The sequence below is a fragment of the Theropithecus gelada genome, chromosome 19, assembly GCF_003255815.1.
Source record: "Theropithecus gelada isolate Dixy chromosome 19, Tgel_1.0, whole genome shotgun sequence".
Taxonomy (NCBI): domain Eukaryota; kingdom Metazoa; phylum Chordata; class Mammalia; order Primates; family Cercopithecidae; genus Theropithecus; species Theropithecus gelada.
In genome coordinates, this window is record NC_037687.1 from 30,785,520 (window position 1) to 30,841,437 (window position 55,918).

General features: G+C 49.3%; 1 protein-coding gene across 3 annotated transcripts; it reads right to left on the reverse strand.

Annotated features, from left to right (window-relative positions):
* Positions 1-446: 446 nt before the first annotated feature.
* On the reverse strand, positions 447-31,731 carry NLRP12 (NLR family pyrin domain containing 12). 3 transcript variants are annotated; one of them, XM_025368121.1, is made up of 11 exons: positions 31,209-31,731; positions 21,699-21,779; positions 19,282-20,983; positions 17,541-17,543; positions 17,189-17,359; positions 14,483-14,653; positions 13,194-13,364; positions 9,463-9,633; positions 5,609-5,779; positions 2,977-3,147; positions 447-846 (listed from the first exon to the last, which is right to left on the reverse strand). In XM_025368121.1, exons 1-11 carry the CDS (start codon positions 31,495-31,497, stop codon positions 759-761), a joined length of 3,189 nt encoding a protein of 1,062 aa, XP_025223906.1. In that variant the 5' UTR covers positions 31,498-31,731; the 3' UTR covers positions 447-758. The 3 variants fall into 3 exon arrangements, with proteins under 3 accessions (XP_025223906.1, XP_025223907.1, XP_025223908.1); XM_025368122.1 differs by lacking the exon at positions 17,541-17,543; XM_025368123.1 differs by lacking the exons at positions 5,609-5,779; positions 17,541-17,543.
* Positions 31,732-55,918: the final 24,187 nt, after the last annotated feature.

The window sequence follows — 55,918 nt, forward strand, 5'->3', positions numbered from 1 at the left end:
TTTTTTTTTTTTGAGACGGAGTCTCGCTCTGTCACCCAGGCTGGAGTATAGTGGCACGATCTCGGCTCACTGCAAGCTCCGCCTCCCGGGTTTACGCCATTCTCCTGCCTCAGCCTCCCTAGTAGCTGGGACTACAGGCGTGCGCCACCACGCCTGGCTAATTTTTTGTATTTTTTAGGAGAGATGGGGTTTCACCGTATTAGCCAGGATGGTCTCGATCTCCTGACCTCGTGATCCACCCGTCTCGGCCTCCCAAAGTGCTGGGATTACAGGCTTGAGCCACCGCGCCCGGCCTTTTTTTTTTTTGAGACGGAGTCTCGCTCTGCCGCCCAGGCTGGAGTGCAGTGGCCGGATCTCAGCTCACTGCAAGCTCCGCCTTCCGGGTTTACGCCATTCTCCGGCCTCAGCCTCCCGAGCAGCTGGGACTACAGGTGCCCGCCACCTCGCCCGGCTAGTTTTTTTTTTGTATTTTTTAGTAGAGACGGGGTTTCACCGTGTTAGCCAGGATGGTCTCGATCTCCTGACCTCATGATCCGCCCACCTTGGCCTCCCAAAGTGCTGGGATTACAGACATGAGCCACCGCACCCAGCCAGCTCCATCAAACATTAATTTGATCTCAGGCAGAGGGACTTTTGATCTTAATCTGCATGAGTCTGTCTCTAGGAAGGAGCCTGATCATTATGCTGTGGGGGGTGGCGAACACCCTCCCATCTTCGTCTGTCCAGATCTCAGGGGGAGAGCCAGCAGACAGGACCATTCAGCAGCCAATGTCCAAATAAGGTTTTGTGACTCGAAGCGCTGCCAACCTACTGTGGGTCATTTTATTCAGATCCATCCCAAATAACCTGTGGACACAAGAGTTGATATTATTCCAGCCCCACAACTGTGGCATTCAGTTAATAAGCCTTAAGTATCTATTGTGCAGTGCCGTGGTAAGACCATTCCATGATCCTCCAGAAATTCCACCCAACGCTGCTGGAAAGTAGGCTTATCGCGTGCTACACGCAAGTCCCCAAGCTGTGTTAACTTGCATAATTTTTTTTAAGATTTTTTTTTTTTTTTTGAGACAGAGTCACGCTCTGTTGCCCAGGCTGGAGTGCAGTAGCACCATTTCGGCTCACTGCAAGTTTCGCCTCCTTAGTTCACGCCATTCTCCTGCCTCAGCCTCCCCAGTAGCTGGGACTACAGGCTCCCACCACCACTCCCGGCTAATTTTTTGTATTTTTAGTAGAGACAGGGTTTCACCGTGTTAGCCAGGATGGTCTTGATCTCCTGACCTTGTGATCTCCCCGCCTCGGCCTCCCAAAGTGCTGGGATTACAGGCGTGAGCCACTGCACCCGGCCATAATTTTTTTTTTTTTTTTTTTTTTTTGAGACTGAGTCTCACTCTGTCACCCAGGCTGGAGTGGGGCAGTGCGATCTCGGCTCACTGCAACCTCCACCTCCCATGTTCAAGGGATCCTCCCACCTCAGCCTCCCTAGTAGCTGGGACTACAGGTGCGTGCTACCATGCCTAGCTAATTTTTGTATTTTTAGCAGAGACAGGGATTCACCATGTTGGCCAGGCTGGTCTGGAACTCCTGACCTCAAGTGATCTGCTTATCTTGGCCTCCCAAAGTGCTGGATTACAGGTGTGAGCCACCACACCTGGCCAACTCATAATTTATCATAGCCTTATGAAGATGCAACTATGGTCTCCATTTTTGTCTCCATTTTTTTTTTCTTTCTCAAAGATGGAGTCTTGCTCTGTTGCCCAGGCTGGAGTGCAGTGGCATGATCTCGGCTCACTGCAACCTCCACCTCCCAGCTTCAAGCGATTCTCCTGCCTCAGCCTCCCAAGTAGCTGGGATTACAGGCACGTGCCACCATGCCCGGGTAATTTTTGTATACAGCCACCCTCTCCCAGCCGTAAGTTTTTGTATTTATAGTAAAGATGTGGTTTCACTATGTTGGCCAGGCTGGTCTTGAACTCCTGGCCTCAAGTGATTTGCCTGCCTTGGCGTTTTTTTTCTTGTTTTCTTTCTTTTTTTTTTTTTTGAGACAGAGTCTCACTCTGTCGTCAGGCCAGAGTGCAGTAGCACGATCTCGGCTCACTGCAACCTCTGCCTCCCGGGTTCAAGCGATTCTCCTGCCTCAGCCTCCTGAGTAGCTGGAATTACAGGCACACACCACCATGCCCAGCTAATTTTTGTATTTTTAGTAGAGATGGGGTTTCACCATGTTGCCCAGGATGGTCTCGATCTATTGACCTCATGATCCTCCCGCCTCAGCCTCTCAAAGTGCTGGGATTACAGGCATGAGCCACCGCGCCCGGCCAACCTATATTTTCTTGAGACAAGTTCTTGCCTGGTCACCCAGGCTGGAGTGCAGTGGCGTAATCATGGCTCGCTGCAGCCTCGAACTCCTGGGCTCAAACAGTCCTCCCACCTCAGCCCCCTGAGTAACTGGGACTAGAGGTGTGTGCCTCCACACCTGGTGTGTGTGTGTGTGTGTGTGTGTGTGTGTGTGTAGATGGGATTTTGCCATGTTGCCCAGGCTGGTCTCAAATTCCTGAGCTCAAGTAATTTTCCCACATCAGCCTGTCAAAGTACTGGGATTACAGGCGCCATCCCCTATACCCAGCCTAAACTTTGATTGCATCACTGCACTCCGGCCTGGGCGACAGCAGGATCCCATCCAAAAAAAAAAAAAAAAGCAATTGGAATTTGAACCCAGGCAGAGTAATTCTGGATTCTCACTGGACTTACAGTGACCTCCAGTGCAATCGGCAAGCCACGATGGTCCCCTTCGACAGACAAGGAAATCATCCAAGGTCACACAGCCGGTAGACGACATAGGTCATATTTGGCCTCATCTGTGTGCCCCCTAATTGCACACACCAGTGCAGAAAGTATTTGTCCATCCAGCTTATCTACCCTCATGCTCCCAGCCCAATGCCCAGCCTCCTCTAGAAAGAACTGGTCATCATCCCTCACCAGAGAACTCGGAGCTTGCAGCCAGGATGGTTCAGCCGCTTGCAAAGCAGTCGGACACCTGTGTCCCCTAAGGCGTTGTTGGTCAGATAAAGCTCGGTCAAGGTCTGGTTGATCCCCAGGGTGAAGTAAAGATTCTTACACGCCTTGGCCGTGAGGCCACAGCTATCCAGCCTGGTGAAGATAAGAAGTCGGTTAAGGTAAACATCAGGTGCTACTTATGTTATTTGGAGTCGCCCAGGCTGGAGTACAGTGGTGAGATTTCAGCTCACTGCAACCTCCGCCTCCCAGGTTCAAGTGATTCTCCTGCCTCAGCCTCCCGAGTAGCTGGGATTACAGGCGTGCACCACCATGCCTGGCTAATTTTTGTATCCTTTTATTTTTGTTTTGTTTGAGACAGAGGCTCACTCCGTTGCCCAAGCTGGAATGCAGTGGCGCGATCTCAGCTCACTGCAACCTCCGCCTCCCGGGTTCAAGCTATTCCACCCACCTTGGCTTCCCAAAGAGCTGGGATTATAGGCATGAGCCACCACGCCCAGCCTCGGTAACATTTTAAAAAATTATCTGGGCTAGATGGTGTACGCCTGTAATCCCAGCTACTCAGGAGGCTGAGGCAGGAGAATTGCTTGAACCTGGGAGGTGGAGATTGCAGTGAGCCGAGATCGTGCCAGTACACTCCAGGGTGACAGAGTGAGACCCTGTTTTTGTTTTTGTTTTGCTTTTAAAAAACAAACCCCAAATAAACTAGATGATGCCTCATCCCATTCTTAATCCTTCAGATTAGGGCTACAGCTGGCCTGGCAGAAAGGTGAGGGCGGAAGTCACAATTAACATTTGATTGGAATTTACAGAGCACCAGATTGAATTATTATTATTATTTTTTATTTTTATTTTTATTTTTATTTATTTTTTGGAGATGGAGTCTCGCTCTGTCGCCCAGGCTGGAGTGCAGTGGTGCAATCTCCGTTCACTGCAAGCTCCGCCTCCCGGGTTCACGCCATTCTCCTGCCTCAGCCTCCCAAGTAGCTGGGACTACAGATGCCCGCCACCACGCCTGGCTAATTTTTTTGTATTTTTTAGTAGAGACGGGGTTTCACCATGTTAGCCAGGATGTTCTCGATCTCCTGACATTGTGATCGGCCCGCCTCGGCCTCCCAAAGTGCTGGGATTACAGGCGTGAGCCACCGCGCCCGGCTGATTATTTTTTTTCTCAAGACAGAGTCTTGCTCTGTTGCCCAGGCTGGAGTGCGATGGTGCGATCTCGGCTCACCGCAACCTCCACCTCCTGGGTTCAAGCGATTCTCCTGCCTCAGCCTCCTGAGTAGCTGGGATTACAGGTGCCCACCGCACCAGGCTAATTTCTGTGTTTTTAATAAAGATGGCCATGTTGGCCAGGTGGTCTCGAACTCCTTACCTCATGATCCACCCACCTCAGACTCCCAGAGTGCTGGGATTACAGGCATGAGCCACCGCGCCTGGCCTGAATTATTATTTTTGAGACAGAGTCTTGCTCTGTCTCCCAGGCTGGAGTGCAGTGGTGCGATCTTGGCTTACTGTAATCTTGCCTCCTGGGTTCAAGTCATTGTCCTGCCTCAGTCTCCCGAGTAGCTGGGATTACAGGCATGTGGCATCATGCCCAGTGAATTTTTGTATTTTTGTAGAGATGGTGTTTCACCATGTTGGCCAGGCTGCTCTTGAACTCCTGACCTCAGTTGATTCACCTGCCTGGGCCTCCCAAAGTGCTGGGATTACAGGCATTAAGCTACCGTGCCCAGTCTCTTTTTTTTTAATTTTTGAATTTAAACTTTTTTTTTTTTTTTTTTTTTTTTGAGACAGAGTTTCACTCTTGTTGCCCAGGCTGGAGTGCGATGTCACGATCTCTGCTCACTGCAACCTCTACCTCCCAGGTACAAGCGATTCTCCTGTCTCAGCCTCCCAAGTAGCTTGGATTACAGGCGTGCGCCACCAGGCCCGGCTATTTTTTTTTTTGTATTTAGTAGAGACAGGGTTTCACCATGTTAGGCTGGTCTCGAACTCCTGACCTCAGGTGATCCACCCACCCCGGCTTCCCAAAGTGCTGGGATTACAGGCGTGCGCCACCGCTCCCAGCCTTAAATTTTTACAGTTTTAAGTCTGGCAGCATCCCCACATCAGAATAAGTTCAGAGAAACTTCCTGTCTTTTCATTCCACCTCTCTTCTTGCTACCTGAATCTTTTGTCGTGAAGCAGGGTAGTTCATAAATAGAAAAATGAAGGATGGGCCGGGCGCGGTGGCTCAAGCCTGTAATCCCAGCACTTTGGGAGGCCGAGGCGGGTGGATCACGAGGTCAGGAGATCGAGACCATCCTGGCTAACATGGTGAAACCCCGTCTCTACTAAAAATACAAAAAACTAGCCGGGCGTGGTGGCGGGCGCCTGTAGTCCCAGCTACTCGGAGGCTGAGGCAGGAGAATGGCGTGAACCTGAGAGGCGGAGCTTGCAGTGAGCCGAGATCGCGCCACTGCACTCCAGCCTGGGTGACACAGCGCGAGACTCTGTCTCAAAAAAAAAAAAAAAAAAAGAAAAGTGAAGGATGAGAAAGCGCTTCCACCATCCAAATGTGACCACCGCCACCCCGTCCCTCCCCAGTGCTCACCACAGTTTCTGGAGTCTGCAGGTGGGATGTTGCAGCCCCTCAGCCAGCAACCACAGGCCCCAGTCTCCCAGGTCGTTGAAACTCAAGTCCAGCTCCCGAAGGTGGTGGTTGACCTGGAGCACCGCAGAAAGACCCTCACAGGCAGCAGAGCCCAGCCGGCAGATGCCCAACCTGCAAAGACAGGATGCTAGGGCAGAGGGGAGGCGTTCCTCCTGCAAACATCTGCTGGGAGGACCCTGTGTCAAGCCCTGTGCTGGTTGCAGACAGAGGGACAGACTCAGTCTCTACCCTTGAGAGACGAAAAAGAAGACAGAAGTAGGAAGACGAGAGGAAGGGAGGAATAAAAGGACAGAAGGAAGCAACTAAGAATCAGGCCAAGCCGGACGCGGTGGCTCACACCTGTAATCCCAGCACTTTGGGAGGCCTAGGCGGGCGGATCACGAGGTCAGGAGATTGAGATCACAGTGAAATCCCGTCTCTACTAAAAATACAAAAAATTAGCCGGGCGCGGTGGTGGGCGCCTGTAGTCCCAGCTACTCGGGAGGCTGAGCCAGGAGAATGGCGTGAACCCGGGAGGTGGAGCTTGCAGTGAGCCGAGATCGCACCACTGCACTCCAGCCTGGGCGACAGAACTAGACTCTGTCTAAAAAAAAAAAAAAAAAAAAAGAATCAGGCCAGGTGCCCTGGCTCATGCCTGTCATCCCAGCATCTTGGGAGGCTGAGGCTGGAGGATTCTTTGAGGTCAGGAGTTTGTGACCAGTCTGGACAACCGACAACTTGTTTGTACAAAAAAAGTTTTTTTTCTTTTTGCGATGGAGTTTCCCTCTTGTTGCCCAGGCTGGAGTGTAATGGTGCAATCTCGGCTCACTGCAACCTCTACCTCCCTAGCTCAAGCGATTCTCCTGTCTCAGTCTCCCAGGTAGATGGGATTACAGGCATGTGGCAACATGCCCGGCTAATTTTTGTATTTTTGGTAGAAGCGGGGTTTCACCATGTTGGTCAGGCTGGTTTCAAACTCCTGACCTCAGGTGATCCACCCGCCGCAGCCTCCCATCTACAGTTTTTTTTTTTTTTTGAGACAGAGTCTCGCAATATTGCCCAGGCTGGAGTACAGTGGCACGATCTCGGCTCACTGCAACCTCCGCCTCCTGTGTTCCAGTGATTCTCCTGCCTCAGCCTTCTTAGTAGCTGCGACTACAGGCGCATACCACCATGCCCAGCTAATTTTTGTATTTTTAGTAGAGATGGGGTTTCACCATGTTGGCCAGGATGGTCTCGATCGCTTGACCTCATGATCCGCCCTCCTCAGCCTCCCAAAGTGCTGGGATTACAGGCATGAGCCACCGTGCCCAGCCGTATGTGTGATTTTTTTTTTGTTTTTTGCTGGTGCCTTGATAAAAAAAAAATACACAAAATGTGTATTTTTGAGCATCTCTACCCACGTCTTGTACTAGTCACTAGGAGATACAGTGGGCATAGCTCCTACGCTTGTGGATGCCACCACACACACATATACACGAATGACAATTTTTTTTCTTTGAGATGGAGTCTCACTCTTGTCATCCAGGCTGGAGTGCGGTGGCACAATCTCAGCTCACTGCAACCTCCGGCTTCCAGGTTCAAGCAATTCTTCTGCCTCAGCCTCCTGGGTACCTGGACATCAGGCATCTGCCACCATGCCCGGCTAATTTTTATATGTTTAGTAGAGACGGGGTTTCACCATGTTGGCCAGGCTAGTCTTGAACTCCTGACCTCAGGTCATCCTCCCACCTTGGCCTCCCAAAGTGCTGGGATTACAGGCATCAGCCGCGTGTGTGATTTTTTGTTGTTGTTTTTTGCTGGTGCCTTGATAAAAAAAATACACAAAATGTGTATTTTTTAGCACCTCTACCCACGTCTTGTACTAGTCACTGGGAGATACAGTGGGCATAGCTCCTACACTTGTGGAATGCCACCACACACACATATACACGAATTACAAATTTTTTTTTTTTTTTTTGAGATGGAGTCTCTCTCTGCCGCCCAGGCTGGAGTGCAGTGGCACAATCTCAGCTCACTGCAACCTCTGGCTCCCGGATTCAAGCAATTCTTCTGCCTAAGCCTGCTGGGTACCTGAACGTCAGGCATCTGCCACCACGTCTGGCTAATTTTTATATTTTTAGTAGAGACGGGGTTTCACCATGTTGGCCAGGCTAGTCTTGAACTCCTGACCTCAGGCCATCCTCCCACCTTGGCCTCCCAATGTGCTGAGATTACAGGCATGAGCCACCTCACCCAGCCTTCAAATTTCAATAAATGAGGCTGAGGGGAAGTATGAGGTCATGTAGGATCATCAATCTAGGAAGCCAGATCTTAGCTAGGGATTAGAAAAGGTGTCCAGTTGGGTGTAATGGGTCACACCTGTAATCCCAGCACTTTGGGAGGCCAAGGCCAGAGGATCTCTTAAGGCCAGGAGTTTGACACCAGCCTAGGCAACAAATCGAGACCTTGTCCCTACAAAAAATAAGTAAAAATTGGCCGGGCACGGTAGCTCACACCTGTAATCCCAGCACTTTGGGAGGCCGAGATGGGCAGATCACGAGGTCAGGAGATCGAGACCATCCTGGCTAACACGGTGAAACCCCGTCTACTAAAAATACAAAAATTAGCTGGACGTGGTGGCGAGCACCTGTAGTCCCAGTTACTCGAGAGGCTGAGGCAGGAGAATGGCGTGAACCCGGGAGTTGGAGCTTGCAGTGAGCCGAGATGGCGCCACTGCATTCCAGCCCAGGCGACAGAGCAAGACTCTGTCTCAAAAAAAAAAAAAAAAGGAAACATTGGCCAGGTGTGGTGGCGTGTGCCTGCAGTCCCAGCTACTCAGGAGCCTGAGATGGGAGGATGGCTTCAGCCCAGGAGGTCGAGGGTACAGTGAGATATGATCACACCTCTGCACTCCAGTACTGGCGACAGAGCAAGACCCTGTCTCAAAGAAATACACAGTAAAGAGTGTTCAGAAGAAAAATTGAACTTCTCTGGGCAAAGAGGAGACAGAGAGCAGAAGGCATGCCAGGGAACAAGAATTGCTTGTGCAAAGGGCCGTGTGTCAGAAAAATCCCCCCCCTTTTTTTTTTTTTTTTTTTTTTAAGACGGAATTTTGCTCTTGTTGCCCAGGCTGGAGTGCAATGACGCGATCTCAGCTCACCACAACCTCCACCTCCTGGGTTCAAGTGATTTCCTGCCTCAGCCTCCTGAGTAGCTGGGATTATAGGCATGCACTACCATGCCTGGCTAATTTTCTCTTTTTAGTAGAGACAGGCTGTTTCACCATGTTGGTCAGGCTGGTCTCGAACTCCTGACCTCAGGTAATCCTCCTGCCTTGGCCTTCCAAAGTGCTGGAATTAACAGGTGTCAGCCACTGTGCCTGGCCAGAAAAATCCTTTTAAAAAACTAAGGTAGGCTGGGTGCAGTGGCTCATGCCTGCAATCCCAGCACTTTGGGAGGCCAAGGCGGGCAGATCATGAGGTCAGGAGATCGAGACCATCCTGGCTAACACGATGACACCACATCTTTACTAAAAATACAAAAAACTAGCTGGGCGTGGGGGTGGGCACCTGTAATCTCAGCTACTTGGGAGGCCGAGGCAGGAGAATTGCTTGAACCTGGGAGGTGGAGGTTGCAATGAGCCGAGATCACGGCACTGCTCTCCAGCCTGGATGACAAAGTGAAACTCTGTCTCAAAAAAAAAAAAAAAAAAAAAAAGGCTGATGTAGTAGCTAGAGTTTAGGAGCAGAGGCAACCTGGCCTCCGTGATCCCAGGTGAGAGGGCTGCGTTCATGGTTTGGGACTCCTAGCGTGGTGAGCAAAACGGGACTCACCGGAGGGTCTGGAGCTTGCACGTGGGATGCCTGAGGCTCTCACACAGCAGCAGCACCCCGGCGTCCCCCAGCTCATTCAGGCTCAGGTCCAGCTCTCTCAGGCTGTGGTTCACACTGAGAGTTGAGGCCAGCTCTTCACAGGCGGCAGCAGTGAGGTGGCAGATCTTCAGCCTGCACAAAGTCCAATTCAACAAGCATTATGGAGGCTTGCTTGCTCTTTTTTTTTTGAGACAGAGTCTCACTCTGTTGCCCAGGCTGGAGTGCAGTGGTGCAATGTCAGCTCACTGCAACCTCCACCTCCCGTGTTCAAGCGATTCTCCTGCCTCAGCCTCCCAAATAGCTGGGACTACAGGAGTGTGGCATCACGCCTGGCTAGGTTTTGGACTTTTAGTAGAGACAGGGTTTCTCGCCATGTTGGCCAGGGTGGTCTCGAACTCCTGATCTTGGGTGACACGCCTGCCTCAGCCTCTCAAAGGACTGGGATTACAGGCGTGAACCACTGTGTCCAAGCCCCCGGTCTTAACAGTAATGCATTTTCAGACAACCCAATTTAAAAATGGGCAAAAGGGCTGGGCGTGGTGGCTCACACATATAATCCCAGCACTTTGAGAGGCCGAGGCAGGCGGATCACCTGAGGTCGGGAGTTCAAGACCAGCCTGAGCAACATGGAAAAACCCCATCTCTACTAAAAATACAAAATTAGACTGGGCACAGTGGCTCATGCCTGTAATCCCAGCACTTTGGGAGGCCGAGGGAGGTGGATCACCTGAGGTTGGGAGATCGAGACCATTCTGGCTAACACGGTGAAACCCAGTCTCTACTAAAAATACAAAAAATTAGCTGGACGTGATGGCACATGCCTGTCATCCCAGCTACTCGGGAGGCTGAGGCAGGAGAATCACTCGAACCTGGTAGGCAGAGGTTGCCGTGAGCTAAGATCGTGCCATTGCACTCCAGCCTGGGCAACAAAAGTGAAACTCCATCTCAAAAATAAATAAATAAATAAAAATAAATGAGCAAAAGGCTTGAATACACATTTCTTCAAGGAAGGTGTTCAGATGGCCAACAAGCACCTGAAAAGATGCTCAATCTCAGTAATCACTGGGTAAATACAAATCAAAACCGTGAGACAGCATCTCATACCCATTAGGATGCCTACTATTAAAAATAAATAGACTCCAGTCGGGCGTGGTGGCTCACACCTGTAATCCCAGCACTTTGGGAGGCGGGCAGATCATGAGGTCAGGAGATTGAGACCATCCTGGCTAACACGGTGAAACCCCGTCTCTACTAAAAATACAAAAAAAAGAAATTAGCCAGGCATGGTGGTGGGTGCCTGTAGTCACAGCTACTCTGGAGGCTGAGGCAGGAGAATGGCGTGAACCCAGGAGGCAGAGGTTGCAGCGAGCTGAGATCACGCCACAGCACTCCAGCCTGGGCAACACAGCAAGACTCCGTCTCAAAAAAAGAAAAGCAACTAAAAATAAATAGAAACCTGTAATCCTAGCACTTTGGGCGGCCGAGGCGGGCGGATCACCTGAGGTCAGGAGTTTGAGACAGCCTGGCCAACACGGTGAAACCCCATCTCTACTAAAAATGCAAAAAAACTAGCTGGGCGTGGTGGTGGGTGCCTGTAATCCCAGCTACTTGGGAGGCTGAGGCAGGAGAATTGCTTGAACCTGGGAGGTGAAGGTTGCAGTGAGCTGAGATTGCGCCATTGCACTCCAGCCTAGCCTGGGTGACAGAGCGAGACTTTTTCTTAAAGAGAAAAAAAAAAAAAAGAAAAGGGAGAAAATAGGCCGGCCACAGTGGGTCATGACTATAATCCCAGCACTTTGGGAGGTCGAGGTGGGCGAATCACCTGAGGTCAGAAGTTCAAGACCAGCCTGACCAACATGGTGAAGCCCTGTCTCTACTGAAAATACAACAATTGGCTGGCGTGGTGACAGGCATCTGTAATCCTAGCTACTCGGGAGGCTGAGGCACAAGAATCGTTGAACCTGGGAGGTGGAGATTGCAGTGAGCTGAGATGGAGTGCCACTGTACTCCAGCCTGGGCCACAGGGCGAGACTCTGTCTCAAAAAAAAAAAAAAAAAGGGGCAATAAATAATAAGTGCTAGCTGGGTGCCATGGCGGTGGCTCACACCTGTAATCCCAGCACTTTGGGAGGCTGAGGCGGGAGGACTGGTTGATCCCAGGAGTTCCAGACCAGCCTGGTCAACATGGCCAACGTGGTGAAACCCTGTCTCTATTTAAAAAATAAAAGGAAACAAAAAGAAAAATTAGATTGGCGTGGTAGCATGCACCTGTAGTCCCAGCTACTTGGGAGGCTGAGGCAGGAGGATTGCTTGAGCCCCAGAGGTCGAGGCTTCAGAAAGTTGATATCACACCATTGCACTCAAGCTTTTGTGAGTCAATGAGACCTTGTCTCAAAAAAAAAAAAAAAGTTCAGGATGGTTCCTGCAAATCAGACTGGGACAGAACAAGAAACAAAACTGGGGAAGATGGTACATTTTATGTTGCATGTATTTGACCACAGTTACATTTACTTTTTATGTTATTATATATTTTTTGAGACAGGGTCTCACCCTGTCACCCAGGCTGGGGTACAGTGGCTTGATCACAGCTCACTGCAGCCTTGGCCTCCAAGGCTCCTGCCTGGCCTCCAAGACTCCAGGCACATACCACCCACCCCAGCTAATTATGTTTATTTTTTTGTAGAGATGAAGTCTCACGGGTTCCCAGGCTGCTCCTGAGCTCCTGTGCTCAAGTCATTCTAGAGGGTTGTGATTACAGGCGTGAGCCACCGCGCCCGGCCCTTCCGAATAGTTTTGATCCACGGTTGATGAAATTCACGAATGCAGAACCGATGGACACAGAGGGCTGACTGTGCCTCATTGGCACGAAGTACTTTTGTGGTATCGGGCAACCATCACTGCCATCCATCTCTGGAACTTTTTCTTTCTTTTTTTTTTTGAGACGGAGTTTCGCTTTTGTTGCCCAGGCTGGAGTGCAATGGCACGACGTTGGCTCACCGCAACCTCCACCTCCCAGGTTCAAGTGATTCTCCTGCCTCGGCTTCCTGAGTAGCTGGGATTACAGGCACGCACCACCACGCCCACCTAATTTTGTATTTTTAGTAGAGACGGGGCTTCTCCGTGTTGGTCAAGCTGGTCTCAAACTCCAGACCTCAGGTGATCCGCCCGCCTCAGCCTCCCAAAGTGCTGGGATTACAGGTGTGAGCCACCACACCCGGCCCATCTCTGGAACTTCTTCGTCTTCCCAAATGGAAACTCTGTTCCTGTTAAATGGTAACTCCCCATTTCCTCCTCTTCTAGGCCCTGGCAGCTACCATTCTACTTTGTTTTTTGAGATGGAGTCTCACTCTGTCACCATGGCTGGAGAGCAATGGCGTGATCTTGGCTCACTGCAACTTCTGCCTCCCAGCTTCAAGTGATTCTCTTGCCTCAGCCTCCTGAGTAGCTGTGATTACAGGCATGTGCCACCACACCTGGCTAATTTTTATATCTTTAGTAGAGACGGGGTTTTGCCATGTTGGCCAGGCTGGTCTCAAACTCCTGACCTCAGATGATCTGCCCTCTTCGGCCTCCCAAAGTGCTGGGATGATAGGTGTGAGCTGCTGCACCCGACCTGTGGATGCATTTTTAATACCGTCATTCAATATGAAGATATTTTCCATTTTATTATAGTTGACCCCAGGAAGAACTCACCACAAAGTCCGTAGTTTGCAGACTGGGTGCCTCAGTCCCTGGCACAGTAACCTCAGGCCCAAATCCTCCAGTGCATTTCCTGTCAGGTCCAACTCAACCAGATGTGGGTTGGTGCTGAGCACAGAAGCCAACTCTTGACAAGCCCCGGACTCCAGCTGACACTTCCTCAACCTTGGGAGGAAAGAGAGGTTGAAGGGGGGCGCCATCTTGCTTCTCTGTGTCCTGATCACTCATGCCCCAGCCTGTTTATCTTATTATTTCGGAAAAGGTTCTTGCTCTGTCACCCAGGGTGAAGTTCAGCAGTGTGATATCAACTCAGTGAAGCCTCAACCTCCGGGCTCATGTGATCCTCCTGCCTCAGCCTCCTGAGTAACTGGAATACATGTGTGTACCACCGTACCTGCCTAATTTTTTTTTTTTTTTTTTTTGAGGTGGAGTCTCGCTGTGTCACCAAGGCTGGAGTACAGTGGCGTGATCTTTTCTCACTGCAACCTCCACCTCCTGGGTTCAAGTGATTCTCATACCTCAGTCTTTCAAGTAGCTGGGATTACAGGCTGGACTACAGGTGCCCGCCACCATGCCCAGCTAATTTTTGCATTTTTAGTAGAGATGGGGTTTCACCATGTTGGCCAGGCTGGTCTCGAACTCCTGACCTCAGGTGATCTGCCCACCTTGGCCTCCCAAAGTGCTGGGATTACAGGTGTGAACCACTGCTCCTGGCCTATACCTGGCTGATTAAAAAAAAAAAAAATTGTAGGTCAGGTGCAGTGGCTCACGCCTGTAATTCCAGCACTTTGGGAAACTAAGATCGGTGGATCATTTGAGGTCAGGAGTTCAAGACCAGCCTGGTCAACATGGGGAAACCCCATCTCTACTAAAAATACAAAAAAGTTAGCTGGGTATGGTGGTAGGTGCCTGTAATCTCAGCTACTTGGGAGGCTGAGGCAGGAGAATCACTTGAACCCAGGAGGTGGAGGTTGCAGTGAGCTGAGATCACGCACTGCACTCCAGCCTGGGTGACATAGCAAGACCCCGTCTCCGGGGAGAAAAAGAAAAGGTGGGGGATGGCCCCAGGGACTCTTCCTCATGTGGAATTGAGTATGGAGTCAGAGGAGGGCAGAAGGAGGTCCTCTAAAGAGCCTAGAGTCCAGGGCCAGGGTCTTAGGTCATGGGGTTAAGGGCCAGCCCTGATTTAAAGGTGGAGATTTGAGGATTACCAGCATTGTGTGGTATTTCATGCCCCAGGAGACAATGAGCTTAAGAAGTTGCTCTCGGGGATAGAGACTCACTGAATCATCTGCAGCCTGCACTGGGGATGCCGCAGGCCCTCGCAAAGCAGCGTCATGCCTGAGAATCCAACACCATTGCCACTGAGATCCATCCTTGTTAAATTCTTATTGGCTATGAGAGCTGCAGAGAGGTCCTCACAGGCTGAGCTGGAGATGCGGCACCTCTTCAGCCTGGGGTGGAAAAGAGGAGAAAGGAGCTGGTCATGTCCTTTGCACCAGTTTTGTGGATTATTTTCTTTTGCTTTTTTTTTTTTTTTTTTTCTCCCTGAGACAGAGTCTCTCTGCCACCCAGGCTAGAGTGCAGTGGCACGATCTCGGCTCAGCATAACCTCTGCCTTCTGGGTTGAAGCGATTTTCCTGCCTTGGCCTCCTGAGTAGCTGGGATTACAGTCGTGTGCCACCACGCCTGGCTAATTTTTGTATTTTTAGTAGAGATGGGGTTTCACCATGTTGGCCAGGCTGGTCTCGAACTCCCGACCTCAGGTGATCCACCCGCCTTGGCCTCCAGAAGTGCTGGGATTACAGGTGTGAGCCACCTCGTGTGATGGCATTTCACTCTGTTTTCCAGGCTGGAGTGCAGTGGCACCATCATGACGCACTGGGGCCTAAACCTTCTGGGCTCAAGCAACCTCCCACGTCAGTGTCCTGAGTAGCTGGGACTACAGGTGCACACCACCATGTCCAGCTATTTTTTTTTTTTAAGAGTTTATCGCCAGGTGTGGTGCCTCACACCTGTAATCCCAGCATTTTGGAAGGCTGAACAGGGTGGATCACCTGAGGTCAGGAGTTCAAAACCAGCCTGGCCAACATGGCAAAACCCTGTCTCTACTAAAGAAATAAAAAAATTAGTCGAGTGTGGTGGCGGGCACCTGTAATTCCAGCTACTCAGGAGGCTGAGGCAGGAGAATCGCTTGAACCTGGGAGGCGGAGGTTGCACTGAGCTGAGATCGTGCCGTTGCACTCCAGCCTGAGAAACAAGAGCAAGACACTGCCTCCAAAAAAAAAAGAAAGAAAAAAATATTTATCTTTTAGCTGAGAGAGTTTATTTTTAATATATTTTATATATATTTTTTGAGGCAGAGTCTCGCTCTTGTTGCCCAGACTGGAGTGCAGTGGTGTGATCTTAGCTCACTGCAGTCTCCACCTCCTGGGTTCAAGCAATTCTCCTGCCTCAGCTTCCCAAGCAACTGGGATTACAGGTGCCCAGCACCACGCCTGACTAATTTTTGTATTTTTTAGTAGAGACGGGATGGGGTTTCTCCATGTTGGCCACCTGGTCTTGAACTCTTGGACTCAAGTGATCCTCCCACCTCGGCCTCCCAAAGTGCTGGCAGAGTGCTGGGAAAGTGTGAGCCATCACACCTGGCCAATATGTTTATTTCAAAATATCATATTGTATATGATAAATTTTACCTGTCATGGAAAGCAACAAGAATAATATAAAATGTTTTGTTGCTTTGTAGTCAAATACACTCACAAAGTTTGCCCTTAAAGAAATTCAAGGTCATGTGCAGTGGCTCAAACCTGTAATCCCAGCACTTTGGGAGGCCGAGGTGGGTAGATTACCTGAGGTCAGGAGTTTATGACCAGCCTGGCCAATGCAATGAAATCCTATCTCTACTAAAAACACTAAAATTAGCTGGGTGTGGTGGTGCACCCCTGTAGTCCCAGCTACTCGGGAGGCTGAGGCAGGAGAATTGCTTGAACCAGGGAAGCAGAGGTTGCAGTGAGTCGAGATCGTGTCACTGCACTCCAGCCCAGGCTACAGAGCAAGACTATCTCAAAAACTAAAAAATAAAAAAAAAATTTGGCTAGGCACAGTGACTCACACCTGTAATCTCAACAGTTAAGGAGGCTGAGGAGGGAGGAACACTTGAGGCCAGGAGTTTGAGACCAGTGTGGGCAACATGGTGAAACCCCATCCCTCCAAAAAAATACAAAAATTAGCTGGGTGTGGTTGCACACGCTTGTTTTCCCAGCTACTCGTGATGCTGGGGCAAGAGGATCACTTGAGTCCAAAATTTTGGGGTTGCAGTGAGCCATGATTGTGCCACTGCACTCCAGCCTGGGTGACAGAGCATATGAGTGTCTTAAAAATTAAAAAAAAAAAAAAAATGTGGAGACCCACACAGCAGGATGACCACATGAAGACAGAAGGCAGTGATCTGCAGACCCAGGACAGAGACCTCAGAAGAACTTAATCTGCCCACAGCTTGGTCTTGGACTTCCAGCACCCCCACAACCTGCCTTGAGAAAATACATTTATGGGGTGAAGCCACCCAGTCTTGGCACTTTTTTTTTTTTCTTCCCCTGAGACGGAGTCTCACCATATCACCCAGGCTGGAGTGCGATGGCACGATCCCGGCTCACTGCAACCTCCGCCTCCCAGGTTCAAGCAATTCTCCCGCCTCAGCCTCCCAAGCAGCTGGGATGACAGCCCTCCTAATTTTTGTATTTTTCGTAGAGATGGCATTTTGCCATGTTGGCCAGGCTGGTCTCAAACTCCTGACCTCAAGTGATCTACCCACCTTGACCTATCAACATGCTGAGATCACAGGCGTGAACCACCGCACCCAGCTTTATGGCACTTTTTTATGGCAGCCGTAGCCAATGAATACACCATCCTGTGATAGAACCTTTGTGACTGAGCCCCAAGAGAGGCCACGGTGGGGACCACCTGAAACCCCCAGACCAGCCTGTACTCACCTCAGGTTCTGAAGTTTGCAGCTGGGGTGTCTGAGTCCTTGACAGAGAAGCTTCACCCCCCGGCTGCCCAGGGCATTCCGGTACAGAGACAGCTCTACCAGGTTTGGATTGGTGCATAGGGCCGCTGCCAGATGTTCACTGTAGGCGTCCAGCAGAACGGTCCTCTCTGGTCTGGTTGAAGGAAAGACAGGCCACTTTCTGGTGTTACTGGGTGCTTGACAACGATGGCCTTTGCATGTCATTTTACCATTTATGAAGCATGCTATCTTTTTTTTTTTTTTGAGACGGAGTTTTGCTCTTGTTGGCCAGGCTGGAGTGCAATGGTGCCATCTCAGCTCACCGTAACCTCCACCTCCTGGGTTCAAGCAATTCTCCTGCCTCAGCCTCCAGAGTAGCTGGGATTACAGGCATGAGCTACCACGCCCAGGTAATTTTGTATTTTTAGTAGAGATGGGGTTTCACCATCTTGGCCAGGCTGATCTCGTATTCCTGACCTCAGGTGATCCGCCCGCCTCCCAAAGTGCTGGGATTAGGGGTGTGAGCCACCATGTCTGGCCAAAGCATGCTATCTTTTAACTTTTTTTTTTTTTTTTTTTTGAGGGCCTTGCCCTGTTGTCTAGGCTGGAGTGCATGGTGAGATCATGGTTCACTGCAGGCTCGACCTCCCGAGCTTAAGCAATCCTCCCGCCTCAGCCTCCTGAGAAGCTGGGGCTACAGGTATACACCATCATGCCCAGCTAATTTATTTTATATTTTTGGAGATGGGGATCTCATTATGTTGTCCAGGCTGCACCTGACTCTATCTGAAACTCCTAATCATTAATTAGTTGGTTTACTTGTTTATTATCTGTCTCCGTTCTCATTAGGATGCATGCTCTCTTGGGAGCATTGGCTTATTCACAGTCTTCTGTCTACAGAACAGTGTTGGGTCCACAGATAAAAGGGACATAGAGGCTGGGTGTGGTGGCTCACACCTATAATCCCAGCATTTTGGGAGGCTGAGGCCAAGAATTCAAGACCAGCCTGGCCAACATGGTGATACCCCATCTCTACTAAAAAATACAAAAATTAGCTGGGTGTGGTGGCACACTCCTGTGGTCCCGGCTACTCAGGAGGCTGAGACACACAAGGGGGAGGTTGCAGTGAGCTGAGATCGTGCCACTGCACTTCAGCCTTGGTGACAGAGCCAGACTCTCTCAAGAAAAAGGGACTTAGTAATATTTGTTGATTGAATAAATTCTCCCGGACATCAACCTCAATTTAGTCCCAGTGGGTGGTGTTTAGTCTCAGCTGTGGCACTATTGACACTTCGGGGCCAGAGGGACTGTCCTGTGTACTGCAGGATGTTTGCAGCATTCCTGGCCTTTACCCACTAGATGTCAGTAGTGTTACTTGCTTCCCAGTTGTGGGAAGTGTTACTTGCTTCCCACTTGTGACCACCAGAAAACATGTCTCCAGACATGGCCAAATGTCAGAGCAAAATCACCCCTAGCTGAGAGGCACTGGTTAAGAGCATGAACCTCAAGACCAAGGCGGGTGGATCACTTGAGGTCAGGAGTTGAAGACCAGCCTGGCTAACATGGTGAAACCCCGTCTCCACTAAAAATACAAAAATTATGCTGGCATGGTGATGAGCACCTGTAACCCCAGCTACTCAGGAGGCTGAGGCAGGAGAATCGCTTGAACCCGGAAGGCAGAGGCTGCAGTGAGCCGAGATCGCGCCACTGCACTCCAGCCTAGGACACTGGGAGAGACTTCGTTTGGAAAAAAAAAAAAAAAGCGTGGTCCGGGTGCCGTGGCTCATGCCTGTAATCCCAGCACTTTGGGAGGCCAAGGCGGGCAGATCATGAGGTCAAGAGATCAAGACCACCCTGGCCAACATGGTGAAACCCTGTCTCTACTAAAAATACAAAAATTAGCCAGGCATGGTGGCACCGGTAGTCCCAGCTACTTGAGAGGCTGAGACGGAGAATCTCTTGAACCCGGGAGGCGGAGGTTGCAGTGAGCTGAGGTCACGCCAGTGCACTCCAGCCTGGGCAACAGAGAAAAAAAAAAAAAAAGGCATGAATCTGAGCAGCCCCAGGGATACTTACAGCTGCACCAGCAGTGTGTGCGCTCCTGCAGAGCACCTCGCCCGGTCTTCCCCGTCAGCGCTGTAGGTGGCGCTATACAAGTGCAGCACCTGGGCGCTCCTGCAGTTCTTCACACAGAAGGAGCAGACCATGTGCTCCATCTTGGAGGCAATGTTGCTGACCACGATTACCTGGAAGTGGCTCAGGGCCTGCTGGATAAACTCCTCCTCCTGGATCTCATACAAGCAGCTGAAGAGCTCCAAGGAGCCCTGCTGCAGGGTGGAGCCGTCGCTCTGAGCTTTGCTTCGGATCCACTGCAACAGTTCCCTCTTGATGTGCGGTGATACCTTCCAGCATAGACTGTTCTCCAGATAGCTCCTGGTCTCCTCGTTCAGGAGTCCAAACAGGAAGCGGATGGTGAGTGCCAGGAAGCTCCTTTCAGAAAACCCATACTCGGTCAACAGCCTGATCACGTCCTGGTCTGGGCCCGCCCCACGCTCCCCGTCATCCAGGATATAGTACATAGCTGCAAAGAATTCCTGGAAGCTCAAGTGGATGAAGCTGTAGTACCTCTCACAGTTAATGTCCTTCTGGAAGATGTTCATGTTGAGGAAGGCAGAGACATCCGCCCCATCTAGGCCATGCTTCCGAAGGTCCTGCTCCTCAAATAGGATTTTCTGGTTCCAGAGCCCATCTGCCGCCAAGGAGCACAACCCTCTCTGGTTGGGTGGGGGCTGGAGGCGTGGGGTCCTGCGCTTGGGTTGCATCAGACTGAGCAGGTAGAGCATGTACACCGCAGTGGTGGTCCTGGATGTCTGTTTCAACAGCCCCCCACCCTCCAGCTGCTGCTGGAGGCAGGTACACACCACCCAGCACACCAGGGGGACGAAGCACATGGTGAAGAGAGGCTCGTTGTCCCTCACATAATTGAAGACTTGGCCCGCCTGCTCTGTGTCGTGGAAATACTTGTAGAAGTACTCCTTCCTTTCTGCCTCAGAGAAGCCCAGGATCTCCACGTGCCTGGGGTGCTCCAGCAGACGGTGGAGCTTCTCCAAAGCCGTGGGCCGCGTGGTGACCAGCAAAGATAGCTCAGGGAGCAGCTTCTTCCGAATTAAGCTGTTAAGAAGCAGCTCCGTGGGCCGTTTCTCTGCCCAGCAGAGGCACCAGGGTCCCTGAGGATCGTGGAAAGAAGGCTTGAGCTCATCGAAGCCGTCGATGATGAAAAGGAGGCGCTCAGGAACTCGGACGAGCTCCTGGAGAGGCGCGCTGGGCTCGGGCCAGCAGCTGGAGATGAGGTCTTGCATGCTGCATTCCGTGTCACTCTGGTTCATCTCCCTACAGTTGATGTAGAAGAGATAATCAAATCTGCCTTGGAAGAGCTTCCCGTCCGCCCAGTCCAGCATCACCTTGTGTGCCAGCATGGACTTGCCTATCCCTGCCACGCCTTGCATGACCACAGTGCGTGGTGGCTCGGGGCGCTCCTCGTCTGGTTCAAAGAGGGTCTCTATTTTGATGGGGCTGGCCTGGTGTCCCACGGTCCTCGTGTGTCCCCGGCCTATGTCCAGAAGCTGCTGCTGGGCCTGCATGGGGTTTGAGTGCTCCTTCACCAGCAGGAGCCGGGTGTACCCGTGGCTGAGGTTGACACATTCCCCTAGGCGCGCATTGCGGTCTTCCATGAGCCGGAATTTCCTGCGGACATAGTCTCTGTAGGCTTCCTGGGGATCTAGGGGAGAGGAATGAAAGTTTTGTGGAGGACTCATCAGCAACCTCTGATGAGTTCATGAGGTAAAGCACTCCTCATCTGGCTCAAAGAAGGTGCGTGCCTGTAGTCCCAGCTACTTGGGAGGCTGAGACAGGAGAATTGCTTGAACCCAGGAGGTGGAGGTTGCAGTGAGCCGAGATCGCCCCACTGCATTCCAGCCTGGGCAATGGAGCGAGACTTTCACCTTCAACTTGACCTGCAACCTCCACCTTCCAGGTTCAAGTGATTCTCCTGCCTCACCCTCTGAATAGCTGGGACTACAGATGTGCTCCACCACACCTGGCTAATTTTGTATTTTTAGTAGAGACAGGGTTTTGTCATGTTTTCCAGGCTGGTCTTGAACTCCTGACCTCAGGTGATCCGCCTGCCTTGGCCTCCCAAAGTGCTTGGGTTACAGGCGTGAGCCACCATACTGGCCTTTTAGGCCTCCCTTGTTGCCCTTGCTTGTATGAGATGGTTTGGTAGCCATCTTTCAGCCATGAGGTGACAAGTGTCAGGACAAAATGTGGACATGGAAAGGTTGATGAGTTGAAACATAGGAGGAAACTGTCCCTTTGATGGTGTCATTAATCCACCCCACGAGTTCCTCAATCATGCATTTGTGCCTGGCCTACACTCCATGGGGTCTTCTGTTCTGTGTAGACGAATACATGTAGGTACATGGCTTGAGGCTCACCTTTTCTTGGAGTGACAGGAGAGGCTTCCAGAAGGCATGTTGACTGGTTCCCAAGTGAGGACGGGCCACCAGGTGGGGTATCTGGAAAAGAAATTGTGCAAGATGAACTAGTACGCATCTGGCTAGCAGCACTGCGTCATATTAGCGGCGATTACGTCAAAATGCCTGCATAACTCCCTGCTCGTCCACACCCCAGAATGTTCTGTAGTCACTGCATAGGCTGTGTGTGGGAAACAGCTCATCCCTTGTTCCTTGTAGCCCACCCTCCTTCCTGGGTCCCCCTCATGGTCATTGGCACCTCCATCCATCCAATCAGTCTTTTTTTTTTTTTTTTTTTTGAGACAGTCTTGCTCTGTTGCCCAGGCTGGGGTGCAGTGGTACGATCTCGGCTCACCACAACCTCCACCTCCCGAATTCAAGCAATTCTCCTGCCTCAGCCTCCCAAGTAACTGGCGTTACAGTTGTGCGCCACAATGCCTGGCTAATTTTTGTATTTTTTATTTTATTTTATTTTTTGAGATGGAGTATTGCTCTGTCACCCAGGCTGGAGTGCAGTGGCGCCATCTCGGCTCACGGCCTCCCGGGTTCACGCCATCCTCCTGCCTCAGGCTCCTGAGTAGCTGGGACTACAGGTGTCCACCACCACGCCTGGCTAATTTTTTGTATTTTTAGTAGAGATAGGGTTTTACCGTGTTAGCCAGGATGGTCTCGATCTGCTGACCTCATGATCCGCCCACCTCGGCCTCCCAAAGTGCTGGGATTACAGGTGTGAGCCACTGCGCCTGGCCTGATTTTTGTATTTTTAGTAGAGATGGGGTTTCACTATGTTGGCCAGGCTGGTCTTGAACTCCTGACCTCATGATCCATCTGCCTTGGCTTCCCAAAGTGCTGGGATTACAGGCGTGAGCCACCGCACCCGGGCCCAATCAATCTTTTTGATTGGGAAGTTCTGAGTCAGTCTGGACTCCTCCCTTGTCAGCTCTAGGCCACATCTCATCCATTATCTTTTTTTTTTTCAAGACAGAGTCTAGCTCTGTTACCCAGGCTGGAGTGTAGTGGCGTGATCTTGGCTCACCGCAACTTCTGCCTCCTGGGTTCAAGTGGTTCTCCTGCCTCAGCCTCCTGAGCAGCTGGGACTACAGGCATGCATCACCATGCCTGGATAATTTATTTTGTATTTTTTTGTATTTTTAGTAGAGACGGGGTTTCACCATGTGGGTCAGGCTGGTCTCAAACTCCTGACCCCGTGATCCGCCCACCTCGGCCTCCCAAAGTGCTGGGATTATGTGTGAGCCACTGCACCCGGCGACTCTGTCTCTTAAAAATATTTTAATATTTTTTTTTTTTTGGTAGAGATTAGGTCTCAGTATGTTACCCAGGCTGGTCTGGAACTCCTGGCCTCAAGCAGTCCTGCAACCTTGGCCTCTCAAAGTGTTGGAAATACTGGTGTGGGCCATCGTGCCCAGCCCCAAAAAGGTCTTTGTCTGGATACGTCATAAGATTCTACACGTCGAGTCCTTCCTTGGCATCTTTGGTCCTCAGAAGGCCCTCAAAGTTCTAAGGGTGAGTTCCTACGCTCTCACCTGGCATATTCCCTACTCCATGAGAAAGACTTCCCCCAGTGAGTTCTCCCATCAGCTGAGCCAGCGGCACCCCATCTGGTCCTCACTCTGACAAGTTTTCACCTCCCTGCTGGTTGCTAGTCCATGAAATGATTCATGAAAGCAAAGAACATCCTCTTGAAGGAGCCAGGAGGCACCCCACCCTCCTGTTACTACACAGCCCGCCCCCCACAGTCCCTGTAGCTTCATAATGTTCCCAAGTACAATACCCTGTGTGACCCTCCTGGCATACAGGGACACCTTCCCTGTGAGTCTGTGTGACTAATAAACTGTTGTCTGTCTTTTTTTTTTTTTTTTTTTTTTGAGGCAGAGTCTTGCTCTGTCACCCAGGCCGGAATGCAGCAGCGTGACCTCAACTCACTGCAAGCTCCGCCTCCCGGGTTCAAGCAATTCTCCTGCTTCAGCCTCCTGAGTAGCTGAGATTACAGGCGCCCGCCACCGCACCCAGCTAATTTTTGTATTTTTTAGTAGAGACGGAGTTTCACCATGTTGGCCAGGCTGGTCTTGAACTCCTGACCTCATGATCCACCTGCCTTGGTCTCCCAAAGTGCTGGGATTACAAGCGTGAGCCACCGTGCCTGGCCTAAACTGTTGTCTTTCATCTGTTCAGTGCTGGCTCTGGTATATTCAGTCATCTCGCACTATTTATTTTATTTTATTTTATTTTTTTATTTTATTTTATTTTATTTATTTTATTATTTTATTTATTTTATTTTATTTATTTTTGAGACAGAGTCTCGCTCTGTTGCCCAGGCTGGAGTGCAATGGTGCGATCTCAGCTCACTACAATCTTCACCTCCCAGGTTCAAGTGATTCTCCTGCCTCAGTCTCCCGAGTAACTGGGATTACAGGCGTGGGCCACCATGCCCGGCTAATTTTTGTATTTTTGGTAGAGATGGGGTTTTACCATGTTGGCCAGGCTGGTCTCAAACTCCTGACCTCAGGTGATCCGCCCACCTTGGCCTCCCAAAGTGCTGGGATTACAGGCATGAGCCAACGCATCTGGCCACTCAAAAATGTTTAATTAAAGAAGGTTATCATTGAGAGGAAAGGGGAAAATAGGGAATTGTTTAATGGGTATCCAGTTTGTTTTGCAAGATGCAGAGTTCTGAAGATTGAAGGCACATCAGTGTAAATGTACTATCCTCAGCAGCACACTTAAAAATGGTTAAGAGGAGGCCGGGCACAGTGGCTCACGCCTGTATTCCCAGCACTTTAGGAGGCCGAGGCAGGTGGATCACCTGATGTCAGGAGTTCAAGACCAGCCTTACCAATGTGGTGAAACCTTGTCTCTATTAAGAATACAAAAATGAAGGCTGGGTGCGGTGGCTCACACCTGTAATCCCAGCACTGTGGGAGGCCGATGTGGGCGGATCACGAGGTCAGGAGATCTAGATCATCCTGGCTAATACGGTGAAATCCCGTGTCTACTAAAAGTACAAACAATTAGCTGGGCATGGTGGTGGTGGGCGCCTGTAGTCGCAGCTACTCAGGAGGCTCAGGCAGGAGAATGGCGTGAACCTGGGAGGCTGAGCTTGCAGTGAGCCCAGAACGTGTCACTGCACTCCAGCCTGGGCAACAGAGCGAGACTCCGTCTCAAAAAAACAAAACAAAACAAAACAAAAAATACAAAAATGAGCCAGGCGTGGTGGCGCATGCCTGTAATCCCAGCTACTCGGGAGGCTGAGGCAGGAGAATCGCTTGAACCAGGGAGTCAGAGGTTGTAGTGAGCTGAGATCGCACCATTGCACTCCAGCCTAGTGACAGAGCAGGACTCCATCTCAAGGAAAAAAAAAAAAATGGTTAAGAGGAGGCCGGGTGTGGTGGCTCACGCCTGTAATCCCTGCACTTTGGGAGGCCAAGGCGGATGGATTACCTGAAGTCAGGAGTTCAAGACCAGTCTGACCAACATGGAGAAACCCCATCTCTACTAAAAATACAAAAATTAGCTGGGCATGGTGGCAGATGCCTATAATCCCAGCTACTTGGGAGGCTGAGACAGGATAATTGCTTGAACCCAGGAGGCAGAGGTTGCAGTGAGCTGAGATCATGCCACTGCACTCCAGCCTAGGCAACAAGAATTAAATTCCGTCTCAAAAAAAAAAAAAAAAAAAAAGGTTAAGAGGGCAAATTTCATGTTTTGTGTATTTTAGCACTATTTATTTATTCATTTATGAGACAGAGTCTCACTGTGTCGCCCAGGCTGGTGTGATTTTGGCTCGCTGCAACCTCTGCCTCCCGGGTTCAAGTGATTCTCCTGCCTCAGCCTCTGGAGTAGCTGGGATTACAGGCATGTACCACCACGACCAGCTAATTTTTGTATTTTTAGTAGAGATAAGACAAGGTTTCACCATGTTGGCCAGGCTGTCGTCGAATTCCTGGCCTCAAGTGATTCGCCTGCCTCAGCCTCCAACGTGCTGGGATTACAGGCGTGAGCCACTGCAGCTGGTTGACAATACATATATATATATATATATATATATATGTATGTATTTTTTTTTTTTTTTTGAGAGAGAGAGGGTCTTGCTGTGTTCCTCAGGCTAGAGTAGAGCAGCATGATCTTGGCTCACTGCAGCCTTCACCTCCTGGGCTTAAGTGATCCTCCCATCTCAGCCTCCCAGGTAGCTGGGTCTGCAGGCATGTGCCATGTGCCTGCCCAGTTTTGTAGAGACGGGGTTTTGCCATGTTGCCCAGACCGGTCTCAAACTTCTAGGTTCAAGTCATCTGCCTGCCTCAGCCTCCCAAAGTGCTGGGATTATAGGTGTGTCCATAGTTTGTTTCTGCCCAGTTTTGTAGAGACGGGGTTTTGCCATGTTGCCCAGACCGGTCTCAAACTTCTAGGTTCAAGTCATCTGCCTGCCTCAGCCTCCCAAAGTGCTGGGATTATAGGTGTGTCCATAGTTTGTTTCTTTTTTTAAAGGTAATCCAGGCCAGTGCGGTGGCTCACGCCTGTAATCCTAGCATTTTGGGAGGCTGAGGTGGGTGGATCGTGAGGTCAGGAGATCGAGACCGTCCTGGCTAACACGGTGAAACCCCATCTCTACTATAAATACAAAACTAGCCGGGCGTGATGGCGGGCACCTGTAGTCCCAGGTACTCGGGAGGCTGAGGCAGGTGAATCACTTGAACCTGGAAGGTGGAGGTTGCAGTGAGCCAAGATCGTGCCACTGCACTCCAGCCTGGGTGACAGAGTGAGACTCCATTTCAAAAAAATAAATAAATAAAAATAAAAAAGGTAATTCTTGAAAATTGTAGCTGAGAAAGGCCTCAGAGATGTTCTCCTTCAGTGTTTCCTAGGCATGCCGTGAGAACCACCCACATCAAAATGCAGATTCCTGGTGCCTGAGACCTGCTGAATCAGAATCTCTAGGGTTGGGGCGTCTTGGATTCCCTATTGGCCACAAGGGTCTCGAGAGACTCTTATGCACATTCACATGCGAACTGCCGATCTTGTTGGATGCCCTTGTTTTACAGATGGAGACGGAAGCCCAGAGGGGCACATCGATTCTCCAGCATCACACAGACAGAAAGAGCAAAGCCAGACATCTGTCTCCTTGGGAACGCTGAGCTGCCTGTTAGTAGACTAAACGGATGCAGTCCGGAGAAGAACGCTCGGCAAATGGTTACGCATTGTCAATGCTGGGAGAGATTCAGGCGGAAGAGGGAGAAAAGTGGGACTTTACTTTTGATTCTATATTTGTACATTATTTCCATTTCTTAAAATAACTATGTAACACTTACATTTAGATATAATTATACAAAATGACAAGTAAGTACATTGATACTTTTTTCTTTTCTTTTTTTTTTTTTGAGATAGAGTCTCGCTCTTGTCGTCCAGGCTGGAGTGCAGTGGTGCGATCTTGGCCCACTGCGACCTCCGCCTCCCGGGTTCAAGTGATTCTCCTGCCTCAGCCTCCCGAGTAGCTGGGATTACAGGCGTGCGCCACCACACCTGGCTAATATATATATAATATACATATATATATTATATATGTGTGTATGTGTATGTATATTAAGACGGAGTTTTGCCCTTGTTGTCCAGGCTGGAGTGCAGTGGCGGGATCTTGGCTCACCACAACCTCTGTCTCTTGGGTGATGGAGAAAAGAGAAAGAGAAAAAGAAAGACAGAGAAAAGAGAAGAGAGAGGAGAGAGAGAGAAAAGAAGAATAAAGAAAAGAAAGGAAGAGGGAAGGGAACGGAAGGGAGAAAAACGAAGGAAGGAAGGAAGGAAGGAAGGAAAGAAGGAAGGAAGGAAGGAAAGGAAGGCAGGCAGGCAAGCTACAAACAAATGCATTTGGTTTTTTCAGAGTCATTAAAGACTTTGTTTTTTACAGAGATGTTTCCCAGCACACTGCTACCGTCACACCTCATTAATGATGAGTCACTGAGCTTTGCAGAAGTGACTGTGTATAACCCGTTATTGGCAGGACTTGCTTACTCATTCAGCAAATGTTCACCAAAGTTTACTCGGTTCCTAGCCCTAGCCAGACACTTTAGTCTCAGAGAATCACACAGGGGAGTCCAGACTCTTTCTGCCTTTCAGGCATCCATTTCCCAGTAGAGAAAACAGGTGAGAAATGACATTAAAAACTACAGCTCAAGCAGGGTGCAGTGGCTCACGCCTGTAATTCCAGCACTTTGGGAGGCAACATGGGCGGATCACCTGAGGTCAGGAGTTCAACACCAACTGGACTAACATGGTGAAACCCCGTCTTTACTAAAAATACAAAAATTAGTCGGGCGTGGTGGCATGTGCCTGTAATCCTAGCTACTCAGGAGGCTGAGGCAGGAGAATCGCTGGAACTCAGGATACAGAGCTTGCAGTGAGTCAAGATTGCGCCACTGCACTCCAGCCTGGGCGACAGAGTGAGACTCTGTCTCAAAAACAAAACAAAGCAAAAAAACCACAGCTCCAACAGGGCTCTGTGGTACGCACCTGTAGTTTCAGCTATTCAAGAGGCTGAGGCAGGGGGATCGCTTCAACCCAGGAGTTTGAGTCTAGCCTGGGCAACATGGTGAGACCCCATCTCTAAAAAATAAAAATATTTTTAAAAAACCAGTTCCACAGCTCAAGTCCCATCTCTGCCACTTCGGCAATGGGCAATGGGCAATGGGCCACATGTGCCGAGCCTTTACTACCTGCTCCGAATTGTGTCAAGCACTTTGCACGTATTATCTCTTGAGCTTGTGTCTGAATATAAATCATATATATATGTGGTTTTTTTTTGAGACAGTGTCTCGCTCTGTCACCCAGGCTGGAGTGCAGTGGCTTGATCTTTGCTCACTGCAACCTTCACCTCCTGGGTTCAAGTGATTCTCCTGTCTCAGCCTCTAGATTAGCTGGGATTACTGGCGCCCGCCACCACCCCTGTATAACTTTTTTTGTATTTTTAGTAGAGACGGGGTTTCGCCATGTTGGCCAGGCTGGTCTCGAACTCCTGAGCTCAGGTGATCCGCCCACCTCAGTCTCCCAAAGTGCTGGGATTACAGGCTTGAGCCACCGCGCCCGGCCCATTGTGATTATTTTATGAGATAGAAGATATAATAAAAGAAATCCAAGAGTGCTAAGGAGGCACAGAAGTGGGGTTTCTGAGCCAGTCAGAGTGGTGGGAGCGAGGAATCAGAAAGTGGGGGAAGAGGAGTAAATTCTTTAGAGAAGGTAATGGCTTCAAGGTTTCAGTAAGTAATACTTTTCCAGGCAAAGAAGATGGAGAATATTCCAGACAGAACACAGCATGAACAAAGACCAAAGGGATGAAATTAGAATTCTGTACACAGTCATAAAAAAGAACAAAATCATGTCCTTTGCAGTAACATGGACGCAGCTGGAGTCCATTATCCTAAGCAAACTAATGCAGGAATAGAAAACCAAAGACTGCATGTTCTCACTTATAAGTGGAAGATAAACACTGGGTTCTCGTGGACAAAGATGGGAAGACACTGGGGACTCGTGGCAGGGGGAAAACTCACGATTGGGTACTGTGTTCAAGTACCTGGGTGATAGGATCAATCTTACCCTGAATCTCAGCATCGCTCAATACACCCATGTAACAAACCTGCACATGTACCCCTTGAATCTAAAATAAAAGTTGAATTTTTTTTTTTTTTTTTTTTGAGATGGAGTCTCGCTCTGTTGCCCAGGTTGGAGTGCAGTGGCATGATCTCAGCTCACTGCAAGCTCTGTCCCCTGGGTTCACACCATTCTCCTGCCTCAGCCTCCCAAAGTGCTGGAATTACAGGCGCGAGCCACTGTGCCCGGCAAAAGTTGAAATTTTTGTGTAGATATAGATGTATGCATGTGTAAGTTAGAATTCCAGATCTCCCAGGCTCAGGGATTAGTATGAAAGAAAAGGGAATTGGTGGCCAGGCAGTGGTCATTCATGCCTGTAATCCCAGTGCTTTGGGAGGCTAAGGTGGGAGCTCGCTTGAGCCCAGGAGTTCAAGACCAGCCTGGGCAACATAAGGATACCTCATCTTGGCTGGGCACAGTGGCTCATGCCTGTAATCCCAGCACTTTGGGAGGCTGAGGCAGGTGGATCACGAGGTCAGGAGTTCAAGACCAGCCTGGCCAAGATAGCGAAACCCCGTCTCTACAAAAAATATAAATACAAAAAATTAGCTAGGCATGGTGGCGGGTGCCCATAATCCCAGCTACTCAGAAGGCTCAGGCAGAAAATTGCTTGAACCCAGGAGGCAGACGTTGTAGTGAGGAGAGATCATGCCACTGCACTCCAGCCTGGGCAACAGAGCGAGACTCTGTCTCAAAAAAAAAGGATACCGCATCTCTTTTTTATTTTTTTTTTTTGAGACGGAGTCTCGCTGTGCTCCCAGGCTGGAGTGCAGTGGCGCGATCTCGGCTCACTGCAAGCTCCGCCCCCCGGGTTCACGCCATTCTCCCGCCTCAGCCTCCCAAGTAGCTGGGACTACAGGCGCCCGCTACCGCGCCCGGCTAGGTTTTTGTATTTTTAGTAGAGACGGGGTTTCACCGTGTTAGCCAGGATAGTCTCGATCTCCTGACCTTGTGATCCACCCGCCTCGGCCTCCCAAAGTGCTGGGATTACAGGCTTGAGCCACCGCGCCCGGCCCCGCATCTCTTTTTAAATTTTTTTTTTGAGATGGGGTTTCACTGTTGCCCAGCCTGGAGTACAGTGGTGTGATTTCAGCTCACTGCAATCTCCACCTCTCAGGTTCAAGCGATTCTCCTGCCTCAGCCTTCCAAGTAGCTGGGACTATAGGCGTGTGCCACCACGCATGGCTAATTTTTGTATTTTTAGTAGAGACAGAGTTTCACTATGCTGGCCAGACTGATCTCAAATTCCTGACCTCAGATGAACCACCCGCCTTGGCCTCCCAAAGTGTTGGGATTATAGGTGTGAGCTACTGCACCTGGCCACCTCATCTCTTAAAAATATATATATACACACACACACACACACACATATATATATACACACACACACATATATATATTCCAGATCTCCCAGGCTCAGGGATTTCATATACATATATATATATATAAAATTTATATATATAAATATATAAAATTATTCTTATATATATAAAATATTTGGGGCAAGATCTCACTCTGTCAGCCAGGCTGGGGTGCAGTGGCAGGATCATAGCTCACTGCAGCCTCGACCTTCTGGTCTCAAGTGATCCTCCCACCTCAGCCTCCTGAGAAGCTGGGATCACAGACATGCACCACCACACCTGGCTAATTTTTTTGATTTTTGGTAGAGACACAGCCTCACTATGTTGTCTAGGCTGGTCTTGAACTCCTCACCTCAAGTGATCTGCCCTCTTCAGCCTCCCAAAGCGCTGAGATTACAGGCAAGAGTCACCACACGCCGCTGGGGTTCTAGCCTTGCCTGTCCCGCCACCTCCTTACCCCTCACCAGGTCCTCTCTCTGTCCTCTCTCCCACAGGTCCTTCCTGTTCATCCGTTCAAAGGTGCTGAGAGCCAACCTCCAAGCCTCCTCTGTCCCGAAGTGGGTGATGAGCAGATGGGCCATTTCCAGGGGACCGGCCATCTCCATGCGTCCCCAGGGGATCTTGTCTTCTCCCAGCTCTGTCGCAGTCCCCAGGTATAACTTGAACTTCTTCAGCTCCACAGCCTCGAGTTCTTCCAAGTAGGCGGACAGGCGACAGAGGCCGTCCCTGCCTGCGGTTCGTAGCATGGGGGTGCCGTGAGCCCGGAAGGAGAGGACCTGGAGGCTGAGATGTTCCTATGCACGGGACACGGGGCGACCGCAGCACACCTTCCATTGCATCGTTCACAGGTGGTGGGCGGACAGGCTGAGCCAGCGAGCGGTTCGAGGACTGAGAGAGGGAGGAAAAACCTTTTGCTGAAATAATGGCTTTCTCACTCTTCAGCTCCCTCCTGCCCCGCCCCACTCACCAATGGGTGTTCTGGGTGGAGAACAGGAAGTCGGGGGAGATTAAGAAATCCTAGGAGCCACTTGGCTGATGAAAATGAGCTTCACTTCTGCTGTCTCTTCCCGGCTCTCTTGACACAACAATTGCTGTCTTTCCGCCTTCCTCTTGTTTTCCTTGTTTCACTAGTGTGTGTGGTAGAGGGTATTATCAAAACTGTGACTGCGGCCGGGCGCGATGGCTCAAGCCTGTAATCCCAGCACTTTGGGAGGCCGAGACGGGCGGATCACGAGGTCAGGAGATCGAGACCATCCTGGCTAACCTGGTGAAACCCCATCTCTACTAAAAAAATACAAACAAGGCCGGGCGCGGTGGCTCAAGCCTGTAATCCCAGCACTTTGGGAGGCCGAGGCGGGCTGATCACGAGGTCAGGAGATCGAGACCATCCTGGCTAACCTGGTGAAACCCCGTCTCTACTAAAAAAATACAAACAAACAAACAAACAAACAAAAAACTGTGACTGCGCCTCTTTGAAGGAGAATTTGTTGTTTTTGAGACAGAGTCTCGCTCTGTGGCCCAGAGTGATGCAGTCTTGGCTCACTGTAACCTCCACCTCCCAGGTTCAAGCGATTCTCCCACCTCAGCCTCCCAAGTAGCGGATTTCAGGCACCCGACACCACACCCGGCTAATTTTTGTGGTTTTAGTAGAGACGGGGTTTCACTATGTTGGCCAGGCTGGCCTGGAGCTCCTGACCTCAGGTGATCCACCCGCCTCGGCCTCCCAAAGTGCTGGGATTACAGGTGTGAGCCACCACGCCTAACTTCTTTTTTCTATTTTTGAGACAGAGTCTCACTCTGTCACCCAGGCAGGAGTTCACTGGCGTGATCTCAGCTCACTGCAACCTCCCAGGTTCCAGCGATTCTCCCACCTCAGCCTCACAAGTAGCTGGGACCACAGACGTGCGCCACCATGCCCAGCTAAGTTTTTATAGTTTTGGTACAGATGAGGTCTCATTATGTTGTCCAGGCTGGTCTCGAACTCCTGAGCTCAATCTGCCCACCTCAGCCTTCCAAAGTGCTGGGATTACAGGCGTAAGCCACCGAGCCCAGCCTCAGGGAGAAGTATTAAGGACCTCACATAGGTCTGCTATTTTTTCTTTTCTCTCAGTCATAAGAGTGGCATGAGAGGGACTCTGTGGTAGGCAGGATAATGGTCCCCAGAGATATTCATGTCCTAATGCCCAGAACCTGTGACATTTCACCCTACATAGCAAAAAAGGACTTAGCAGGTGTGACCAAATGAGGGTACTTCAGATGGGGACGTTATCCTGGGTTATCTGGGCAGGACCCATGGAATCACAAGAGTCTTTCTTTTTTATTTTGAGACGGAGTCTCGCTCTGTCGCCCAGGCTGGAGTGCAGTGGCGAGATCTCGGCTCACTGCAAGTTCTGCCTCCCAGGTTCACGCCATTCTCCTGCCTCAGCCTCCCGTGTAGCTGGGACTACAGGTGCCCGCCACCATGCTTGGCTAATTTTTTTTTTTTTTTTTAATTTTTAGTAGAGACAGGGTTTCACCATGTTAGCCAGGATGGTCTTGATCTCCTGACCTCGTGATCCACCTGCCTCAGCCTCCCAAAGTGCTGGGATTACAGGCGTGAGCCACCGAGCCTGGCCACAAGAGTCTTTATAAAAGGAAGACAGGAGGGTTAGTGTAAGAGGGAGATGTGACTGGGTGCAATGGCTCACGCCTGTAATCCTAGCACTTGGGGAGGCCAAGGCAGTTAGATTGCCTGAGGCCAGGAGTTTCAGACCAGCCTGGCCAACATAGCAAGGCCCCATCTCTACAAAATATATGTTAGCAGAATTTATGAATTCTGATGGAGGAGCAAGTTTATGATTCCCTCTGTCTCTTGCATCATGCCAACTCTGTTTCATGCTTCTGATCAATTCAGACCTCTCAGACACACACACACACACACAAACACAAAAGCCTTCATAGCCAGGTGCAGTGGCTCACGCCTGTAATCCCAGCACTTTGGGAGACCGAGGTGGGCAGATCACCTGAGGTCAGGAGTTCGAGACCAGCCTAGCCAACGTGATGAAACACCATGTCTAAATTTTGTAAAAATACAAAAATTAGCCAGGCTTGGTGGCAGTCATCTGTAATCCCAGCTACTTGGGAGGCTGAGGCAGGAGAATTGCTTGAACCGGGAAGTAGAGGTTGCAGTGAGCTGAGATTACGCCACTGCACTCCAGCCTGGGCAACAGAGCGAGACTCCATCTCAAAAAAAAAAAAAGAAAAAAAAAATTAGCTAGGTTTGGTGGCGGGTGCCCGTAGTCCCAGCTACTCAGGAGGCTGGGGCAGGAGAATCACTTGAACTCAGGAAGCAGAGGTTACAGTGAGCCAAGATTGCACCACTGCACTCCAGCCTGGGCAACAGAGTAAGACTCCGTCTAAAAACAAAACAAAACAAAACAAAACAACAAAAACAACAACAACAGAAACCTTCACAGCTTTTTATGAGACATTCTCCCACACCAAGTCTTTTCCAGGACTAATGTTCTGTTGCATGGCCTGGAGCGGTTTTGAGCAGGGGAGGGATGGAGTCAGATCTGGGTTAAGGAAGATTCCTCACGACCCCTGTGGAAGGCAGACCACACGGAGGAGGCCTGGACTGGGAGAGCGAGAAACTGAAGCCATCATGTTTCCGGAGACGGAGACAATGCCTGAGTGAGGGCGGGTGGTGGGTGCATCCTGGGAGTGAGGGGATGGCAGTGATCATTAGAGGGGAGGAGAAAGGTGTGGCTCACCTGAATTCCCTACAGATCTGATCTGAGCTTCCTCAAGTGGCTCCCGACCCAGGCTCCTTCCACGCCACTGCTGCAGGGGGTGGAAAAACTAATTTCTAGGAATTCGGAAGCGAGGGTTGGGAGAAGCTGAATCCACATCTGTCTACTTCATGCTTCCACTTTCAAGACAGTCCTTTCTCATGGGGAAAGAGGAGAATTGGCAACTTCTATAGCTGCTTCTGGGCTCAGTGCCATTTCTGGAAACACAAGAATGAATCTAAAGACAAGGAATGCAATTTTCCTTTTTTTTTTTTTTTAGTAGATGGGATTTCACCATGTCGCCCAGCATGGCGGTGAACTCCTGAGCTCGAGCAATCCTCCTGCCTTGGCCTCCCAAAGCGCTGGGATTACAGGCATGAGACACCACACCCAGCCCAATTTTCCTTTTTTTTTTTAAAATTTTTTGCTAGGCGCAGTGGCTCATGCCTGAAATCCCAGCACTTTGGGAGGCTGAGGCGGGTGGATCATTTGAGGTCAGGAGTTCCAGACCAGCCTGGAGAACGTGATGAGACCTCCCCGCCCTGTCTCTACTAAAAGTACAAAAATAACCTGGGCATGGTGGTGGGCACCTGTAATACCAGCTACTCGGGAGGCTGAGGCAGAAGAATCGCTTGAACCCGGGAGGTGGAGGTTGCAGTGAGCTGAGATCGCGCCACTGAATTCCAGCCTGGGTGACAGAGAGAGACGCCATCTTAAATAAATAAATAAATAAATAAATAAATAAATAAATAAATAGAAGTTGTCACCACCACCTGCTTGCTACTCCCTTAAATTCTTTCCTGGGTGAAGCCAAGAACTGTCCCGGGCTAAGCCCTGATTTGGGGCCTCACCTGCCTAGCATCACAAGGATAAACCCATTGAAAGCAGGTGCTGAGTCACCCGGTGCTGAGTCGCCCTGTTGGTTTTCAACTAGAAGAGAGATTATCATCATCAGGGACATTTATAAAAGTTATATATAGGAGGCCGGGCATGGTGGTTCATGCCTGTAGTCCCAGCACTTTGGGAGGCTGAGGCGGGCAGATCACTTGAGGTCAGGAGTTTGAGACCAGCCCGGCCAACATGGCGAAACCCCGTCTCTACTAAAAACACAAAAATTAGCCGGTGTCGCGCACCTGTAATTCCAGCTACTCAGGAGGCCGAGGCGTGAGAATCGCTTGAACTTGGGAGGTGGAGGTTGCAGTGAGCCGAGATCATGTCACTGCACTCCAGCCTGGGTGACTCAGTGAGACTCTGTCTCAACAACAACAAAAACTTAAAAATAAAATAAATAAAAATACAAAAGTCAGCCAGGCATGGTGGCGAGTGCCTGTAATCCCAGCTACTCAGGAGGCTGTGGCAGGAGAATCTCCTGAACCTGGGAGGCGGAGCTTGCAGTGAGGCGAGATCGCACCACTGCACTCCAGCCTGGGCCACAGAGTGAGACTCCGTCTCAAAAAAAAAGAATTACATATAGATGAAATATTTGATATAAGTTATAATAAGATGTATAAATATATAAATATAATATGTATATGAGATTGGCCCTCCCTAGACTTCCTGAATCAGAATCTTGGTAGGGCAGGGGCCATCAAACCTATGTTTCTTTTTTCTTTTTTTCTTTTATTAGTGTTTTGAATAGAGAGGACATCTCCTTATGTTGCCCAAGCTGGTCTGAAACACCTGAGCTCAAGCGATCCTCCCACCTCAGCCTCCCAAAGTGCTGGGATTACAAGTGTGAACCACCGCGCCTGGCTAAATGCATGTTTTGATTATATAAAGCTCCCCAAGCGATTCTGCTGAGAAGCATTTCTCTGTGTCAGTACTATAAAGGCACAGAGAAATGCTTGTTTTTCTGTCAGCAGAATTTCCCTTTTGCCGTTCGGGAAGAGACCCGTTTCCTTTGAGGGAATACTTTGAAAAGTCACTTGAGTATGAAACCTGTTAACTGGAGAAATTTTGCAGTATGGTGTTTGCTTGTTTGCAGGTATTACTAAATCATTCAGGATAAAAAGGCATTTTAGAAGCCACGTGGGGAAAGGCAGAAGGAAAGGAAATAGGAGGTGTCAGGTGCCTGGGAAGAACATTTGGTGGGTTTATGGAGATGACTAATAGGAATTTAAATTGCTTTACTAGATGGTGTATGATGAAAACTGTCTTCTACACCAACCAAACCCATTATCAGTAAAATCTATGCTACTCGCTAACGTGTTGCAAACATGGATTTGCTGGTTTGTTTTTGTTTTTGTTTTTGTTTTGAGACGGAGTTTCACTCTTGTTGCCCAGGCTGGAGTGCAAGGGTGCCATCTTGGCTCACTGCAACCTCCGCCTCTCGGGTTCAAGCAATTCTCGTGCCTCAGCCTCCGAGTAGCTGGGATTACAGGCGCCTGCCACCACGCCCAGCTGATTTTTATATTTTTAGTAGAGATGGGGTTTCACCATGTTGGTCAGGCTGGTCTCAAACTCCCGACCTCAGGTGATCCACCCACCTCAGCCTCCCAAAGTGCTGGGATTACAGGCGTGAGCTACCGCACCTGGCTTGGATTTGCTTTTATAGGCAATGTGACAAAATGCTGTCTCTAAAACTGGCATTGACTGTTCCGTGGGAGGCCACATCTGAAGTTTCCGTTCCTCTTTGTTGTCACGTAGAGGGGACACCAAGTGCTACCCACCGTTCCCATCACCACCACCGGCATCACTAGCTCACCGCTAACCAGCTAGAAAATGGAAACCATCATGCTCCACGGACGAATGGGGAAACTGAGACTGAGAGGGAAGTACTGACTGTGTGGCTTACACAGCAGGGCTGGAAAATGATGGAGATGACTCTGAAATCCAGGTCTGGCTCCAAACTTCAAGCAGCCAAAACCCTCATCAGCTTGTACGATGAGGCCAACCCTCCAATTTGAAAGAGGGATAGATTGAGGTCCAAAGTAGCAAAGTCACCTGCAGACTGTCACATAGCACTCAAAAGCTGCCCGGGGGCTACTCGGATGCAGTCTTTCTATTTTTTATTTTATTTTATTATTATTATTATTTTTTTTTTTTTTTTTTTTTTTTTGAGACGGAGTCTTGCTCTGTCGCCCAGACTGGAGTGCAGTGGCCGGATCTCAGCTCACTGCAAGCTCCGCCTCCCGGGTTTACGCTATTCTCCTGCCTCAGCCTCCCGAGTAGCTGGGACTACAGGCGCCAGCCACCTCGCCCGGCTAGTTTTTTGTATTTTTTTTAGTAGAGGCGGGGTTTCACCGTGTTAGCCAGGATGGTCTCGATCTCCTGACCTCGTGATCCGCCCGTCTCGGCCTCCCAAAGTGCTAGGATTACAGGCTTGAGCCACCGCGCCCGGCCTTTATTATTATTTTTTTAATGAGACGGAGTCTCACTCTGTTGCCAGGCTGGAGTACAGTGATGTGATCTCAGCTCACTGCAACCTCCACCTCCCGGGTTCAAGCGATTCTCCTGCCTCAGCTTCCTAAGTAGCTGGGATTACAGGCACCGGCCACCCACACCCAGCTAATTTTTGTATTTTTAGTGGAGACGGGGTTTCACCGTGTTAGCCAGGATGGTCTCCATCTCCTGGCCTCGTGATCCGCCCGCCTCAGCCTCCCAAAGTGCTGGGATTACAGGCGTGAGGCACTGCGCCTGGCCACAGTCACTTTCATCAACGCCTGAGTGTAGGGGTTGTGAAACTTCCTGTGAGCCACGTCCTCACTTTTACCGCAGACCTTGGCAGGAAATTCATCCTGGCTGTGACCTTCCCTATGGGTTTTAGGAACAGTTGCACAGGTTCTAGCCCCACCGCAGGCTCCACTATCCTTGTCCGGATCTATTAGAAAGATTCAGCCACGGCTGATGATACTAAAACCTTTTTTTTTTTTTTTTTTGAGGTAGAATCCCACTCTGTTGCCCAGGCTGGAGTGCAGTGGTGCCATCTTGGCTCACTGCAACCTCCACCTCCCAGGTCCGAGTGATTCTCGTGTCTCAGCCTCCCCGGTAGCTGGGATTGCAGGCACCTACCACCATGCCTGGCTAATTTTTGTGTTTTTAGTAGAGATGAGGTTTCACCATGTTGGCCAGGCTGGTCTCCAACTCCTGACCTCAGGTGATCCACACCCCTTGGCCTCCCAAACTGCTGAAATTACAGTTGTGAGCCATCTCGCCTGGCCGAATGATACTAAAACTTAGCATCAGGGAGAAGTAGGTGGCACTTAAAGAAAATGTATTATATTCCTTCCTTTTCAGACCAATAATCTCCCTCTGTATTTGCTAAGTTTCCTCAGAGAAACAGAATCAATGGAAGGGAGACATACACACACACAGCGTTAGAGAGAAAGGGATTTATTATGGGGACCGGTTCACAGGCTTGCTGAGCCCTAGGAGTTGCACCATCTGCCATCGGCCAGCTGTAGAACCAGGAAAGCTGGTGTGGAATTCACTCCAGGACCGAAGGCATGGGAACCAGGCGCTCCAATGTCGTAGGACAAGAGATGGACGTTCCAGTTCAAAAAGAGAGGGCAGGTTGGACGCGGCAGCTCACGCCTGTAATCCCAGCACTTTGGGAGGCTGAGGTGGGCGGATTACCTGAGGTCGGGAGTTCGAGCTCAGCCTGACCAACATGGAGAAACCCCATCTCTACTAAAAATACAAAATTAGCTGGGTGTGGTGGCCCATGCCTGTAATCCCAGCTACTCGGGAGGCTGAGGCAGGAAAATCGCTTGAACTCAGGAAGCGGAGGTTGCGGTGAGCCGAGATCGCACCATTGTACTCCAGCCTGGGCAATAAAAGGGCGGGCCAGGCACGGTGTCTCAAACCTGTAATCCATTTTGGGAGGATGAGCTGAGAGGATAGCTTGAGCCCAGGAGTTTGAGACTAGCCTGGACCACATGGCAAAACCCCGTCTCTACAAAAAATACAAAATTAGTTGAGCGTGGCGGCGCCTGCCTGTAGTCCCAGCTACTTGTGAGGCTGAGGTGGGAGGATCACCTGAGCCCAGTAAGTCAAGGATGCAGTGAGCTGTGATCGCACCACTGCACTTCAGCCTTGGCAAGAGAGTGAGACCGTGTCTAAACAAAACAAAAAAAAAAACCACCCCAAAACAAAAAAGGCAAATTTGCCCTTGTTCACTTGGCCAAGGTCACTCAGCCACAAGGTACAGGGGCAGACACTGGACTTGGGTCACACTGTAATCACAGCCGTCACCCCATTCTGTTACATACAGGCATCTGTCTAAAAATAAAATAAAATTACAATTACAATTACAAAAATAAAATAGGGCTGGGTGCAGTGGCTCACGCCTGTAACCGTGAGGTTACTTTGGGAGGCCAAGGCAGATGGATCACAAGGTCAGGAGTTCAAGACCACCCTGGCCAATATGGTAAAGCCTCATCTCTACTAAAAATACAAAAAAATTAGCTGGGCGTGGTGGCGCATGCCTGTAGTCCCAGCTACTCAGGAGACTGAGGCAGGAGAATCACTTGAACCTGGGAGGCGGAGGTTGCAGTGAGCCGAGATCGTACCATTGCACTCCAGCCTGGGCAACAAGAGCAAAACTCTGTCTCAAAAAAAAAAAAAAAAAAAAAAAATTAATTAAGACTGGGCACAGTGGCTCACGCCTGTAATCCCAGCACTTTGAGAGGCCAAAGTGGGCCAATCACCTGAGGTCAGGAGTTCGAGACCAGCCTGGCCAACATGGTGAAACCCCGTCCCTACTAAAAATACAAAAATTAGCTGGGCTTGGTGGTGCATGCCTGTAATCCCAGCTACTCGGAGGGCTGAGGCAGGAGAATCCCTTTAACCCGGGAGGCAGAGGTTGTAGTGAGCCGAGATTGCGCCACTGCACTCCAGCCTGGACGACAGAGCGACACTCCATCTCAAAAAAAAAAAAAAAAAAAAAAAAACAAGAAAGAAAAACCAAAATAGTACTATGTTTTTGGTTTTTTTTATTCTTTTTTTTTTTTTTTTTTTGAGACATGATTTCACTCTGTCACCCAGGAGTACAGTGGTGCAATCATGAGTCACTGAAACCTCAGAACACCTGGGCTCAAGCCATCTTCCTGCCTCGGTCTCCTGAGTAGTTGGGGTTTCAGGCGTGTACCACCATATCTGGCTAATTTCTTTTTTTAATTTTTAGTAGAGATGAGATCTCACTATGTTGCCCAGGCTGGTCTCAAACTTCTGGGCTCAAGCGATCCTTCCTCCTCGGCCTCCCAAAGTGCTGGGATTACAGGCATGAGCCACCGTGCCTAGTCCAAGACGGTATTACGTTTTTGATCCAGGTTTCCTATAGTTTTATTGCCAAGAAGAGATATAATTTCTATAAAACAACTCTCCTATCTAGCTAGTTTTAGGAACACTCCTGCTGGTCAAAGTTAGTCTATAAAACTACGGGGACCAGAGTTAGCTGTAACTACCTTAGGCTCCACACATGCAGGTACTTAAGAAAATTAACGAACACTTCTTGGAAGGCAGAATGCATCTTTTACACCTGAGCAAATTGAGGCTTGGGTTACACAGCTCTGCCTGGGGCACGTGATTTATTTTCTCTCCCTTTTTGTTTTTAAGACCTAGTCTTGCTCTGTTGCCCAGGCTGGAATGCAGTGGCACGATCTTGGCTCACTGCAACCTCTGCCTCCTGGTTTCAAGCGATTCTTCTGCCTCAGCCTCCCGAGTAGCTGGGACTACAGGCGCCCACCACAACGCCTGGCTAAATTTTTTGTATTTTTAGTAGAGACAGGTTTCCGCCGTGTTGGCCAGGCTGATCTTGAACTCCTGACCTCAGTTGATTCCCCACCCTCCATGACCCTCGGCCTCCCAAAGTGCTGGGGTTACAGGCATGAGCCACCGCACCCGACCTGGGTAAGTGATTTCTTTCTGGGTAAGTGATTTCTTTCTGCCTAATTGTCTAATCATTAACCGGTAACTGAAACTCAGAAACAATTTTAATCTGATGACCAATTACCTAGCAGTCAATTCATGCAAGACACATTTTTTTTTTAAATTGAGGCTTCCGTGGATGGTGATAATCAAAATTGGAATGATTTGCATATGGAACAATGAAGAGCACCCCTTTTTGAGTTTTCTAGACTGACCTCTGACCTCTGTTTCGGAGGGCCTGGGAAGGCCTGGCCTGGGACTGCAGAGGATTTTGTTTTATTTCCTGTGGACTAAATTATGATAGGATTTTAGGCACCAGTAGAGGGCGCTGAGACACAGGTGGGCGAGCAGAAGGCAGACTGTTCAAGGGGAAGTAAAGCTAATCGCGTTCCCTTTAAACTTTGAAATGACTCACCACTGAGTAAACTTGAGGAAGTGAAAGTTGATAGGAATAGTCTCAGTGAACAATGCCATAAATTGCCATGCAGCCAAGTGCCAAGCTCTGATAACAAATCAGTAAAAAATGCAAGTTAATGGATGCCATTGTTCCCTTAGCGGGGAATAAAAATAACTTCTTTGTTAAAGCCATTGATTACCAGCAGAGGGTAAGGCCTGTTCAGAAGGTCAACCGGCAGTTTTGGAAATTAATATGGTCTCACGCATGAAAATTCTTTTTTTTTTTTTTTGAGACGGAGTCTCGCGCTGTCGCCCAGGCTGGAGTGCAGTGGCCGGATCTCAGCTCACTGCAAGCTCCGCCTCCCGGGTTCACGCCATTCTCCGGCCTCAGCCTCCCGAGTAGCTGGGACTACAGGCGCTGCCACCTCGCCCGGCTATTTTTTGTATTTCTTAGTAGAGACGGGGTTTCACCGTGTTAGCCAGGATGGTCTCGATCTCCTGACCTCGTGATCCGCCCATCTCGGCCTCCCAAAGTGCTGGGATTACAGGCTTGAGCCACCACGCCCGGCGAAAATTCTTACGGTGATTCAACTCTGACAAAAGTAGCAGAGATGTTTTCTATTATTTATTTATTTTTATTTATTTACCTTTTTGAGACGAAGTCTCGCTCCGTCGCCCAGGCTGGAGTGCAGTGGCAAACTCTGGGCTCACTGCAACATCTGCCTCCCGGGTTCCAGCGATTCTCCTGCCTCAGCCTCCCTAGTAGCTGGGATTACAGGCGCCTGCCACAGCGCCCAGCTAATTTTTGTATTTTTAGTAGAGACACGGTTTCACCATGTTGGCCAGGTTGGTCTCGAACCGCTGACCTCAGGTGATCTGCCTGCTTCGGCCTCCTAAAGTGCTGGGATTACAGGCAATAGCCACCGTGTCCAGTCACAAACTGTCTTATCAATGGCAACTGTCTCCTGATCTGTTGGCCTCACAATAACTGAATAATAAAACCTGTATCTTGCCAGGAGCAGTGGCTCATGCTTGTAATCCCAGCACTCTGGGAGGCCGAGGCAGGAGTATCACCTGAAGTCAGGAGTTTGAGATCAGCCTGACCAACGTGATGAAACCCTGACTCTGCTAAAAATATAAAAATTAGCTGGGGTGTGGTGGCAGGTGCCTGTAATCCCAGCTATACGGGAGGCCAAGGCAGGAGAACTGCTTGAACCCGGGAGGTAGAGGTTGCAGTGAGCTGAGATCCCGCCACTGTACTCCAGCCTGGGCGACAGAGCTAGACCCTGTCTCAAAAAAAACAAAACAAAACAAAACATAAAACCCCACCCCCCAAAAAACCCTACATCTTAAAACAAGAGGCAAAATTGCCCTCCTCCTTGAGAACCACCTTTCTAGACTTAATCTGTTAGAGTCATTTATTTATTTTATGCAAAGAATAACTTTGCAAAGAGGAATGACTTTATATTTGTTCCAGATTATAAAATAATCTATGCAGTCTTCTGTGTAGGTTGAGATACTTAAAACTCTATCAGCAAAGGCCAGGTGCGGTGGCTCACACCTGTAATCCCATCACTTTGGGAGGCTGAGGCAGGCGGATCACGAGGTCAGGAGATCGAGACCATCCTGACTAACATGGTGAAACCCTGTCTCCACTAAAAATACAAAAATTAGCCGGGCATGGTGGTGGGTGCCTGTAGTCCCAGCTACTCGGGAGGCTGAGGCAGGAGAATGGCGTGAACTTGGGAGGCAGAGCTTGCAGTGAGCCGAGGTCGTGCCACTACACTCCAGCCTGGGGGACAGACTGAGACTCTGTCTCAAAAAACAAAACAAAACAAAACAAAAAAACGGCAAAGTCACAGCCATGGCTGATTATCATAAGTTCGTTCGGCAAACTCACCTTCTTTTTGCAAACATAATTTACACTGTTTAATCAGAATTTTTCACAAAAAAGATTCTAGCAAACATAGCTGTCCATAACCGTCATGGTTTCCAGGTTGCAAGTTCATAATCATTTGAATTATTCAAATGAATCTCTAAATGCTACAAAAATATTGTGTTCTACAGTGGGAAGTTATGGTATAAATATATAGTTGATCCTAATTTCAGGACACTTGGTATGTAAATATTTGCTAACGTTTTTCTTTGTTACCTGCACAAAGACGAATGAGTAACCCAGTGCTCACTTATATCATAGCTGCTTTTTTTTTTTTTTTTTGCTTTTTTTTTTTTTTCTTTGAGACGGAATCTTGCTCTTGTTGCCCAGGCTGGAGTGCAGTGGCGTGATCTCGGCTCACTGAAAGCTCTGACTTCCAGGTTCAAGCAATTCTCCTGCCTCAGCCTCCTGAGTAGCTGGGATTACAGATGCCCACCACCACACCCGGCTAATTTTTTGTGTTTTTAGTAGTGACACTGAGTGACAGCTGTCAACTCATGTGCCCCATGTCTCGGGTATTCATGGAGAGCCCAGCTGGGCTACATAACCCAGTCCTTGGGGATCTGTTTCCTAAATGTCTCTCTGCAAACGCTGCCGGCTGCCAGAGCTCATGTTTTACTCCTCTTCCCCTCGTTCACTCTCCTCCAGCACAGCGTTCATTTTACTCTTTTTAGAACAGGCAAAACACACTCCCACCTCCAGGCATCCGGATCTGCTCTTCCCTCCACCAGAGACGCTCTCCTTGGAGGCATTCGGGCCCCAGATCAAGCACCGTCTCTGGAGAGGTTTTCTGTCGTCGCCTCTCCTAGAATTGCGTTGATTACTCCTGCTCTCATGCCCAGCTTTTTTTCTTTATCAAGCACGTCACTGTCTGACATAGTGTGACATGTCTGTGTGTTCCTGTGGGTAATTACCGGTCTTCCCTTATAGTGCAGGAACGCTATGAGGACAGGTACTTTTTTGTTTTTAAGACAGGGGCTGGCTCTGTCACCCAGGCTGGAGGGCAGTGATGTGATCATGGCTCACTGCGGCTTCAACTTCCCTGGGTTCAAGCAATCCTTTTGCCTCAACTTCCCGAGTACCTGGGACCACAGGCACATGCCACCATGCCCGGCTAATGTTTGTGATTTTTTTGTAGAGACAGGGTCTTGTCACGTTGGCCAGGCTGGTTTCGAACTCTTGGCTTCAGGTGAACTGCCACCTCAACCTCCCAAAGTGCTGGGATTACAGGCATGAGCCACCGTGCCTGGCTAAGGGGACTTTCTTCTTCTTCTTTCTTCTTCTTCCTCTTCCTTCTTCTTCCTTCTTCTTCTTCCTTTGTTCTTCTTCTTCTTCTTCTTTTTTTTTTTTTTTTTGGAGACAGTCTCGCTCTGTCACCCAGGTTGGAGTGTGCAGTGGTGTGATCTCGGCTCACTGCAACCCTCTGCCTCCTGGGTTCAAGCAATTCTCCTGCTTCAGCCTCCCGAGTAGCTGGGACTACAGGCGCGTGCCACCATGCTCAGCTAATTTTTTGTATTTTTAGTAGAGACGGGGGTTTTGCCATGTTGCCCAGGCTGGTCTTAAACACCTGGGCTCAAGTGATCCTCCCACCTCAGCCTCCGAAAATGCTGGGATTACAGGCATGAGCCACCACGCCCGGCCAAGAGGACTTTATTTTCTTCATGGCCCTATCTGCAGTGCCCGTCTGTACCAGGGCACAATACACTCTAGGATACTTGCCGAGTGAGGGAATTTCCCCAGTTAGCTAGTGTAGTTTCATCTCTCCTGCTACCACCCAGGCAAGACCACCAGCGTCTTTCCCAAGGATCCCTGTCTTCTGTCCCCTTTTCACTTGACATCCTCACCAAGCAAGATTCTTTTAAAAACGGAAACCGGATTGTGTCATTTCCAATCCTAACAACCCCTAATTGCTTCCTTTTCCACTTTGAACAAAAGCCAGATTCTTCACGTTTAACAGGAGCCATGATGTGGCTCCTGTTAGCCTTGGCTGCTTTCCTTCCTACCTCCAGGTTCCTCAGCCCTCCCTCTCTGATCCACCCCATTAGCCGCTGCGCTGGTTTTCATACGCCGGAAAGGATGCCTTTACGCGGGGCTCTTAGGCTAACCCTTCCCTGTGTTGTAACATCCAGGCTTCCTTAGGATCTTCAGGTCGCCCCTCCTCCTCATTCTGCAGTTCTCAGCTTAGAGGTTACCACCGCAGCTTCCTCAAAAAATTAAAAATAGAAACACCGTACGATCCAGCGATCCCACTGCTGGGTAGTTTCCAGAGGAAATGAAATCAGTATGTGGAAGAGACATGTGGAATCCACCTAGGCGTCCACCAATGGATGAACTCGCCAAGAAAACAGGGGTGTGTACGCACAATGGAATACTAGCAGCCTTAAAAAAGAAGGAAATCCTGGCTGGGCTCGCTGGCTCACGCTTGTAATCCCAGCACTTTGGGGAGCCGAGGCGGGCGGGTCATGAAGTCAAGAGTTCGAGACCAGCCTGGTCAACATAGTGAAACCCCGTCTCTACTAAAAATACAAAAATTAGCCTGGCGTGGTGGCGCACGCCTGTAGTCCCAGCTACTCAGGAGGCTGAGGCAGGAGAATCGCTTGAACCCAGGAGGCAGAGGTTGTGGTGAGCTGAGATGATGCCACTACCCCCTGGCCTGGGTGACAGAGCTAGGCTCCGTCTACAAAAAAAAAAAAAAAAGAAAATCTTGTCATTTGGAACAGCATGAATGAACCTGGAGGACACATGGTAAGTAAAGTCAGTCAAACACAGAAAGACAAATACTGCAGGATGGCACTCATATGTGGCATCTGAAAACGTGGCACTCATAGAAGTAGAGTAGACTGGGGGTTCCCAGGGGCTGGAGGGAGTCTGGGGGTGGAGGGGAAGAGAGAAAATGGGAAGTTCTTTTTTGAGACGGAGTTGGCCATGCTGGTCTCGAACTCTTGACTTCATGACCCGCCCGCCTCAGCCTCCCAAAGTGCTGAGATTACAAGCGTGAGCCACCGAGCCCAGCCAGGATTTCCTTCTTGTTGCCCAGGCTGGAGTGCAATGGCACGATCTCGGCTCACTGCAACCTCGGTCTCCCGGGTTCAAGCGATTCTCCTGCCTCAGTCTCCCGAGTAGCTGGGATTACAGGCATGCACCACCATGCCCAGCTAATTTTTGTATTTTTAGTCGAGTTTCACCATGTTGGCCGGGCTGGTTTCGAACTCCCAACCTCAGGAGATCCGCTTACCTCAGCCTCCCAAAGTGCTGGGATTACAGGTGTTAGCCACTGCGCCAGGCCAGGGAATACGAAGTTCTTAGAGAATACAATGTTTCAGGTGAGGCACAGTGGCTCACACCTGTAATCCCAGCACTTTGGGAGGTCAAGGTGGGAGGACTGCTTGAGCTCAGGAGTTTGAGATCGGCCTGGGCAACATGGCAAAACCCCATCTCTACAAAAAATAGAAAATTAGCTGGGCGTAGTGGTGTGCACCTGCAATCCCAGGTACTCGGGAGGCTGAGGTGGGAGGATCCCTTAAACGCAGGGAGTTCAAGGCTGTAGTGAGCCATGATCACACCATTGCCCTCCAGCCTGGGTGACAAAGTGAGACTGTGTCTCAAAAAACAAAACAATACAAAAAGATACAAAGCTTCGGATACACAGGAGGCATAAGTTTTGAGATCCATGGAACAAGAAGGCGACTAGAGTTAATAATAATGAACCATATTCGGCCGGGCATGGTGGCCCACGCCTGTAATCTCAGCACTTTGGGAGGCCGAGGCAGATGGATCATGAGGTCAGGAGTTCGAGACTAGCCTGACCAACATGGTGAAACCCCATTTCTACCAAAAAAAAAAAAAAAAAAATTGGCTTGGTGGTGCATGCCTGTAATCCCAGCTACTCAGGAGGCTGAGGCAGGAGAATCACTTGAACCTTTGAGGCAGAGGTTGCAGTGAGCCGAGGTCGTGCCATTGCACTCCAGCCTGGGCAATAGAGAGACTCCATCTCAAAAAAAAAAAAAAAAAAGAAAAAAGAAAAATAATGAACCATATCTTGAAAACCACTGACAGTAGATTGTAAGTGCTCAAACCACAAAAAAATAAGTATATGAGGTAATGCATGTGTTAAACAGTTTGATTTAGCCACCCCACAATGTATACATATAGCAATACATTATGTTGTACACCATAAATACATACACTTTTCTTTTTTCTTTTTCTTCTTCTTTTTTCTTTTTCTTTTTTTTTTTTTTTTGAGACAGAGTCTTGCTCTGTGGAGAGGCTGGAGTACAGTGGCATGATCTCGGCTCACTGCAACCTCCACCTCCTGGGTTCAAGCGATTCTCCTGCCTCAGCCTGCCAAGTAGCTGGGATTATAGGCGCCCACCACCATGCCTGGCTAATCTTTCGTATTTTAGTAGAGAAGGGGTTTTACCGTGTTGGCAGGATGGTTTTGATCTCCTGACCTTGTGATCCACCTGCCTCGGCCTCCCAAAGTGCAGGGATTACAGGCATGAGCCACTGAGCCTGGCCAACACATACACTTTTCATTTGTCTATTTAAAAAAAATCACTACTGGCCAGGCGCAGTGGCTCTCGCCTGTAATCCCAGGACTTTGGGAGGCCAAGGCGGGTGGATCACTTGATGTCAGGAGTTTGAGATCTGCCTGGCCAACATGGTGAAACCCCGTCTCTACTAAAAATATAAAAATTAGCCGGGTGTGATGGCCGGCGCCTGTAGTCCCAGCTACTTGGGAGGCTGAGGCAGGAGAATCGCTTGCACCCAGGAAGCAGAGGCTGGCAGTGAGCTGAGATCATGCCACTGCACTCCAGCCTGGGCAACAGAGTGAGACTCTGTCTCAAAAAAAAAAAAAAAAAAAAAAGAAAAGAAAAAAAGAAATCCTTGCCAATCCTGATATCCCAGAGATGTTTCCCAATGCCTTGCTCTTGAATATTTATAGTTTTATCTTTCACAGTTAGACACGTGAACCATCTAGAAATGTATTTGGGGTATGGCATAAGGTCGGGGTCATGGACCGAACACAGCTCCACAAAAATGTCTGTTCTCGACTGCAAAAAAGCAATGTGACTTTGTGCACAGATCGAGCGCATCTGTTTCTGAAATCTGTAGTATTCTGTGTCATCAGCCTGCATTTCCATGGTTGTGACAATACCACATTATCTGCCTCATTTCCTACCGCAGTTTCTCAATCACTCTGAATTCAGCGGCACTAGCTCATTGCTCTCGGATGAGCACACGTATTGTGTACCACTCAGGGCGCCTGTGTCTGGACTGGCAGCCTTTCTTAGATGCTTTGGGTGGTGGTTCTGTCTTATCCTTCAGCCGGCAGCTCAGAGTCCTCCCCTCAAAAGGCCTTTCCCTGACCGCTCCATCTAAAGTAGCTCACCCCAGTCCCCTATATCTTTTTTTTTTTTAATAATGCACCAGAGAAGGTGATACAGGTACATTGACAGGCCTTCTTTTATTAGCTTGAGCCATTATTGTTATTATTATTTGAGATTATTATAATAATAATTATAATTATAACTTAATTAAATTATAATTATTATTATTGTACGCCCAGGCTGGAGTGCAGTGGCACGATCTCAGCTCACTGCAACCTCCGCCTCCCAGGTTCATGCCATTCTCCTGCCTCAGCCTCCTGAGTAGCTGGGATTACAGGCCCGACTAATTTTTGTAGTTTTAGTAGAGATGGGGCTTCACCATGTTGGTCAGACTGGTCTCTAACTCCTGACCTCGTTATCTGCCCGCCTTGGCCTCCCTAAGTGCTAGGATTACAGGCGTGAGCCACTGTGCCCAGCCTTATTATTATTATTATTATTATTAATTTGAAATGAAGTTTCTACCTGTCGCCCAGGCTGTATTACAGTAGGGCGATCTTGGCTCACTGCAACCTCCACCTCCCAGGTTCAAGCAATTCCCCTGCCTTAGCCTCCTGAGTAGCTGGGACTTTTGTATTTTTTAGTAGAGACGGGGTTTCGCCATGTCGCCCAGGCTGGTCTCAACTCCTGACCTCAGGTGATCCACCTGCCTCAGCCTCCCACAGTGCTGGGATGACAGGCATTAGCCACCACGCCTGGCCACCAGTCCCCTATATCTTTTTATGTTCTGGTACATTTTGCTATACAAAAACAACTTATGTGCGTGTTTGCTGACTCACTGTCTCTCTTGCATGTGTGAACAGAGCAGCAGCAATAATGTTTCCATGTTGTGTTCACTGGCCATGTCCCCTGGGCATAACCTACAGTAGGGAATTTGCTTTGGATGAAGAAAAATGACCCTCTTACACCCATTTAGGATGAATGCATTCTACCCTCAGAGTCCTCTAGGGGGCACCCTCACACGAATGCGCCCCTGCAGGGCACAGCTCTTGAGTTGCTTTTGTTTAACTGGCCTGCACCTGTTATTTTGTTTGTGTGTGTGTTTTGGTTTCTTCTTCTTCTTTTTCTTCTTCTTCTTCTTCTTTTTTTTTTTTTTTTTTTTTTTGTGATGGAGTTTCGCTCTTGTTGCCCAGGCTGGGGTGCAATGGCGTGATCTCAGCTCACTGCAACCTCTGCCTCCCGGGTTCAAGCGATTCTCCTGCCTCAGCCTCCTGAGTAGCTGGGATTACAGGCGTCCGCCACCATGCCCAGCTAATTCTGTATTTTTAGTAGAGATGAGGTTTCTCCATGTTGGTCAGGCTGGTCTCGAACTCCCGACCTCAGGTGATCCACCCACCTTGGCCTCCCAAAGTAATGGGATTACAGGCGTCAGCCACTGCGCCCAGTCTTTTTTTTTTTTTTTTTTTTAAAGATGGGGATCTTGCTCAATTTGCCCAGGCTGGAGTGCAGTGGTGCAGTCACAGCTCACTGCAGCCTCGCACTCCTGGGCTCAAGTGATCCTCCTGCCTCAGCCTCCTGAGTAGCTGGGACTATAGGCACAACCACCTTGCCTGGCTAATTGAAAAAAAATTTTTTTTTTTTTTAGAGGCAGGGTCTTGCTATATTGGCAAAGCTGGTCTCAAACTCCTGACCTCAAGTGATTCACCCACCTCAGCCTCCCAAAGTGTTGGGATTCCAGGCATGAGCCACCATGCACCAGGTCTGGCCTGCAGCTTTTAACTACACATTTAGAAAGAGAAACCACAAGTGGTAAAAGCCTGGGTTCTGCCCTAGATTACCTGAAATGAGCTATTTTTATAGAAGCCTCCTGTGTGTAGGGGCCCATGCTAGGCCCCAAGGGCAGGCAGAGGTTGTTTTTTGGTTTTTTGTTTGTTTGTTTGTTTTCTTTTTGAGACAGGGTCTCACTCTGTCACCCAGGCTGGATACAGTGGTGCAATATCAGACCTGCAACCTCTGTCTCCCAGGTTCAAGGGATTCTCCTGCCTTGGCCTCCGGAGTAGCTGGGACTACGGGCACGCACCACCACGCCCAGCTAATTTTTGTATTTTTAGTAGAGACGGGGTTTCACCATGTTGGCCAGGATGGTTTTGAACTCCTGACCTCAGATGATCTGCCCGCCATAACCTCCCAAAGCGTTGGGATTACAGGCGTGAGCTACCACGCCTGGCCTAAGGCAGACGTTGTTGACTGGTCTAAGTTGCTGCCTGGAAGGGCCCCAGTCTCCTGCAGGGAGGGAGGGAGGATCCCACCGTGGCTCCCAGAATTTTGCTTCCCAGCAAGAGGCACTAAATCAATCCCATGCTTTAGGATGGTGGGCCCTGGGAGAAATCAATCTTGGCCTCCAAGTGTTCAGACTGTGTGGGGGACGCCTGCTATTTACATCTGTGAAATGGGGTTGGAGACCTTGGCCCAGGGATGGGCTCCATCTCATCTCCTCCTCGAAGCTTGACGGAGAAAAGCATCTACAGCCATTTGTTATCACTGGGCTCCTTGCCCGAAAGAGTATAAATACCTCATTTAAATACATACATACATAGTGATGTGTTTTGACTTGGTAATATATTTCAGGGTAGACGCAAGCCTCCTCAGCCACCCCTGTTTTCCAGTTGCCCAGTGTTCCTCTCTTTCTGTTTTTACTGATTTCTTCTGTATCTTTCTGGAAATATCCATTGCATATATACACACACACAGATATATATATATATATGCACATATAAATGTGTGTGTGTATACATATATATATATATGTGTGTGCTGATATAAGACATTGTTTTAAGTATTTCACGTGCATTGAGTCATGTAATATAAATATAATTTTATATTGCTAATATATTAATATGTCTAAAATGAGAAAATTACACAGGCCAGGTGCAGTAGCTCACACCTATAATACCAGAGCTTTGAGAGGTCGAGGCAGGAGGATCACTTGAGGCTAGGAGTTCAAGACCAGCTTGAACAACATAGGGAGACCCCTGTCTCTACAATGTATAAAATAAAATATAAAAAAATAAAACCCAGCTAGGCGCGGTGGCTTTCGCCTGTAATTCCAGCACTTTGGGAGGCCGAGGTGGGCAGATCACAAGGTCAGTAGTCCAAGACCAGCCTGGCCAACATAGTGAAACCCTGTCTCTACTAAAAATACAAAAAAAAAAAAAAAAAAAAAATTTGCTGAGCGTGGTGGCAGGCATCTGTAATCCCAGCTACTTGGGAGGCTGAGGCAAAGAGAATGGCCTGAACCTGGGAGGCGGAGGTTGCAGTGAGCCGAGATCACGCCACTGCACTCCAGCCTGGGTAACAGTGCGAGACTCTGTCTCAAAAAAATAAAAATAAAATAAATAAATAAAGCCCGCCAGGCATGGTGGCTCATGCCTGTAATCCCAGCACTTTAGGAGGCCAAGGCGGGCAGATCACAAGGTCAGGAGTTCGAGACCAGCCTGGCCAACATAGTGAAACCCCGCTTCTGCTAAAAATACAAAAAAATTAGCTGGGCGTGGCGGCGTGCACCTGTAGTCCCAGCTTCTCAGGAGGCTGAGGCAGGAGAATTGCTTGAACCTGGGAGGCGGAGGTTGCAGTGAGCCAAGATTGTGCCACTGCACTCCAGTCTGGGTGACAGAGCGAGACTCTGTCTCTAAAAAATAAGTAAGTAAGTAAGTAAATAAATAAATAAAACCCTAGCCAGGGGAGACAGCTGTGGTCCCAGCTACTCAGGAGGCTAAGGTAGGAGGATCTCTTGGACTTAGGAGGTCAAGGCTGCAGTGAGCTGTGATCATACCATTGCACTCTAGCCTGGCAACAGGGTGAGACCCTGTAATAAAATACATCAACAGTGATGTGTTTTGACTTGGTAATATATTTCTGGGCAGACTGTAAGCTTCTCATCCATCCCAGTTTTCCCGTTTCCCAGCGTTCCTCCCCTTCTGTTCTTATTGATGTCTTCTGTATCTTTTTGGAAATATCCATGGCATATATATATATACACGCACACATATAAATGTGTGAATATATACGTACTGATATAAGGCATTATTCTAAGAATTTTACTTTTACTTTTATTTTTTTGAGACAGAGTCTCACCGTGTTGCCCAGGCTGGACTGCAGCAGCTGAGGCTCACTGCAACCTCCGTCTCCCAGGTTCAAGAAATTCTTGTGCCTCAGACTCCCAAGTAGCTGGGATTACAGGTGCCCACCACCACGCCTGGCTAAATTTTGTATTTTTAGTAGAGAAGGGATTTCACTATGTTGGCCAGGCTGGTCTTGAACTCCTGACCTCAGGTGGTCCACCTGCCTCAGCCTCCCAAAGTGCTGGGATTACAGGTGTGAGCCACCACGCCCGGCCTATTCTAAGAATTTTACATGCATTGAATCATGTAATATAGATATTATTATTATTATTATTTTGAGATTGAGTTTCGTTTTTTGTCCAGGCTGCAATGCAATGGCATGATCTCAGCTCACTGCAACCTCTGCCTCCCCAGTTCAAGCAATTCTCCTGCCTCAGCCTCCCAAGTAGCTGGGATTACAGGCGCCTCCACCGTGCCCAGCTAATTTATTGTATTTTCAGTAGAGATGGGGTTTCACCATGTTGGCCAGGCTGGTCTCAAACTGCTGACCTCAGATGATCCCCTGCCTTGGCCTCCCAAAGTGCTGAGATTACAGGTGTGAGCCACCACGCCCAGCCTGATATAATTTTATACAGCTAATACATTAATATGTTTATTTTTTATTTTTTATTTTTTTGAGATGGAGTTTTGCTCTTGTTGCCCAGGCTGGAGTGCAATGGCACAATCTCAGCTCACCACAACCTCCGCCTCCCGGGTTCAAGAGATTCTCCTGCCTCAGCCTCCTGAGTAGCTGGAATTACAGGCATGCACCACCATGCCCTGCTAATTTTGTATTTTTAGCAGAGATAGGGTTTCTCTATGTTGGTCAGACTGGTCTCGAACTCCCAACCTCAGGTGATCCGCCCACCTCGGCCTCCCAAAGTGCTGGGATTACAGGCGTGAGCCACTGCACCCAACCAATATGTCTAAAATAGAAAAATTGTACAGGTCAGGTGCCAATTTTTTTTGTAGCGACAGGGTCTTGCTATGTTGCCCAGGCTGGTCTTGAACTATTGGCTTCAAGCAATCCTCCTGCTTTGGCTTCCCAAAGTGCTGGGATTGCAGGCATGAGCTGTCCTGTCCGGCAGGCTCATTTTAACAATCAGCTCTCATGGGAACGAATAGAGCAAGAATTCACTCATTACCCTGAGAAAAGCGCCAAGCTCTTCATGCAGGATGGGCCCCCATGATACAAACACCTCCCACAAGGCCACAGGCCTCCAACATTCTGAATAAATTTTCTTTTTTCTTGAGACAGATTCTCACTCTGTTGCCCAGGCTGCAGTGCAGTGGCGCAATCTCGGCTCACTGCAACCTCCGCCTCCCAAGCTCAAGCGATTCTCTTGCCTCAGCCTCCTGAGTACCTGGGATTACAGGTGCTTGCCACCATACCTGGCTAATTTTTGTATTTTTGGTAGAAAGGGGATTTCGCCATGTTGGCCAGGCTGGTCTCGAACTCCTGACCACAGGTGATCCACCCACCTTGGCCTCCCAAAGTGCTGAGATTACAGGTGTGAGCCACCGTGCCCAGCCCAGGATCAATTTTCTACATGAGATTGGGAGGGGACAAATAGGTAAACCATATATATATATCCTTATGTTTGTGTTTTCTCACCTGTAAGATTGCATCCCCATGCATCATTTTGCATCTTGCCTTTTTCACTTAGGACTCCCTCCTAGAAAGCTTTTCATTTAGGTAAACAGATCTTCCTCATCCTTTTAAAAAGATACAGACACGGTTGCATTATTGAATCTGCCATCGTTCATCTCACCAGTCCCCTATAAGATGGAGTCTTGATCTATTTCCAGTCTGAGAAGTACATTCAGCAGGGGAGTTTTACAAATCAAATAGATTTCCTTCCTCGTTCCCCCCAAAAATGCAGCCTACGTCTTCAAAACAGAAGACTCCAGTCTATTTTGCTTAAGGATGACAAAAGTCACCATCTGTTAATCCAATCTGCATCACGAGGAAAATGCAAATCATTTCATGAGCATGAAGCCTCCTCTTGGGCTACATGAAGGGGAATTCCTGAGGGTCTCTTGCCATGCAGCAGGGAGAGCCTCTGGCTGTGGTGGCTCTTGTTTGCAGACCACAGACATCGCCTCTGGGTCCAAGAAGCAGAGGAGGAATGTGTTGAAGGACTTTGAGTAAAAGCAAAAGAACCGAGTGCGGTGGTTCACGCCTATAATCCCAGCACTCTTGGGAGGCTGGGGAGGGTGGATCATCCGAGGTCAGGAGTTTGAGACCAGCCTGGCCAACATGGTAAAACTCCATCTCTACTAAAAATACAAAAAAAATTTAGCCGGGCATGGTGGTGCATGCCTGTAATCCCAGCTACTCGGGAGGCTGAGGCAGGAGAATTGCTTGAACCCAGGAGGTAGAGGTTGCAGTGAGCTGAGATCGTGCCATTGCACTCCAGCCTGGGTGACAGAGCGAGACTCTGTCTAAAAAAAAAAAAAAAAAAAAAAACCCGCAAAGGATGCATGGAAAGGCTACGGAATCAGCCTCAGGAATGTGGCAGGAAGCCAAGAATAGACAGCAGCAAGAATGTTCCTAACGTCAGATGCGGCCACACCCCAGTGGAGAAGCCACCATTGCCACCGCCACCACTGGGCACTGCCCTCCTGACACTGACCAGTGACACCTTTGCCCTTGCCACTGTACTTTAATTTTTCTTTCTTTTTTTTTTTTTTTTTTTTTTTTTTTTTTT

What these genes read in the sequence shown, in the direction of transcription:
- NLRP12 (XM_025368121.1), bottom strand. Translation starts at nt 31,497, where the DNA reads ATGCTACGAACCGCAGGCAGGGACGGCCTCTGTCGCCTGTCCGCCTAC. An exon ending in GAGAGAGGACCTGGTGAGGG is followed by an intron (nt 21,780 to 31,208) that starts GTAAGGAGGTGG and finishes TTTCTTTTCCAG; the next exon opens with ATACCCCACCTGGTGGCCCG. An exon ending in TGCAAACTTCAGAACCTGAG is followed by an intron (nt 14,654 to 17,188) that starts GTGAGTACAGGC and finishes TTTCCACCCCAG; the next exon opens with GCTGAAGAGGTGCCGCATCT.